Source organism: Oryctolagus cuniculus, chromosome 6, assembly GCF_964237555.1.
Source record: "Oryctolagus cuniculus chromosome 6, mOryCun1.1, whole genome shotgun sequence".
Lineage (NCBI taxonomy): Eukaryota > Metazoa > Chordata > Mammalia > Lagomorpha > Leporidae > Oryctolagus > Oryctolagus cuniculus.
In genome coordinates, this window is record NC_091437.1 from 53442521 (window position 1) to 53514609 (window position 72089).

Sequence of the window (72089 nt, forward strand, 5' to 3'; positions counted from 1 at the left end):
AGGTTAAGAATATAAAGAGAATGGTGGATGAACCCTTTAACCATAATAAACAGACATAGCAACAATGAAATTATTCATTTATCTACCTACTTATTTATTTGGCTAGCTATCCATGTCCAGTTTTCCCACTGCACTAGATTCCACCTTTATGGATAAGTTTCCAAATTTCTTAATTCCTCATCAGGTCTTATTTCCTATTTTGTAAATGAGAAACAGTAGGTATTTTAGATTTTTATGTAATTTGTTTATCCAGCAGGAATGACTTAGCACATACTATGTGTCTGGAATGGATTTTGCAACTCACGAAAATATTTATTAACAAGAAGACCTAAACTTTATTGTTTTCTTTTTTCTTTAAGCTCAGGAAATTCCTGCTGACTGGCTCTTAGGTACTTGTTAAGTGGGGATATGAAAGTGTGTAAGAACATCCTGATGACATGAGCCGCTAGTTTTCTAATTGAATTGGGTAAGAGAATACTGTATTAGGTTCAAGATGGAGAAGTTTGTGCCACAAGTGTAATTTGCTAAATGTGTTAGGCTTTGAGGGTGGTCAGCTTCATTCTCTTTCACCACGTGTATGCAGGGGTAGCCAAATTTTACTCTTTTTTACAAATGAAAAATGATGTTCACTCACCTTACTCTGGTTAATATATCCTCTAGAGAAGGTTTAAGCAAGGATATTTAAAATACTTGTCTTAGCCATCTGTAGATCCTTGATTGAAATCTTCAAAAGCTGGCCCCCATTGGACTATTAGTGTAGATCAAATGTAAAATAACTCATCCAAGAGAGTGAATTCATTGCCCAGGGCTTTATACCCTCTTGTATATAGTGAAGAACTTAAATTATAGGAACTATAGCATCTCACCTGTTCCTGTATACTTGTTGTGTTCCAGAATCAGCAATCTTGCTACAGGACTGCAGTGGCAGCAGAACTAAGCTAGTGACAAAGATCTTTGGAGAACATACCTCATACAGAAACCAGTTCTAGCATAGTCTTTCTTATGCCGGTCAAGTGAATTGTTCCACTAAATAAAATTTGTTATCTCTCTCTCCCCTTATTTTAGACTTCAACTTGTGGAAGCTAGAGCTGGAAGATAAAAGATTGAAAACAAAATAACCAATGACAAACACACCTTGCCTTCTTGGTCACCTTCCCCACCTTAGGAATCTGTTTGCAGTTTACTTAGTAAAACAATGTCTGTATTCAGTTAGATGATTCAGAAGAGCTGGCCTGAAATGTTTGTAACATTTTTATTTGTGCAGATGTTTTATTTTGTTAAAATATATGATACATGAAGTTTACCATTTTATTTTATTTTATTTTAGAATTAGAACATAAATTTATCTTGGTATAAAAACTTTTTTTAATTTTCTTTTTTTTTTTACAATTTTTTTAACTTTTATTTAATGAATATAAATTTCCAAAGTACAGCTTATGGATTACAATGGCTTCCCCCCGCCAATAACTTCCCTCCCACCCACAACCCTCCCCTTTCCCACTCCTCTCCCCTTCCATTCTCATCAAGATTCATTTTCAATTCTCTTTATATACAGAAGATCAGTTTAGCATATATTAAGTAAAGGTTTCAACAGTTTGCACCCACATAGAAACACAGAGTGAAAAATACTGTTTGAGTACTAGTTATAGCATTAAATCACAATGTACAGCACATTAAGGACAGAGATCCTACATGAGGAGTAAGTGCACAGTGACTCCTGTTGTTGACTTAACAAATTGACACTCTTGTTTATGGCATCAGTAATCACCCTAGGCTCTTGTCATGAGTTGCCAAGGCTGTGGAAGCCTTTTGAGTTCACTGACTCTGATCATATGTAGACAAGGTCGTAGTCAAAGTGGAAGTTCTTTTCTCCCTTCAGAGAAAGGTGCCTCCTTCTTTGGTGACCTGTTCTTTCCACTGGGATCTCACTTGTGGAGATCTTTCATTTAGGTCATTTTTTTTTTCCCCAGAGTGTCTTGGCTTTCCATGCCTGAAATACTCTCATGGGCTTTTCAGCTGGATCCGAATGCCTTAAGGGCTGATTCTGAGGCCAGAGTGTTGTTTAGGACATCCGCCATTCTATGAGTCTGCTGTGTATCTCGCTTCCCATGTTGGATCGTTCTCTCCCTTTTTTATTCTATCAGTTAGCATTTGCAGACACTAGTCTTGTTTATGTGATCCCTTTGACTCTTAGTCCTACCATTATGATCAATTGTGAACAGAAATTGATCACTTGGACTAGTGAGATGGCATTGGTACAAGCCACCTTGATGGGATTGAATTGGAATCCCCTGGTATGTTTCTAACTCTACCATTTGGGGCAAGTCAGCTTGAGCATGTCCCGAATTGCACATCTCCTCCCCCTCTTATTCCCACTCTTATATTTAACAGCGATCACCTTTCAGTTAAGTTTCAACACTTAAGAATAACTGTGTATTGATTACAGAATTCAACCAAAAGTATTAAGTAGAACAAACAAACAAACAAAATACTAAGAGGGATAACGTAGTAAGTTGTTCATCAACAATCAGGGCAAGGGCTGATCAAGTCACCATTTCTCAATGTGTTCATTTCACTTTAACAGGTTTCCTTTTTGGTGCTCAGTTAGTTGTCACCAATCAGGGAGAACATATGATGTTTGTCCCTTTGGGACTGGCTTATTACACTCAGCATAATGTTTTCCAGATTCTTCCATCTTGTTGCAAATGACCAGGTTTCTTTGTTTTTGACTGCTGTATAGTATTCTATAGAGTACATGTCCCATAATTTCTTTATCCAGTCTACTGTTGATGGGCATTTGGATAGGTTCCACGTCTTAGCTATTGTGAATTGAGCTGCAATAAACATTAATATGCAGACAGCTTTTTTGTTTGCCAATTTAATTTCCTTTGGGTAAATTCCAAGGAATGGTATGGCTGGGTTGAACGGTAGGGTTATATTCAGGTTTCTGAGGAATCTCCAGACTGACTTCCATAGTGGCTTGACCAGTTTGCATTCCCACCAACAGTGGGTTAGTGTCCCTTTTTCCCCACATCCTCACCAGCATCTATTGTTGCTAGATTTCTGAATGTGAGCCGCAGGCAGAGGATTAGCCTAGTGAGCTGTGGCGCCAGCCTCTGGGGCTATATTTCTATCTTTAGGCTGGCTTACACTATTGTTGTTGCTGCTGTTTTTGTTCAATATATGAACTGAACAGAACAGTTTTGGAATTTCCTCAGGATACCTGTTATCTAATGGTATAGTGGGAAGAAAACCTTAGGAAGTAATGTTAGAAGCATTGATATAAAGAAAAATAAGAGTTTTTTGTTTTTATTTTTGTTTTGTTTTTGTTTTGTTTTTGACAGGCAGAGTTAGACAGTGAAAGAGAGAGACGGAGAGAAAGGTCTTCCTTCCATTGGTTCACCCCTCAAATGGCTGCTACGGCCAGCGTGCTGCGCCGATCCGAAGCCAGGAGCCAAGTGCTTCTCCTGAGCTCCCATGCGGGTGCAGGGCCCAAGCACTTGGGCTATCCTCCACTGCCCTCCTGGGCCACAGCAGAGAGCTAGACAGGAAGAGGAGCAACCGGGACTAGAACCTGGTGCCCATATGGGATGCCAGCGCTGCAGGTGGAGGATTAACCAAGTGAGCCAAGGTGCCAGACCCGAGAGTTATTTTTAGAAGTAAAATTTCTAAGAGGTAGGTGTTGCAGCACAAAAGGTTAAGCCACCAGATACCTGCATCTCATTACTTACTTCTTGGGATTGAGTTCCAGCTCCTCTGCTTCCAATCTCATCTCCTACCAATGCACCTTGGAGGCAGCACATGATGGTCCAAGTCACCTGTGTAGGAGAGCCAGATGGAGTTCTTAGCTCCTGACTTTAGCTTGGCCCAGTTCCAGCTCTTGCAGGTATTTTAGTGAACCAGAAGATGGCAGATCCTTCTGTCTTTACCCACCCCTTGACCCAATCACTCTGCTTTTCAAATAAATACATTTAAAAAAATGTTAATAACTGAACAAGTTAGAACTGCTTCTACCTAAAACATCCACCTCAGTGGCATACAACCATGAACATTTATTTGACACAGAACTCTGGCAACTGACTTAGCATTGGCTATTCTACGCTGGGTCATTTGTGTTAGCTTTGATCTATGTCTCTCATTCTTCTCTTGAGATCCAGGGGCTAAGGACAATTTTCCTATGTGATAGCAGAAAGAGATAATAGGCCAAATAGAAGTAAAGGAACCTTTTTAAGGTCTCAGTTGGGATCATCATCCTGCCACTTGTGTCTCATTCTGTTCTTTTTTTAAAAAAAAAAATATTTATTTAGTTATTTGAAAGGTAGAGTTAAAGACAGAGAAAATGACACATACACACACACATACACACACACAGGGAGGGAGAGGGGGAGGGGGAAGGGGAGGGAAAGGGAGAGGGAGAGAGAGAGGGAGAAGGAGAGGGAGAGGGAGAAGGAGGATATCTTCCATTCTCTGGCTCACATACCAAATGGCTCCAATGACCTGAGCTGTGCCAGGCCAATGGCAGAAGCTAGAAACCTCCTCCAGGTCTCCTATGTGGGTGCAGGGCCCAGGGACCTGGGCCATCTTCTGCTGCTTTCCCAAGCACACTGGCAGGGAGCTGGATCAGAGTTGGTGCAGCTGCAACTCGAACCAGTGGCCATGTGAAATGCTGGTACTGCAGGCCACTGCTTAACCATCTGCAGTGCAGCACCAAGCCCTCATTCTATTCTTTTTTTTTTTTTTTTTTTTTTTTTTTTTTGACAGGCAGAGTGGACAGTGAGAGAGAGAGACAGAGAGAGAAAGGTCTTCCTTTGCCGCTGGTTCACCCTCCAATGGCCGCCGCTGCAGCCGGCGCACCGCGCTGATCTTGGCAGGAGCCAGGATCCAGGTGCTTTTCCTGGTCTCCCATGGGGTGCAGGGCCCAAGCACCTGGGCCATCCTCCACTGCACTCCCTGGCCATAGCAGAGAGCTGGCCTGGAAGAGGGGCAACCGGGACAGAATCCGGCGCCCCAACCGGGACTAGAACCCGGTGTGCCGGCGCCGCAAGGTGGAGGATTAGCCTATTGAGCCACGGCGCCGGCTCCTCATTCTATTCTTTAAAGCCAATCTCATGCTTGACCCATTGCTAGGAGCCTAACACACACACACACATACATTATCCCTTTAAATGGAAGACTAAAAAGTCACATGGCAAAGGAAATGCATGTAAGTCAACTACATCAACATCCTTAGTAGTTTTAAGGTCAAAAATTAACTTCTGTGGTTATTTTTTTATATTTCACATGTGACTTTTCTGTATAGGACAACAGAGACACAGAAACTAAAATCTAATTAACATGGAGAGAGGGAGAGAAATAATAGATTTTTAAAAATCTGTGTCTCTTTTCTTTGGTACATTTTGTATTCATTTTCATTTAATATATAAATGTGGCTCACAAGTCTAGTCTTCTTATAAATTGGAATTATGTGAGGCCAGATACCATGGCTTATCACAAAACATGCTAGTCATTCCAAACATGTTTATAAAGTACTTACAGTGTGCCACACCCTGGACTAAATGTGGTACAAATAAATTTTTTATCATCAACACAACAATCTGATGTAAATAATAGAATCTTCATTTCACAGATGAAAAATTCAGGCAAGAGAAATTGAATTCCTGGAGAAATTCATGCAGCTCTTTTACCTGGGATCCAATCCTAAATCATACACCAGTGGTAGGAGCAGGGAAAGGGATGCCATGACTCAGAGTCATGGAGCACTATGTCTGCCAACTGTCTTAAAGTAAATTCTCTAAAGGGGGAAAAATTACATGTGTCAGAAGTACTAAAGAGCAAAATGTCCATCAAAGCAATCATAAAGAAAGAGAAATAAACAGTTCCATTTTCTCTTCAACATTGTAAGACATTCATAAATTATCTGTTGTTCCAACTGTGAAATAAAGGCAGACTCTAGATGCTCCCTGGAAAGGAGACACACCACTAAAATGGATTGCACTAAAGTACCTGCCTCTTAGGTTTTTCCTTTAGTTATGGTTTGTTTTTGTTTTCATTGCTTTGACTAAGGTTTGCATTCTTAGTAAATTTTGATTGTTGAAATAGATGTGTTATATAAGTTAGATGATTAATATATGCTCTTATATAAAGGAATATAAAATCCCTCTTAGGAGCTAAAGTAGTCACATTTTCCATTCATTCACACAAAGTTGCAATAAAATCGAAGTTGCAAGAACTTCCCATTGAGTTATAATCAAATCTTTGGATCCAGATTTGATTATCCTGTTTTGTTTTGGTCCTTGATGTTATGCTTTAAAACTTCTTAAAAAATGTCTCTGTGACAATTTTTACACAGCCTACGAGTTATTTGGGTTTAGAATAAGATATAAGAACTTTAACATTTATTATGAAAATATTATGATTAAATTGCATAAGATGATCTGAATGATTAATTTCATATAGCCAAACACTGTGCAAATTTAAATGGTATTAATGCTTTCATTTTTTCATAGTCAATATTTGCACTTCTTAATAGTGAAAATCTGCTTAAAAAATCAAATGAATCATGATATTGAGGCCATGAGCAACTAAGGAGTATTTTAAGGGAGAATTTCAAGCTTAGCTACACATGCCTTGGCTGAGGTCAGAGTGTCCACATTGGGGTAGAGGGGTCTAATTCCACTGTCCATGGAACATGTTTGAATGTTAGCAATCAGTTAGCTGGGAGCCAATGAGCATCGAGAACTGTTCTTTATTTAGAATTGACCTTGGTCTGCAGAAGAGAAACAGGAGCCTCTGTTAAGCTTTGAACAGGGGTATTTTTATGATGTGAATTATGTACACAATGATTTATTTGGAATTGGTGTTCTTCCGCCTTCGCTAAAAAAAAGTCCCTTTTTTTAACAAAATCAATCAGATAGGAATAGAAACCTTTTCAAACATCATAAATTCCTGAACAAAAGCTTTTTATTAAGAATCACATACTATCATTTTCAGAGGTGGCCATAATTACCAAGTTTTTCATGATATTCTTCTGTTATGTTGTGGGGGAACAGAACATCACCAGAAAATCTGTACCCTGAACTAAGTACAAAGGAACTCCCTGATATTTTTTACATGTTGAAAATAAATCACTAAATGTATGCCAGCAGAGATAATGATTTTTTAAAGAACTTTTCTCTGCAGCGTAGTTAAATGTAATCTACCACCCCCTCATGCCCATCGGATTCCTTTTTAAGCACTGTATACATTTTAATATTATTTATTTGGAAATCAGAGTGTTGGAGACAGGGAGAGAAAGAGAAAACATCTTTCATCCATTGGTTTATTCCTCAATTGTCTTCAACAGGGAGGGTTGGGCCAGGCCTACAGCCATGAGCCCAGAACTTCACCCATGTCTCCCACTGGGTTACAGGGATCCTGTACTTGAGCCATCACCTGTTATATCTCAAGGTGCACATTAGCAGGGAACTGGACTGAATGTGAAGGCAGGATTTCAACCCTAACACTGTGATATGGGATGCTGGTGTCCCAACCGGATGCTTTAACTACTCTTCCACAGCACCTGCTCCCTCCTCCCCCACCTCTGGATTCTTTATTTTTTTCCTTGTAGGGTAAAGAACAATGCCTTTGAAAACTGCCTAACATTTTTTGAAGGCACAATGTGTTTCTAACCTTCCCTAGATTAGAAAAGCAAACAACACTTCTAGAATTATCTCTGCAACAAGGATAACTAGGTTCCAGCATGAACCTATGAAAAGGAATCCTGTAGGTGAATTTAGTAAACTGTGTGATACTTATTTTGACCTTGTATCTGTGCTTATCTTTATTTCTGCGCACTTTGTGTGTCATAGCTTGTGTGATGTAGGAGAGAATTGCTGTTTGAACAATGGTCCAATGCAGACACATTTTGAAGAAGTGTGCTTTATAGAGCTGACACTGAGGCTTGATTTAGGACTGTCCTTTTGAAAAAAATATATAAAGATCAGCTTAGACCCCTCCCATCTAACTATCATTGGTACATTCCATTTGGCTGCCTAAAGATTCTGCTTCAGTCCTACTGTAGACAGTAGCCAGAACCTCAGAACTTCTTTGCTTCTTCCTAGCTCTAACCTGACTTACACTGGACATAAATTCTCTGTGTTGGGAGTGCCAGTTTCACATAAGTGACTGTGTTGCATGGCTGTAATCTTGTCACATTCCTTTAAAAACCTCCAGTAATTTTCATTGTGTCAAAGCTGCATTCCTCAAGAAGACTTCTGAAAAGGGTCACACTTTCTTCCACGCTGGAAATAGTCTTCAGATCTACCCCACCCACAGATTCTACATAAAATGTCATCCTTTCTCAGAAGTCTTGCATAGCTTCTCTGCAGAGAGGTTCATGATTCTATTCTGTATCTTTTGGTCTGGTAATTTCCAGTAGTACATATTTGTCGAGGTACACTTACTTATTTACAAAGTTGATTTTTTTCCCCCTCTAGATATTGTGGTCCTTGAGAGTTCAGGCTATGTAATGTTCATGTTTCTCCTGTGCTTAGCTCTTAAAATAAAAATGACACTTGTGATAGTGGAAATAGTGCTTGATAAATTAAGTGATTGTAATTAGAATTTTCACTTTGTTCATTAGCTTTTTTATCTGTCTCAGACCCTTCACTTTCTTTTTGGTTTCCTTTTTTTGAAGGTTTAGTTTATTTATTTGAAAGGCAGAGATACAGAGAGGGAGGGAGAGAAGGAAGAGAGTGAGAGAGGGAGAGGGAGAGGGAGAGGGAGAGGGAGAGGGAGAGAGAGAGGGAGAGAGAGAGAGAGAATTCTTCCATCCATTGATTCACTCCCAAATGGCATGCAATGGCCGGGGCTGGGACAGACTGAAACCAGGAGCCAGGAGCTTCTGCCAGGTCTCTCATGTGGGTACAGGCATCCAAGAACTTAGGCCATCATCTGTTGTTTTCCCAGGTACGTTAGCAGGGAACTGAACTGAAAGTGGAGAAGCAGGGACTCAAAACAGGCACCCATATGGGTTACCAGCATTGCAAGCAGAAGCTTAACCCACTCTGCCACAGCACCGGCCCCACACTCTATGTTCTAAAGGGTGAGAATCTTTGAATGTATGATCCACCATCGTGCACCATGCCCAGGACACTGCTTTGTTTAGAGTTAATATGCAGGAAATGTTCACAAAATGAGCAGACTGATAACTGATGGTATCAGTTGCTGACGATTCTTAATGTTTAAAAGAGTTTCTGAACACAAAAATTTTAACTCAAAAGAATGAAATTCTGTTGATGAATATTTTGACACCATTGAAAAGATGGTTTTAAGATACAGCTGTGATTTTGAAAATGTAGGTTGTGACTTATATTTGACATGATCTCAATTTAGTTGACTCTCACTGGCACTGAGAAACGGGGACTGGTGGTGCGGCACAGTGGTGCTAAGCTGCCTCTTGAGGTGTTGGCTTCCCATATCAGAGTGCCAGTTTGAGTCCCAGCTACTCTGATTCCATCCAGCTCCCAGGTGGTCTTCCTGAGAAAGCAGCAAAGATGGTCTACATGCCTGGGTCCCTGTCATCTACATGAGAGACACACATGGAGTTCCAGGTTCCTGAATTCAGCCTAGCCCACCCATTGCCATTGTGGCCATTTGGGCAGTGAACCAGTAGATGGAAGATACCTCTCTCCGTCTTCTAAGTCTCTCTGTCTCTCTCTCTCCTTTTTTTTCTTTTTCTTTTTCTTTTTTTTTGTCACTCTGCTTTTCAAATAAATAGCAAATCATTTAAAAAATTGAAAAATGAATTTGGATTTTGTTAGCTTTCTACTTGAGTCAAAGAAGTCACCACAAATTTAACAGGTTAAAACAACTTTAATGTATTATCTGAGTTTCTCAAGTATTGGTACCAGGTTAGCTAGGTTCTCTGCTCAAGGTCACACTAGTATGCAAGAAAGGTGTTAGCTTGTGTGGGTTTTATCTTAGTCATGGTGACCTCTTCCAGGCACATGTGGTTGGTAGCAGAATTCTTTTCTTTGAAAAGTGATGGTTTTTCCTTCTTCAAGTCCAACAGGAGATACTCTGTTCCTGTTTTAAGTCCTTCACATCTGCTTCTTGTTTTACAGGCATTGCCTTCCTAGGTCTGGCCCGTGCAGGTTTAGCTCCCTTTTCAATTAGCTTACCTGCAACTCATTAAAAGCTAGACACTTTAATGGTATCTGAACTTTTTCTTCATTTTTCTTTGCATTGTAACTTAGAGTATAGCATCTCATCACATCCAGTCAAACCCAGATAAGAGTGCCCCCATTCAAGGAGCTGGGTTTGTACAAAGACGTGTCTTGGTGGAAGTTCTTTTAGAATTCTGCCTATGGCAAGTATCTAGTAAAAGTACATATTTCTTTTGTTATTTCTACTTCAATAAAATGTATGTGTATGTGTGTAGCCCTTGTAATTATTTTATATATATATATATATATATCTGTGTAAATAGTGGGTCACAATGCAAAATATATTTTACACAGTCATTATTCAAAAACCATTTGAAAATCACTAGGCTCGAGGATAAATTTATAATGAATCTCATGTTTCCAAATGTCAATTAATGCTTATTCTAACCATAGACAATGGTCAGAACCTTTAAAAATTCATTTCCTAATATTCATCATTGGCCATAGAAATTTTGAATTTTGTCATTCAATCAGTGATTAATTGAACTCATATTACACATAAGACGTTGTATTAAGCAATAAAGACATTTGACTCCTCCTTGTGGAAAACACTACATGTACTTAAGTAAATAACCAGTATAACACCAGCTAGAAAGTAAGAAAGAAGCAGTTTAGGAAATTTTGAAAAACATCCAGAACAATTCACATTTTGAAGAAGTTTTAATGTTATTATATCTGGTAAAAGACCACAATTCCTTTCCAGTTTTCTAAGAAGTAACCTTATAACAATAATAGGATAAATAAGATAAATCATTAAGAAGGAAGGAAAGGAAAAGATTAAAGCATTTATAGGGACCGATGTTGTGGCATGGTGGATTAAGCTCCCACCTTCAAATCCAGTACCCCATATGGGTACTGGTTCCTGTCTCAGCAGCTCTACTTCCAATTTAGTTCCCTGTTAATATTGCCTGGGAAAGCAGCAGAAGATGGCCGACATGCTTGGGTCCCTGCACCCATGTTGGAGATTTGGATAAAATTCTTAGCTCCTGGCTTCCACCTGGCCCAGCCTTGGCCATTCTCTCTGTAACTATGCCTTTCAAATAAATACATAAAAAGAAGAAGAACTTATGAAAGGATCCAGTGTCTGGAATATATATATATATATATATATATATATATATATATATATATAAATGTCTTTACTCAGTAATCAAAATTAAAAAGTTAAAGTGCATTTCTAATACGTCTCTTATTTTGGATATTACCCACTTGAAGTTGCTTAAATCCTCAGACATGGGGGCTGTTAGCCACTCAACTTGCTGTCAATAAGGCTGATGAGTCGTTCCATTTGCTGAACTGGCAACTGGTTTGGAACAAGCTGTGAAAATCCTCCAAGTCAAGCACAAATTATGCTCTCATTTTTCTCTGCCACCAAGTGGGAGCCAGTGGCAATGAGGAGATCATATACTTTATATTTTGTTATTTGGACATGCAGACTTCCCAAATTACTCCTAACGGAATGCCACTTTCTCCAAACCATAGCGTATTTTGATCAGCCAGTTTTGTTGTGATGCATAATCCATTTCTTCATGCACTGAAATACCATTGCACGCCAAAGTTTAGGTCAAAATTTTAATTTTTTTAATATTTTTTCTAGTTTTTTCTTTTTATGAATATAACAAAACAGATTTCATGTATCTCATAGGCACAGCTCTTCCCTTCCCCTATTCTTCATTCTCTCTCCTTCCTTCCTTCCTTTCCTTATTTTTTCCTTTAATTTTTGCAAAGACTTACTTTCAGTCCACTCTATAATCACAAGCTTAATTCACCACTAATTGTAATATCATCCATAGGAAAGGGCTGCTTTGTCCTTAACATGGAGGCACAGTGTGCAAATAAATGTTTTCCCTGAGTATCTTGAGACTTTCTGTTTCCAAATGAGCTCAGATTCAAGGTTAATGCACAACAATAATTTCCTGGGTAGTTAGATAAAGATATGTTCAGTTTAATTATTATGAACCAATGGTTAGAGGACTGGCTGGCTGCAGTTGTCATGCAATGCCCTTTATTTGCTTATTGCCTTACATTTCTATCAAGGTCATTGTCTTTCACGATCCATTGATACTTCCCCTACCATGTCCATAGTGTTTTTCTTTTAAAAATCTCAAAGAATTTAATGAATGTGTCTCTGTTTCTGTTTTATTAATGTTTTTGATTAGATATATGGATTTATATGTTCGTAATTTGGGCTCGTGAAAGATTTCTTCCCATTGAGACAGAAACCCAAGAGATTAATTAAAACCTCTATCAGGGCTCCTCTTTTACATTTCACCTCTGTTAGAAAACAAGCATGAATGCAAAAGAAGGTGTTATATTCGTTACTAACTGATTGATTTTCAACAATCATGTGTGATGTGTAATTATCTAAAATTGTGTTAAAATCCATTCTTTTATATAAATGAAAAGGGAAGAAGGTCCATCTGTAAGATAATCTAAATATTACAAACTCTATTATATCTAACAGAGTACGTAGGATGACAACCTTGAAATACTTGAGTTAAACCCTTCATCTCCTGTCCATGAGTTCTGTAAAGATAGCTAAAAATAAATTGTTTACTCATTTTCCTGTAATAGAGATTTCAGTTCTCTATTTGCACAGCTTTTCTTAGTGATGTTGCAGCTATTTCCACTTCTGTATGTATTAATGTGAAAAGAGTTCAAGGGTAGATGTCCTTCAGATAATTCAAAGTACATGTTATAGTTGCAAAAGTTCAGTTTCAAATGAATAAGCTGCACTTAGACCATGGTGACATTTAATTTAGATGCTCAGTAGTATAGATTATCGGTTCCGGGGGTTATACCTTGGCCAGTAATGAGTGTAAAAGTGACATATGACTGATGTTATTGTTTGCAAATTATTATACTGCCAGCGAAGGTAACTATTAAAGACAATCAAATATAGCCCAGTTGTATAGTGAAATCATTACTTTCTGCAAATATCTTGTGATTTATTCAAACGCTTTTGCTTTACGAGCACCAGAGAATTTGAGAGCATACCCACCATAATCCTAGGAGGTTCTGACCTCATAGATTAAATGCAATGATGAATTTCTGTTGTCACAATGACACAGCCTTGAAGAAACAGCCTTGAAAGTACAGAGTTTGCTTGATGGAATTCAAGCAGTGAGTGCATTTACATGTTATTTGAAATGTTGGTATATGATCTTCTTTGTCAGATAAAATATTGACTTATCAGAGATTGATTTGCTATTGAAAATACTTATTTCTAATGGAGGATAAAATTGAAAAAACATAATTTTTTTCTTTTTTTCTCTTTTGACAGGCAGAGTTAGACAGTGAGAGAGAGACAGAGAGAAAGGTCTTCCTTCTGTTGGTTCACTCCCCAGATGGTCACTACCACTGGCATGCTGCGCCATTCCAAAGCCAGGAGCCAGGTGCTTCTCCGGGTCTCCCATGCGGGTGCAGGGTCCAAGGACCTGGGCTACCCTCCACTGCCCTCCCGGGCCACCGCAGAGAGCTGGACAGGAAGAGGAGCAACCGGGACTAGAACCCGGTGCCCCGACCGGGACTAGAACCCAGGGTGCCGGCTCAGCAGGCGGAGGATTACCCTAGTGAGCCGTAGCACTGGCCAAAACATAATATTTTTAAGAGTTCTTATTCTCCAAATATTTTTTCAACAGAGGTTTCTGGTTGGCTGGGCCTTACTTCCATACTCTGGGCTCACTGTATTTTCTAATTATTTACTATTATGTAATTTCCCTGCCACTCCCTTTTTTCTTCCTGTTACACTGTATTCCAAAGAACTACTTATCTAAAGTGATGGCTGGCAACTTTTATAAAGATCTCAGTTTTTCTAATAACCTTTACTAATATAATTGAGCTCTTATCTGAGTTCATCAAGACTGAGTAGCTTGACTCACAAGAAAAATCAAATAAATAGATAAATGCTTTCAATTCTTCAGTCCACCTTTTCACTAGAAGAAGCGATGGCATATTTAAATTTTCAGTTTTCCAAAGATGCTCTTTCATTGTTCCCTACCCTACCACACTGCTGAGTTTGTATTTAAATGTTTCATTTCATGCATTTCAAACTGTCAGCCTGAAGAAATACCAATAAGTGTGTTAGGTTTAGATAATCGAAAATTCCCTTTACTCAGCTTCTTAGTCTATATTTATCTGTCTGGCTGTGAAATCTATTCCAAGAGTATTCATCTACCACCCAAATCTATTCACCAAGCATCAAGACTCATCAGTGAGATGGAATAATGCCATTTAATTAGTCTTTGATATACAGCTTAATTAGGTCTTAATAAGGGGTAGTGCATCCTAAAATCAATTATCTTGCTCTTTTTAATAAGAGCAACTAATTAGTAGGAAAATCACCACAGTTCTCTTTTTATCCTGAAGCTTGCCATGGTGCTAGGAAGAAGGTTATGGAGGAGAAAAAATAGCCTCCAAAATATTTGGAAGAAATGTCAAATTGAACCTAAAAGGATACAGTCAAAATGGTTGCAATAGGTTAGAAATATTTTACAGAAAATTTGGTGTAACCCATTCAGCATATTTCATAGCAATAAGGCGAGGTCAGGTGCTTCTTATCTGGGTGAAGCTCTTCCTTGTGTATTGTTAATAAATGTCCTATGTGGGCGGCCACCATGACTATGTCTGTATTGGTCATCGTCCTGCATTTTGAGGTCATCTTTGTTAACTGGTGCCTTCTTTGCTTTTGCCTAGAAAGTACTCCTATCACCTGCTGAAGATGAGCAAGTATGTGTTTTGGGTCTTAGGGTTTTTCTGTTTGTATTTGATTTGTTTTCCCAAACACTGTGCATTCTACTTAGCTGTACAGAAGAAGAACTTCTTTTCATATTTATAAATTCAGTCAACACATAGTTATTCAACTGTTACTAGAAAGTAAGTCCAGCTCAAATCATTGGGATTCATATGTGATTAAAACAGACAAGGTCCTTGCTCTCCTAGAGCTCAAATGTGAATGAAATGAGATGTAAAGGAAATGAACTCTGAAACAAATCTATAAGGGAACTTACCTAGTGCAGGTGCTGTAGGTGCCATCAGGTATGATACTGTGGTAGGTGATCCCTGAGGTCGGATGATGAGCTTCAGCTGGGAAAGTCTTGGAAAGGGTCTCTGAAAAGTTGCATTTAGCCTGATGGGAAGAATGAGAAAGAGATGGTCATGGGAACATATAGTAGGAGAGCAGTAATAAAGGCCTTGTATCTTGATAAAGCCTGATGCACTGGAAGACTATGAAGAAGGGCATTGTGCCTGGATGCCAGTAGACTAGCAGAAGAGTGGTAACAAATGAGGTTGTATGTCAGTGAGAAATCAGATCAGACTGATCCTGGGAGCCTTTGGCAAATAATTTGAATATTATTCAAAGTACAATGAAAAAATACTCACTGGGGGAATGGCACCATTCATCTAACTTACAGATTTTCAAAATCAAAATTAGTATTCCTTATACTCACAGAATTTACGGCAGTGGGTTTATAAGTTTCTACTGTATGATTCTTTCAGCTGGTCTTTGTGTCTTGAAAAGGTGCTTAGTAAAATGCTGGGGGAGAAAAGCAAAATGTCTGTCAAAATAGAAAACCTAGAAGCAGGGAGTGGTTCCAGCATTAGATGATTGTGGTATAAATTAGGTTTTCATGGAAGAAATGAAGGGAGACGTGCCTTTTAAAAAGCTCATGTTAAAAACTAATGTCAGGATTAAAGACCTAAATCTACGACCTGACACCATCAAGTTACTAGAGAACATTGGAGAAACCCTTCAAGATATTGGCACAGGCAAAGAATTTCTGGAAAAGACCCGGGAGGCACAGGCAGTCAAAGTCAAAATCAACTATTGGGATTGCATCAAATTGAGAAGTTTCTGTACTGCAAAAGAAACAGTCAGGAGAGTGAAGAGACAACCGACAGAATGGGAAAAAATATTTGCAAACTATGCAACAGATAAAGGGTTAATAACCAGAATCTACAAAGAGATCAAGAAACTCCACAAAAACAAAACCAACAACCCACTTAAGAGATGGGCCAAGGACCTCAATAGACATTTTTCAAAAGAGGAAATCCAAATGGCCAACAGGCACATGAAAAAATGTTCAAGGTCATTAGCAATCAGGGAAATGCAAATCAAAACCACAATGAGGTTTCACCTCACCCCGGTTAGAATGGCTCACATGCAGAAATCTACCAACAACAGATGCTGGCGAGGATGTGGGGAAAAAGGGACACTAACCCACTGTTGGTGGGAATGCAAACTGGTCAAGCCACTATGGAAGTCAGTCTGGAGATTCCTCAGAAACCTGAAGATAACCCTACCGTTCGACCCAGCCATCCCACTCCTTGGAATTTACCCAAAGGAATTTAAATTGGCAAACAAAAAAGAGGTCTGCACCCTAATGTTTATTGCAGCTCAATTCACAATAGCTAAGACCTGGAACCAACCTAAATGCCCATCAACGGTAGACTGGATAAAGAAATTATGGGATATGTACTCTTTAGAATACTATACCGCAGTAAGAAACAATGAAATCCAGTCATTTGCAACAAAATGGAGGAATCTGGAACACATCATGCTGAGTGAAATAAGCCAGTCCCAAAGGGACAAATACCATATGTTCTCCCTGATCGGTGACGACTGACTGAACACCAAGAGGGAAACCTGTTGGAGTGAGGTGGACACTATGGGAAATGGTGGCTTGATCAGCATAGCCCTGACTGTTAATGAACAACTTAATACATTATCCCTCTTAGTAGTTTTTTTATCTGTTCTATTTAATATGACTGGTTTAGATCTGTAATTGATGCACAGTTATTCTTAAGTGTTGAAAATTAACTGAAATGTGATCCCTGTTGAACATGGTGGTGGGAATGGGAGAGGGAAGAGATGTATAATTTGGAACATGCTCAGGCTGACTTGCCCCAAGTGGTGGAGTTGGACGCATACCAGGGGATTCCAATTCAATCCCATCGAGGTGGCATGTACCAATGCCATCTCACTGTTCCAGGTGATCAGTTTCAGTTCACAGTTGGTCATGGTGAAGGGACTGGGAGTCAAAGGGAGCACATAGACAAGTCTAGTACCTGCTAACGCTAACTGATGGAGTAAATAAAGGGGAGAGTGATCCAACATGGGAAGTGAGATACTCAGCAGACTCATAGAATGGCAGATGTCCTAAATAGCACTCTGGCCTCAGAATCAGCCCTAAAGGCATTCGGAGCTGGCTGAAAAGCTCATGAGAGTATTTCAGGCATGGAAAGCCAAGACACTCTGGCAAAAGATCTCTGCGAGTGAGATCCCAGTGGAAAGAACAGGTCATCAAAGAAGGAGGGTACCTTTCTCTGAAGGGAGGAGAGAACCTCCACTTTGACTATGACCTTGTCTAAACAAGATAAGAGTCGGAGAACTCAGAGGGCTTCCATAGCCTTGGAAACTCATGACTGGAGCATAGGGAGATTACTGATGCCATAGACAGGAGTGTCAATTGGTAAAGTCAACAACAGGAGTCACTGTGCACTTACTCCTCATGTAGGATCTCTATCCTTAATGTGCTGTACATTGAGATTTAATGCTATAATGAGTACTCAAACAATATATTTCACTTTGTGTTTCTATGGGGGTGCAAACTGTTGAAATCCTTACTTAATGCATACTAAACTGATCCTCTGTAAAAAAAAAAAAAAAAAAAAAAAAATTATCAATTCCCAACTTGACTCTCACTGGGATTAAACATGACAATAGGTCTGATCTGATTTCATCATCATTTAAAAAAATCATCTATTATTTTTCACTTTATGTTTCTGTGTGGGAGCAAACTGTTGAAATCCATACTTAATGTATACTAAGCTGATCTTCTGTATATTAAGATAATCGAAAATGAATCATGATGTGAATGGAAGGGGAGAGGGAGTGGGAAAGGGGAGGGTTGTGGGTGGGAGGGACGGTATGGGGGGGAAGCCATTGTAATCCATAAGTCATACTTTGGAAATTTATATGCATTAAATAAAAGTTAAAAAAAAAAAAAAAAAAAAAAAACTAATGTCAGGGGCCGGCGCCACGGCTCACTAGGCTAATCCTCCGAATTGCGGCGCCGGCACATCGGGTTCTAGTCCTGGTTGGGGCGCAGGTCCTGTCCCAATTGCTCCTCTTCCAGTCCAGCTCTCTGCTGTGGTCCGGGAAGGCAGTGGAGGATGGCCCAGGTCCTTGGGCCCTGCACCGGCATGGGAGACCAGGAGGAAGCACCTGGCTCCTGGCTTTGGATCAGCGCAGCATGCCGGCCGTAGCGGCCATTTGGGGGGTGAACCAACGGAAGGAAGACCTTTCTGTCTCTCTCTCTCTCTCACTGTCTAACTCTGCCTGTCAAAAAATAATAATAAAAAATTTTAAAAATTAAAAAAACTAATGTCAGATGAAGTTGCGTCTTTGAAAATTTCTGTATTTTATTGTGCTTAAGAGTAAAATCAAAAGTTCTTTCCCCTGGCTGGTCTCTTGCCACCCAGTGGAAGAACAGTCCATGAGCAGTCAGAAATGTCTGCCTTGTCTGGCTTGTCAAAATTTGGAAGAGTGCTTCATGGAGGTTAGACTAAGCCTTGGAGTGCACTCGATATTATGCTTTTACTTATCAAGTGAAGCAGGACTACATTATCTGTTCAGCTCTACATGATGCATTTTAATTCTGGCATACTTAAGGATGCAGTAAGGAACACAGAATCCAGGTTCAGGCTTAACTTAGTTCCCTTTGGGAAAGTCACTCACCTCAGCAGGTGGCCAGCTTCCAGGAAAATCCTTCAGAGAGTGGATTAATAACATCTGCTTGATGCTAACTACTTCTTGGGAGTACATACTTCATAGAAGGGACAACAAATGAGGGACCTTTTTGGAGAGCCTAGTAATCAAGCTCAAGAAGGTATAGGTCATGGACTTTTTGCTTGGCCCCAAACACTGTCATGTGTAATTGGTACTTAACAAAAACAACTCTATGATGATAAGGGCACCTATATCAGTGAGAGCAAACACATTAAAAAGTTTCTTTGATACTAAAAGCTCTCAGCATCCTCTCTCTCTCACTTGCCTTGGCAGCATGCAATCAAAAGGATGCCCTAATATACACACAACTTGGGCATATGTCAAAGAGCAGAAGTTCTTATTGGGCTTAATTCTTTAATAAATTTAACCTGTATTTTCACTTTGAACAATTTGAGAATGCGTCACGATTTCTTTTAGAGAATTCATTTGGTCTTACCTGGAAGATTTAAAGAAGCAGAAAGCTGAAAAGAAATAGGCCATTAAGGAAGTGCTGTAGTTTTAGTTTGCGGTTCAGAGAGAGTTCCGGAGCTACCTGATAACGGTGAGCAGGTGTATCCTTGCTTCAGTCTCTCTCACCCAATACTGTGTCTTTATGTCTTCTCTTCCTATAGTGCTCACTGATCACAGTTAACCCCTGCTATTTAAAAGTCTCACATGCTCTCTGCCTCCTTGTTTCTCTCCTTCCTTGTGTTTATCATGTTTCTTGGAGGGAAGAATTATTCTGAAACCCACTGCCCCTCACAAGGCTAGTAAATGTTGTCTTCCTTTGGATCACTAATCCTGATTCAAATGTTGATTCTGAGTTCCACTGTGGCACAACACCCTTGTGAGTTGTAGCTGCTGTATGAGGAGGTGTCATGGAATGGAAGAACAGATGTTCCAGCCTAATTTAATCCAAGTGCAATTAGATTTGGGGAGAGGAAGTAAGGAGGTAGAGTGGAAAGGAGAGGAGGATCTATTATTGAAAGAAATGGGTAAACAGCTCCACCTCTTCCTGAGGAAAAATCAGATCAGATTTGAACATGACTTTATGCCTCTTGAAGGAGCTCAATATCTAACCTAATGAAAAGGCCAAAAATTGGGGGAAAATTTTTAATGAAGTTTAAAAATTAAAAGATTATCAGCATGAGATAGCTAACAAACTTGGGTTTGTTAATACAATGTCAACCCATATGCAAACACATAAGCCACACTGAAGTTCAAGGCCCTGCTGCAAAGCTCAGCTCCATAAAGGATTGGTGGATTGATGGATAGATGGATGGATGCATGGGTGGATGGATGGATGGATAATTCTACAAATTAGGGAGGGTCCTTCTGGTAGAATGAAAAAATACAATCTGTGACCCTAAAATGCTCTCATTGGTATATTATACAGAGGAAAGTCAGAATTCCATTTCATATTGTAGTCATATGCAAGAAACAAAGATTTATGCCAAAAGTCTCCAACCTCATCTCTTCTCAGACAATTTGGTGAAATGTCACGTTTGCTTTGTCCGTATTAAGCCGAGGAACTGCTAATACTGGAAACGCTGCATAATCAACATGTATCAGTGGCTCAGAGGAACTTGGCTGCAATCACAAGGCCTTCAGTTGACGAAAGCCTTAAGCATTGGCTCTGGTTTACTGCTTCCTCTGTTTCTAATGTCTCAACACTCCCCCTCTGTTGAGGCCTCAATAATTGCCTGTTCCACACCAGTTATCACTTTATTATAAGCATTCGTACTCATTGTTTTTGTATCTGCGTGTCTTATCTTTGATAATAGAAGATTCAGTTAAACATAAAGAATTAGCTGCAATGTCTCACATGTGAGATCCTTCATTTTTCTTCCTTTGTGACTCTGTGTGAAGAAATTAACTTCTCTGAGCCTCAGTTGCTTCATGAATTATAATAAGAATTGAAAAGACGCGTACAGAACTCCTAGAATACATCAGCCTTCAGGTGGTTATTGCCATTATTTAAAGTTTTTACGGATTTTTCTCTTTTTGTGTTACAGTCTTCTCTAGCTGTTCATAATGCTAAGGATTTGGGTACTGTGACTTTTTTTATTTCTTGTAGAAAACAATTTTCCCTCTTCCTTTCATCTTCTTTATAAATTGAACCCTTTTGATTTTATTTTTTTCAGTGCCCACACATAAACCTTGAAAGTTAATACTTGGCAGTGTTTGCACTATAACCTTCTCTTCCCACCCCCACACTATGTTGTCCCAACTATAAGTGTTAGCATGTGTTTCCCTATAATTCCCTGAGTTTACACACCATGATAGCATTCAGGTCCAAGGAATTTTGGCATCATGATTGGTAATTAAATAGTTTCATGCATCTGTTTTGGCCTCTGTGATTCACAAGTAATACATTTGATGCCACATAAAATAGGTATTGATTACAAGGATGATAGAAAGTACAAGGGATTCATTGCTATCAATATATTTCCTTCAGCATGGAGATATATGGAGATCAGAAGCAAAGGGAACCTGTTTCTCTGTATGGCTTCCTTCTATGTAGTTCATGTAGCCATTTATGGCTTCTTTTGCTGTTCTCCTTAATTGATTCCTTATTCAGCAAATAGAACTAAGATACAATTAACCTTGTGAATAGTTCTTTAGGGGGGTACATATTCAGATTTGATTGGGTCTCAGTTGGGTCACTCTCATTGACCTGAAGGTCAAAAAAAGAACATGTTGGCTGCTTTTGGGTAAGTAATATTGAATTAAATCTCTTCAGAGACTAGTTTAAAGCCTGGAAAAGTCTTCAGGCTTAAACAGTGAGAGATAATTGGAGTGTCTTGTGGTATCAAGTGTTTGAGTACAAATTAATATTTTGGTGTGATTGCTTGCTGTATGCTTTTAAAGGATTCCCATTGAAAGTCAGTTTCGTTTACACACAACCCTCAGTTATCTGCTGCGAACAGTTGCAAGTAGCAGTTACAGCACTAATTACTGGACAGCCATATTCTCTGCCTATGAAAATGAAGTTATGTTCTTATGACACTTTAAGCAAGTATTATGAGAGTCTGGGCATTTCAGAAGTTAAATACCTCCCTCAGACATCTATTTAATTGAAATTCCACATAGCAGTATTTCCATTTTCCTCTTGTTTTGAGATAAAGAATTCCTCCTCTGGTACTGAAGATTAAGTCAGGAAATTTGGGACTTGGAGAGCAGATAAGTGAAGGGCAAGAGGGATCTTTGTGAAAACTAGACATCAATTTTTAGTGAAACTACCCCAAATCAGAGTGGCTTTCTTGGAATAATTTAACCCCTCGAAATCACCCACCTTTTATGTGCCCTATGACCCCCGATATGCTGAATAGTTGCAATTTATTAAGATACAGTTTCTCTGGTAATTTTCTTGACTCCTAACACATTTTAACTTTAAAATAATTTATTCTTCAAGGTTATATTCTTGGCACAAGACACTCAAGAAAGTCAATCTATAAGTTGATTTATTTTCTCACATCCTAGATTAAAACCAAGAGGCTTTGTTTCTACCTTGCTTGAGAGATTTAATATTTTGTCCTCAATTATGTTTTATCCACGGAATATTATCGGACGGATGCTTAGTGCTTATAACCTTATGAAAGGACTTAAAAATACTTCAAATTTGGCAAAATATTGTCTCAAAATATGAGGAAGAAAACCAAAATTTGAATTTGATTTGTATTTCATGTTGATATCATAGCCTATTAACCCATTAATTATTTCAGTATCATGAAAATTTCATATTAGTTAAGATAATTTTCAGGTTAGACAACCTCCTCCTATAGGAATTTCAGAGAATGTACAGTGACTATTGCAGAATCTCTACCAATAAGAAACTGAGTTAGTGACACATAACCAAATAGGTGCAAAAGCAAAATTATGAACAATAATTTCTTGGCAATTAAAAACCATTTTGATGTCAAACATGATTGCATGGTAATATGTGCAGCATAGTATCAGGTACTGCCCCTAAAAATAAAAGCCAAAAATTTAACAACAATGTGGTAGCATGCAAGATATTCTTAGAAACTCAAAAAAAATAAATGTCCCTTTAAATCCTGGACAAACATACTTGTTCCTGCTTATCACTTAGCAGAAAATGTTTCTGTTAAGAATTGATAGCAGGTTCTTGAAGACTTACTTGGACATCCATATTCATAGCAGCATTACCCACAATAGGCAGAAAGTGGAAAAAATCACATTGTCAACCAGCAGATTGGTGAATATACAAGATGTGGGAATAAACTATATTGTGGAATATTATTCAGACTTAAACAGAAGGAAATTTGTCACGTGATACAAAATGTATGAATCTTGAGGACAAAGTTGAAATAAAGCAATCCCAAAAAGGCAACAAAGTAGAATGGTAGTTCTGTTGTTGAATGGTGATAGAGTAGAGTGTCAACTTTTCTAGACAAAAATGTTGTGGAGATCTGTTTGACAACAATAAGAATATACTTCACAGTACTGTGTATATCAAAAATGATTAAGATAGTAGTTATATGTTAGCTGGCCTTACCACATTTGAATGAAAATAATGTTTGAATTATGAATTATTGAGTCCTCTATCCCTAGAATTTTGCTATACATGATAATCCTTTGATGAAAACAATAGGTTCTTCTCTTATTCATATCACTTTTCCTAACATAAGAGGAAACAAAAGCATAAGAAAACAAACTGCTCTATTATTTCTCACATGTAATTTAAGACCTGTTTGAAATTATAAAACAATTAAGAGATATTCAGTCTTTTCAGATTTTTAATTTTTTAATATTTTTAAGAAAGCCTTTGTTTAATGAATACAAATTTTATAGGTATAGCTTTAGGAATATAGCAGTTCTCTCCCCCATAACCCCCCCCCCCACTCCTGTCCCACCTCCTGGTAACTACCTTTCCCGTCCCATTCTTCATTAAGATACTATACTAAGTAAAGATTTCTGCAATTTGTAGTCACACAGACACACAAAGTAGAAAGTACTGTTTGAAAATAAGTTTTACAGTTAATTCTCATAGTGCAACTCATCAGGGGCAGAGGTCTTACATGTGCAGCAAGTGCACAGTGACTCCTGTTGTTGATTTAACAATTGACACTCTTATTTATGATGTCAGTGATCACCCGAGGCTCTTGACATGAGCTGCCAAGGCTGTGGAATCCTTCTGAGTCCACAAACTCTGTCAGTAGTTAGGGCCATAAGCAAAGTGAAAGTTCTCTCCGCCCATCAGAGAAAAGTACATCCTTCTTTGATGGCCCTTTCTTTCCACTGGCGTCTCACTCACAGAGATTATAATTCACTTTGTTCTAGGATTGCTGAAATATTTATATATGAAAATATAAAAATAATTTAACTTTTGGATGATGCAAACAAAAATTAAAGATTATATTCTCTTACTATTTTTATTTTCTTGTATTGTGTGCAAACTTCTTTATATGACGTGGTAGATACGTTTGTTGGACATGGACTGAGAGCAATGTACCATGTATCTATTAAGATGGTTCTGTGTTCTTTTCTCATTAACCTACTACAATAAAAAAATGACATCTACAGGATGATTAAAAATGTAACTCTCAACTAATATTTGAACAGTTCTATAGTATTCAATTACAAATGCTTAACCAGCTGATTTAGTATATGCTTCTATTCCTTGCTTTAGATTATTACTGAAGAAAAAGCAAATTTAAAACATTGTTGAACAAATTCTGTAATACTCTCTGAGAAAACACTTAGGAACCCCAACTTATAATACAGTGTGAGAAGATGAATTACATATATGAGAGAGAAAGAGGGGAGAGAGACAGATTGGAATATAGAATATTCTAGTATAAGATGTATTCCAAAGTGACATTGGTATATAAGAAAATCAGCTATGCTCCTGGGGATCAAGGAAGACTTCAGAGAGCTAGCTTGAATTAGCATTGAAATTGAGCTTTGTTAGATAAGCATGAAATGCCAATGGACTAAATGTACATGGCCTGAACAGGAAATCCCCACTAGAAGGAGAAAGTGGAGTGAAGGCCAAGGCATGAGAAAGAGTGGGGCACATTTGAGGGAACAACATAGAATATGGGTGTTCGGGAGAGTTGCTAGAGAGGAACTAGAAGGGTACAGGGAAGCCAATTTATAAAGGATCTTAATGCCCTGCTTAAGACTTTTGTAGTTGATTTAATAGCCATCAACAGGCACCATCCAAGATTTTTCAATTGTAGAGAAAAGGTCAATCATATTTGTGTTTTTGAGGTACACTGAAAATGTTCCTCAGGGCAGGTTTTGTAGCAAAGAAAACAACTGTCATTAGGAATTACAAATAAGCCTAAAAGGTTTGTCAAGGCTAAAGATAAATTAATTTAAAGGCAATTACTTTGTGTGGGGAGCAACTCGGACTAGACTGTTACTGGAATTAAGACTTATTCTATGCATCTGCTTTCCCACAATATGGCGCTGAGAAGGGAGTAACAACTTCTACACAGCTGCCTTTCACCAACTTGACAAGCTGCAGGAGCTGCTCCTGATTGGAGGAGAGCAGCGTACTCGGCATGTGGGTAGCAGAGTTGGGATTGGTGGAAGAGGACTATAAAGGAGGAGAGAGACAGCATGCACCAGGAACATCTAAGGGGAACATCTGAGCAGCCCCCGAGAGAGCCGGCCGGCGGTGTGCCGCTCCCCCGTGGAAGTGGGAAAAGTGGCAGGGGGAACCGCCCTTCCACGGAGGTGGAAGGGACGGTAGCCAACCCAGGAAGAACCAGCAGCAAACCCGGGGAGGGCCGAGCAGACAAAAGAACAGCGCAGGGTCCTGTGTCGCTCCTCCATGAAGAGGGGGAGCGACACTTTGTTTAATGTTGGGGAAATGAGGAAAATATTGCTCATTTGAAGGGAAGGGACTAAAATTTTTAAAGAAATATGTGGGTTGCCATTATGTGGTTTATGAAATATAGCAACTACCCTCCAAAAGCTCTTTTAATAAGCTGGAATTTTGAATGAAAAGGAATGAGAGGAAGAGTCTCCTTCTATTTGTAAACACATTTCAGCAAAGTGCAGGTCGCTGGAGTACACACCTGGGAGAGACAAGGAGCCCAACACTGTGAGACTCACAATGCTGCCTTTTGTTCCGCTGAGTATGATGCATGTTTCTTTCAAGAACGGAAGTAAGAAGATTTATCTTTTTGTGATAAGCTAAGTTGAGAAAAGTGCAGGCATGGGAACTTAGGTGGGGGTCATAACAGATTGATTTTGGTTACAACTTGAATTGGAAAGAGAACAGATGAAAGAAAGATTCTCACTCATTTTTCAGTGTGATAAGTCATCGCTTAGAAAGAAGCAAAAGCACTTATTAAAAACATGTTGGTAGCCTAACCACCTGGGTACTCACACACGGTTTCACTTCACTGTTTTAAAGATTGAGTTTATGGACTCCATCCCCCCAAACACTGTTCCTCTTTTTATGTTTTCTGAGTTAAAGAAATGCCTCTTTCCTATAGATATTCACTCCTGGTTACTGAAACTATAGCCCTGAGAGTCATCCTAGAATCTTCCCTCCCCCAAGTTTTCTGCCAACTTTTTCTTTTTTACTATTATTATTTATAAAATTTGTCCCTTCTGCTCTATGTTCACTACAAAGAACAACATGAATTGTATTTCTTCTGACCTCTGACATTTTATTTCTTATTTCTTGTCTTCTTCCCAATTCATCCTTCACTAATCAATTCACATCCTATTTTTTACCTGAAATGTGGTCATTCCTTTATCGTATATTAAACAATGTGTTTTAAGTCTCCCACAGACATATATTGGTCTCAGTGTCAAGCACAGTACTTACTTACTGAAGGCCATGAGACAATATTGTTCAGCCTCTGCATCTCAGTTTCCTTCATGATAGCCTTGTGAGGGTTAACTAACGTAACAATGCAACATGCCTAGTAGCTGATCACCATTGTTATTATCTACAGTGCCTTCCTAACAGCTCCCCATCTCCATCTGAAGGAACTCTAACACCGAAGTGAAGGTCTTTGAAATATGCCATCTACTAGGCTGGTGCCGCAGCTCACTAAGCTAATCCTCCACCTGTGGCGCCAGCACCCTGGGTTCTAGCCCCAATTGGGGCGCCGGATTCTGTCTCGGTTGTTCCTCTTCCAGTCCAGCTCTCTGCTGTGGCCCGGGAGGGCAGTGGAGGATGGCCCAGGTCCTTGGGCCCTGCACCCGCATGGGAGACCAGGAGGAAGCATCTGACTCCTGGCTTTGGATCAGCACAGCGTGTTGCGCTGGCTGTAGCGGCCATTTAGGGGGTGAACCAACGAAAGGAAGACCTTTTTGTCTCTCTCTCTCTCTCACTGTCTAACTCTGTCAAAAGAAAAGAAAAGAAAGCATTTAGGGGGCTGGTGCCGTTGGCTCACTTGGCTAATCCTCCGCCTGTGGTGCCGGCATCCCATATGGGCACCTGGTTCTAGTCCCGGTTGCTCCTCTTCCAGTCCAGCTCTCTGCTGTGGCCTGAGTGCTTGGGCCCTGCACCCGTGTGGGAGCCCAGGAAGAACCACCTGGCTCCTGGCTTCAGATCGGCGTAGCTCCGGCCGTTGCAGCCATCTGGAGAGTGAACCAACGGAAGGAAGATCTTTGTCTCTCCCTCTCACTGTAACTCTACCTCTCAAATAAATAAATAAAAAAATCTTAAAAAAAAAAAAAGAAATATGCTGTCTACTTACCCCTCAGCTCTCACCTTTCTCCTGTGATGTTCAGGACCATGGGCTCAGATTTGTAGAGGAATTTCTCTTTTCCTAAGTGAACCACACTTACTCATCCCGCCAGGTCTTTCTATATGTCAAAGTATCAAGTGCTTTTTTCTTATGTCAGAGTAATTTAATTTCTACTTTTGGCCTTTCCTCATATCCATATTCATGGATAGCAGCTCCTAATAGTAGTCCTAATGTGTATTTCTGTATTGCCCTACATACCCTTCTATAATGGTAGTTATACTGTTTGAATTCTAATTTGTCTCATCTTTCAGGCAAAATCCCTTATGGCCAACATTCTAGCTGTTACTCTCATCTAAAATCTTAGGATGTAATTCAAATATACTTGAATATGAGTGACATAGGAGTACATTAATAACATTCCAAAATTTTTGGAGTTCTTCAGAAGTGACTCTGTGGACAATATTTCCAATTCAGTGATACACTGCTATTTATTTGTTCAAATCAAAATTGAAAAAGTCATAAACATGGATGACATTTAAAATTGATCCTTTTTTATTGTTTTTGCCTATTTTTCCACTTCAGACACTACATTATTCACTGTATATGGATGGTGGTGGGACTAGTTAAAAACATTTACAGAACAACAGCTTTTAAGTGAGATAAGAGGAACATAAGTTTCAAAAGGCCATCAAATATTTGAACACAAAAGAAATTAAGATCAGAGATCTCTTGGAAGAGCTAAAGAAATAAAATGCTCAGGTAATTGGAATGATTGAGATTAGATAAAGTAATTCCATTGTTCTCCTTTCTTGCAATGGTCTGTCATTGCTTTGGTTCAGTTTACAAAATTTTTTTTCAGTTTCAGAAAAAGCACTGTATTTATATTGGCAGGTAAAACAGTTGGGAACCATAATTAGATTGTGGAAAAGAAATTATTATAATGATGTATCTCCTCTTATCCAGTGTATTAGATTTCTATTTTTCTGTTTTTTCTTTTATTCTTCTTGGTTTGTCATGTTTTTTTAAAGATTTACTTATTTATTTATTTATTTGTTTGAAAGGCAGAGGGGATGGGAGGGGAGAGAGATAGAGACAGACAGAAACAGAGAGACAGAGGTCTTCCATCCACTGGTTCACTCCCCAATGGTTGCCATAGCCTGAACTACACCATTCTGAAGCCAGGAGCCTGGAGCTTCTTCCAGGTATCCCATGCACGTGCAGGTGCCCAAGCACCTGGGTCATCTTCCACTACTTTTCCAGGCCATAGCACAGTGCTGGAACCAAAGTGGAGCAGCCGGGCCTTGCAGCCGCTTTACCTGCTACCCCATAGCGCTGGCCTATCAGTAGTTTTTTGGTTGTTTGTTTGTTTGTTTGTTTGTTTTTGACAGAGTTAGACAGTGAGAGAGAATCAGAGAGAGAGGTCTTCCTTCCGTTGGTTCACCCCCACAAATGGCTGCTAGGAAGTCAGGAGCCAGGCGCCCCCTCCTGGTCTCCCATGCGGGTGCAGGGCCCAAGCACTTGGGCCATCCTCCACTGCCCTCCCTGGCCACAGCAGAGAGCTGGACAGGAAGAGGGGCGACCAGGACAGAATCCGGCGCCCATATGGGATGCCGACTACGCAAGAAGAGGATTAACCAAGTGAGCCACAGCGCTGGCCCCGAGAGGTTTTTTTTTTTTTCTTTTTTTTTTCTTTTTTTTTTTTCCCCACCTAGTTCTCCTTTCCTTTTTTAAAATATAGGGTTCAGTGAAATCCCCAAAATAGTCTATACCCAGAGGAACTCATTTTCTTTTCAAAGAAAAGGTCCTGAATGAAAATTGGGGCACTAGCAGTGCTCCAGAGTTCTGACCTCAGTCCCAAAGTCAGGTGACAATCATTGATCCCCTCCTAAGGAGGATGCTGTATGAAAGGTGCACCTGTTTTCTTCTTTGGGGGAAAATTATCATAGAACACTACATTTAGTTTCCTTGGGATTAGCCATCTCTTTCTCTTTGTCATTCTTTTTATCATTCTCTTTCTCTAAACACATACATCTGTCTTTTCCCAGATCAACACGTATTCATTCCTCTTGTAACTGCTGTACTGTTTCTCCCTGGGGGACCGTTCTCTCTATAGTGTCCCTTTATTGAATATAAATCCATCTCTCACTGCAGGGTTATATAGCAGACTGAAACCTGTCATGTAGAGTCAACCAGCTTTTTTTACAACATCGTTTTTAGACCACTCAGTGGGAGAATATGAGCAGGCTGGAGGAACTGCCTCCAACTTAGAATAAGGAAAGAGCCCCAGTGCAAAGAAAATCTATTTACTCTAAGCAGGCACAGGGAGAGAGAGACCAAGATCTGTTTCAGTCCCTCCATCCCCTTATGCTGCAGCTGCAAGAACAGCTACTTAATATTTCCATTTTATGAGCTAGTACTGCTGAATTTTCTGTCGCTTGTGATAAAAGGTAACCACAGTAACATCCGAGTAGAGCCAGTAGCTTTTGAATGTTCTGTTGCTGTGATAAAAGATAGCCACAGTAACATATGAGTATTGGTTAGTTGCTTAATGGGTTCTAAAGTCTTCAAAAGAGGTAAGAGGTATTATAGAGACTGTTTAAAACAGAGACTGTCGTTTGTCAACCATGAAGACTTTAATTCAGTTGAGAGGTGAGAAAAGCAACAAGTACTGGGTTCTCTATGTTTAAGAAGTATGCTTTTTATTTTTTATTTTTTTGACAGGCAGAGTTAGACAGTGAGAGAGAGAGAGAGAGAGAGAGAGAGAGAGAAAGGTTTTCCTTCCATTGGTTCACCCCCCAAATGGCCGCTACGGCCGGCATGCTGCGCCGATCCAAAGCCAGGAGCCAGGTGCTTCCTCCTGGTCTCCCATGGGGTGCAGGGCCCAAGCACTTGGGCCATCCTCCACTCCCTTCCCGGGGCAATGGCAGAGAGCTGGACTGGAAGAGGAGCAACAGAGACAGAATCCGGCGCTCCAACTGGGACTAGAACCTGGGGTTCTAGCCAAGTGAGCAGTGGCACCGGCCAGAAGTATGCTTGTTATTCTACTGGTGTTAATCTACGTGTTACATACTATGAAAAACTAAGGTAGTGTTGACCTGTTTCCTTTTCCAGGATTAATCAGACACTGCTAAAAGAATATTTTAGATGACTATTAAAACTAAACAAAAAACAACTTGAATTTATGTCCTTTAAATATTTACTTTTTTGAGTGTTTTTTTTTTTCCTTCAAAATAACATCATCCTGCTTCCAAGTATGGCTTAAGAAAAAAAATTTTAAATGCTTTTAATGATAGCATAAATTATAAAAATTACCTGCACTCACAGTTTGCCCAAGATTTAAACACGGTGTTTTGAGCAGTTTTGAAGAATGGCTTATCGATTTGCCATGAGTGTTGAAACTTCTATTGAACCACATTTTGCAGATAGCTGATTAGCATATTTCTTGTTCATCTAGCAGTCAAAGAAAAATTTATTGTCTCATGTTCTTTATACTGTCCTCAAATTAAAGAGTTTTTTAGTCTTCTGTTTTCTTTATAGAAATACAAAGCAAGAAAAAAAATAAACAGAAAGGGAAGGAATTCAGGAAGGAAAAAATGAATTGAGGAAGAATGAAAGAGTATTGAGCATTTAGTATACTAATTATTGAATCTAGAGAAAGGTGGAAAACTCTTTTTGGCAGTATCATTCCACTAAATTAATTTAATTAATTCAATGACTTGGTTAATGAATATTTATGGAATGCTAACTGTACTCCAGGAGTTGAACTAGAAATATAAAGATGAATACACAAAGTACTACCCTGAAATAGTTAGTAGTCTGTTAGAGAAACCCAACTGTATATGACTTGTATATGATGCATTTTTAAACATATAATGTATATTGTGAAAAAGCTATCCATAGATTTCAAATTGTTTTTTATATCCAATTAAACTTATCTTTTAATTCCATTTTCCATGAGCTTTTTAAATACCCTCTGTGGATTCAACAATAAAGTGCATGTATCAATGTAAAGATACTTAAAAGTATATTAAAGTAATGATTCAAATAGTTTTTAATCAAGAAAGCATCAAAGTACCAAGGAAAAAGGTAAAGAATGCATAGCCATGTCAGTTCTGAATTATTTCACACACTGGAACTGGTCCCCGGAAATGATCATTTCAAGAGATAATAGAAGAGCAGACAATATCTTTGCAATGGTTTCTTAAACGATATCAATTTGAAGCAGATTTAACATAATTCATTGACCCACCACTATGTCTTGGGCAAACTCTGCAATTCTCATAGCAACTCTACTGTTGACTAGTAGTATGACACCAGACAAGATGCTGAACCTCTCTAAATCTCCGTTTCTTCATTTATAAAGGAATGATTTTATTGCATAATATATTTCCGGTGCGGTTCACACTGCTCTGCAGTTTCATGTTTCCTTTTAATGTCATTTTCCTTTCTTCTAAAGACTAACTTTAGTGTTTCTTAAAATGTGAGTTCCCTGGTGATAAATCATTTCAGCAGTAGTATGCTTGTAAGTCTTCATAAAATGTATATTTTCTGAATGCAACATTCTCAGTTAATTTATTTTTTTTTTCAGTAAAGATATTGCTCCACTGTCTTCTTGTTTGCATTGTTTCAGATAAGAAATCTGCTGTTATGCTTATCTTTTTTTTTTCCTTTTCTAGGTAGTGTGTCTTTTTCCTTTAATAGTTTTAAGAATTTCTTTTTATCACTGTATGTAATAAATGTTCCATTTGTTATGTACCATGGCATAATTGTCTTTCTGTTTTTTGGAGTTAGTGGAACCTCTTAGATATGTTTTCATAACATTTGGATGTTTTTGATAATTATTTCTTCAAATGTATTGTTTTTTCCTTATCTGGGACTCATTCTACTTTATTTGTCCACTTAAAGTTGCTTCACAGGGACCATTATTGCAGTATAGGGACATTTATCTAGAGATAATTGTTCTATACTGTAGAAGCAAACTCAACTAGTTCCATGTGAATTCTGAGATCATTTTCAGACAACTGGGAAGAGGTACATTTCCTTCCCTCTGTAAACACTAAATACTGTCTCTAGGTGTCTTTTGGGGAAGTTTTTTTTTCCTTGCTGCAGCTAGTTTTCGTAAATGCCCGGTTGATTTGTCTTTTGCCAAACTTGTGATCCTACTGACTATTCAAGGCCTTTCCTTGCTATGCTGCTCTCTCCTCTCCAGTACTGTAACTGCCTTCTTTTTCTCTTTGTGTTCTCAGAACTATCTCCATATCACAGGAATTCCACTGGGCGTGGCCTGGTTCCCTTTGTTCTAGTCTGGAAACTGTCTCAGAGAGGTCAGTTGGGGCACTTGTCAGGCTCTTCTTGATTTTAGAAAGCACTTCCTTTCATTATTTGATATCCCATGCCTCAAAAACTATGGTATGATAATTTTTTGCAATATTTCCAGAAAGAAGATTAATCTGTGTCTGTTATGCTACGTTAGCTCAAAGTAGAATTTCTCTGCAGGTCATTTGATAAACACCAAAACATGTTTATTCTCAGGGCATAATAGGTTGCAGTTTCATATACTTCATGTTCCTAGGAGTACAAGGGTTATTCCTCCATCCATGGAATCAGGCAACATGCCTTTATAAAGGGAGATCTCATTATCTATTTGGACTGTGGACTCTGGAGAAAATAGCAGTAGTGAAATATTTGGTGACTTGTGTGACTTTGTTTTTTCCAAGAATACTATGCATTTTGGGAATCCTAGATAAAAGCTTTGGTGTTGTTTCATAGGATGCCTTGCTGACTGCTGGAGTTGTGTTCTAATCTCCCAAGTGATTTGTTCATGACATATGTAAGGGTTGTTTGGTTTATTGTAACATTACATTGTAAGGGCTAGCAGAGTACAAGAAGAAGGAAAACATTTTCTCTTGATTCCAGGAGGTGAGAAACTATATTTCAAAATAAAACAGTTATGTTAAAATAAGCAAGAAACTTTTAAATTTTTAATGAAAAAAATGTTTAAAGTTGTATTTATTTATTTGAAAGTCAGCATTACACACACAGAGAGAAGGAGAGGCAGAGATATAGAGAGGTCTTCCATCTGCTGGTTCTCTCCCCAGTAGGCCACAACGGCTGGCATTGAGCCAATCCAAAGCCAGGAGCCTGGAGCTTCTTCTGGGTCTCCCATGTGGGTGCAATGGCCCAAGGCCATGGACCATCCTCTACCACTTTCCCAGGCCACAGCAGAGAGCCGGAATGGAAGTGGAACAGCCAGACTCTAACTGGCACCTATATGGGATGCCGGCACCACAGACAGCAGCTTCAACCACTACGCCATAGTGCTGGCCCCAGAAAATGTTTTATTTTATTAACATATTTGAATTTATTAACTCCAACTGATAGGGCTGGGGGTTAAATTGATCTTAGTCTTATGTTATATACTTAAATCTTATTTCATATATATTAGAGCTTGTTATTGTTAAGAAATCAACAGTGTGCCTAAATTTGAAAGGGAAAGTACCTTCATGTCTTTACTCTCATATTTCAAATAACATTGTATATTCTACCTGGTACTTTTAGTCAGGGTTTCACTACTCTGAAATATCTAAGAGAGACCATTAAAGAAAGTTTATTTCAGCTTAGAGTTCAGGGGTCAAAAGTCAAAGGTCAGGACCAGGCAGCCCCATTGGTCTGGCATCTGAAGGAAAAATCACATGAAACCCAGGAAAGGCAGATGTTGTGGCTTAGCAGGTAAAGGATGCTGGCATCCCATATGGCTGCTGGTTCATGTCCTAGCTGCTCCACTTCTGATCCAGCTCCCTGCTAATGGTCTGGGAAAAGCAGCAGAGGATGATCCAAGTGCTTGTGCCCCTGCCATCCACATGGAAGACCTAGGGGAAATCCCTGGTTCCTGGCTTCAGCCTGGCCCAACCGGAGCCCTTGCAACCATCTGGGAAGTGAACCAGTGGATGGAAGATCTCTCTCTCTCTCTCTCTCTCTCTTCCTCTCTCTGTAACTCTGCCTTTCAAATAAATATGTAAAACTTAAAAGAAAAAAAAAAAAACAGGAAGACATGGGAGCATGTTCTTCATCTACTGTCTATGTGGTCCCACCTTATTGTGTAGTCTCTTCTCACATTTCTAATCATTATTAGCTCATGGGCTCCACCCTAGCAACCTAATCCAACACATTTTCCCAAAAATTCCAGCTTCAAAAACTGTAACTGGATCAGTCCAACAACTTAATTCATCAACTATTAATCCATTAACCACTGACAAAAACTTTGGTGTTGAAAATGTGCATTAGTTTTAGTAACCAAATCTTACTCATACCATACTAATGGTTCAATTTCTGTCACAATACCCTGCCTGTTGACATTCACATGTGTTGTGTTTTTCTCTTTTACAACTGTTGCTTTTATACATACCCTTGCTTTTCTATATCTTTGCAAAATTATGTAAATATTTCTTTACATATATAGGCTTTTAAAGGTTATAGAAAGTAGAAAATTTTACTCTTGACTGTAACTGCCCAATTGTTCTCCCCAAATAATTGTCCCTTGAATTGTAATTTATATCACAATTGGTGTAAACTGATTATAAAAATAATAATGGCTACTGCTTTGATCTATCAGAACTGATATGAAATGTTTACTTGAGATGTAATCAAAATGTATGGCATAAACCACTGTGAATTTTAGTTTTTATTAGTAATAATAAGTATATAAGTAAAAGGTGTCAATTACTAATTTACAGCTACTTAACTAAATTGACAGTCTAAATAATAACTATCTGTTATGAATCCATAATTATGTATAATTAGCTTATTAAAAAATAAATGTATGAATCTCCCATGCCGATGTCTAAGGAAACCAAATGAGAGTATTTACTTTCATAAATAAATTTGGGAGCCAATGATGTTGAGTGAATACTACATTACTTACAGTTTTTTTGTTGTTAAGAGCTCATATCATAAACACTTTTCTCTGCTTTGAGAAATCAGTTCTCCAAGTGGGTAGATTTCTGCAGATAGCCCCTTCTGTATTTGTGTTGGCAAATAGTGACAATTAGATAAAATTACATTGTGAACTCTCAAGGAAGGAAACTGTAGGAACAGAATGAGCAGTGGTAATGTAATAAAAGTAAAGTTTCCTGAGTAACCTTTTTGGATGTGTGAGAAGAATCCAGAGCATGTTTCTTTTCAGGTTAAGAATAGGGAACCAGCCACTGCTGACCATATTGAAGATAAAAAAAATGCCAAGAAGAATTCAAAATACTGCTACAGCTCCTTCTGGAATCGTTACTCAACAAGCCTTTTTATTGCTATTACTAAGTTATCTTAACTGTTTTGTGGACAACAGCCTCAGGGACCTGTCTTTATTTGCATCTGTTACTCTGATTACTGATCATGAAAATAGTAAAGTGGGGGGAGAGGGAGAGAGAATGGACCCATTTGCTCTTCCTTTTAGGGTATAACCCACAATAATACAGAAAACAATAATCTGAGGAAGATAGGGTTGTTGTAATTTATTGGACATGTTGCAGTAATGCTTCCTGTGGGCACAAAATGAAATAAACCAACAGCCTGCATTTTAAACATGGAGTTTTGCTGGTAATGGCAGATGTGGGTGAATAGATCATATCTTCTTAATGAGAACATATTAAAATTTAGCTCTTCCTCTTGATCTGCAACATTGTGAGCCCACTTTTTTTTTTTTTTAGCATTTCCAAGTGCTGTTTATGAAAAACTTGCTGTGAAGTCATCACCATCAACTTTTGTTTGGAAATTGATAATGAGATTTGTAAACTTTTGGGCTGCACAATTAGAGTAGAAATTTCTGGTTTTTATTTGTTGAACTTTTTATTTAGTGGAGGATTAAGCCTGTGATTATAAAGCAAATTAAAAATATGTTAGCTCAACAATTAAAAGAATAAAAGAAAGAAGGGAAACGGAGAGAGGTATGTAGGTAGGGAGGGAAGTATCATTATATTCTAACAATTGTATCTATAAAACTTGAAATCTGTTCCATTTATATTAATAAAAAAGAAAATGTAGGAAAGCTGTACTGTATATGTTCAAACCTATCTTCTCTTGAAGAATTTGTTACACTGGGACTGTGTTAATAGAGGGTTGTCAAAATTTTTCAATTTACTCTTTTTGTTCACTGAATGGATGAATTTCTTGCTAGTATTCCATCCATTCAAATTTCAGTACATAAAAATTTCCCTGAGGCTAAATTCCCCCTTAGGAAATAATATGGAACTTTGATTTTAGAACATAATCAAAGTAGTTGTCAGTTTTACTTTATTTTTTGAGCTTTAAATTATAAGAAACATCTTTATTAAACTGAAAGCAAAATAAAAGGCATCATCAGTATCCTTTCTTGAAACAAGGTTATTATCAGTATGACTCAAAAGAAAAATAGATGTGCAATTTGTTAATACAAGAAATTTTCTAAAATCCAGTTTCCTGTACATATTCTAAGTATCAAAGTGAATTTGTTATGACAAAAGACTCTGGAAACAGAAATCAATTGCCTTCATTCACCTGCCATTGTGCTATCTATGTTGCTACTTATTCAGGTGCTAGAGAGCAGACTTCCCACTTCTAATTTAGGAAAAATAATAGTCAATCTAGAAAATATCAAGCATGTTCATACTTCCTATACCAGTTAGTGTTACAAATGTCTCATCTCTGTCCTTTTTTTTAATTTTTATTTAAAAAAAAAAAAGCTTTATTTATCTGTTTGAAAGGCAGTTACAGGCCTGCGCCGCGGCTCACTAGGCTAATCCTCCACCTTGCAGCGCCAGCACACCGGGTTCTAGTCCTGGTCGGGGCGCCGGATTCTGTCCCGGTTGCCCCTCTTCCAGGCCAGCTCTCTGCTGTGACCAGGGAGTGCAGTGGAGGATGGCCCAGGTGCTTGGGTCCTGTACCCCATGGGAGACCAGGATAAGTACCTGGCTCCTGCCATCGGATCGGCGCAGCACGGCGGCCATTGGAGGGTGAACCAACGGCAAAGGAAGACCTTTCTCTCTGTCAACTCTGCCTGTCAAAAAAAAAAAAAAAAAAAAAAAAAAAAAAAAAAAAAAGCAGTTACAGAGAGAGAGGAAAAGACAGACAAAGAGAGAGGGAGAGAGGAGAACAAGTGAATCTTCTACCTGCTGGTTCACTCCCCAAATGGCCACAACAGCCAGAGCCAATAGCCAGGAGCTTCTTCCGGGTCTCCCACATAGGGCAGGGTCCCAACTACTCCGACTATATTCCAATGCTTTCCCAGCCACGTTAGCATGAAGTTAAATTGGAAGTTGAGCAGCCAGAACTCAAAGGGATACCCATAAGAGATACTGGTGACATATGCTGCAGCTTTACCTGCTATGCCACAATGCTGTCAATTTTGCATACTTTCCACAAATTGAAGTAAAGATATCATCTTGGAATGCCAGGAAATTTATCAACACCAGAGTATTTAATTAAAAGGAATATTTTAAAAAAAATTTGAAAGGCAGTTACAGAGAGAGAGAGAGAGAGAGAGAGAGACAGAGAGAGAGAGAGCTTCCATCCACTGGTTAGTTCACTCCCCAAATGGCCACATTACTGCCAGACCTGGATCAGACTGAAGTCAGGAACCAGGAGCTTCTTCTGGGCCTCCCACAGACCCAAGCACTTGGGCTATCTCCTGCTGCTTTCCCAGATGCATTAGCAGAGAGCTGGATTGGAAGTGGAGCAGCTGGGACTTGAACCCATTACACCACATTGCCAGCCCCAAAGAGGAATGTTTTAGTCCTAACTGAGCTGATTCCACTATGCAATATGATACCAATCATTTATATTCAGTAATAATTAAGGAATCTTGCATTTGATCTTTTTTCCACGGCCCTGTTTTGATTTTGGCATCTTTAATATTTGAATACTCTAGCATATTCGTGAGTTCAAACAGCAATGTCTTTAGGTCAGCAGAAATTCAAGGGAGAAATTTGGTTTCACTGTGCAACTATGAGAGCTTTTGTGACATGCATTTCTCTGCAAACTATTGAAAATCCCACGCAGTTTTTCACCAATTTTCACTGATTCTAGAATAGATTGCATGGGCCCAACTGTGAGGGTCTATGTGTCTCTCTAAGTGAGAATTAATGGGGTAAAAGACGCTTGAAAAAAGAAAGGCAGATTTTAAAAACTTTGTTGTTGCTGCTCTAAGTTACTCATCCATTTTCATCTTCAGATGTCCTGTGTGAATACCTTCTAGGGGATGGATCCTCCTGCTGCTTTTGAGAATGGACAATGAATACTTTATAGAAACATGAACTTCAAACATTCAGAGTTCAGTCTTCATTGCTGGAGTGCCATTTTGCTTTTCTATTCACACAGGGCTTTTGTTTTCCCTAATTCTCATTTGTGATGGTAAGTAGATATCCAGAATTATTTTGACCTACCAAGATGTGTCTTTGCAATATGCTGATGTTTCCATGAATATGAAAAGACATTCTCCTGCAGGCGGTTGTATTGGCTTTGGAGTGCTAGAACTATCCATTTTGAATGTAATTATGCAAAATAAATGAAAGAAATCTACCCTGCTGATATTTATGTAACAACTCTAGAATAAATCTTCTCATTTACAGATATACTGGGACCATTAGCTAGAAGCCACACCACTTCATTATTTCACAGAACTTTAGGCAATTGTGATGACTTTTTTCAAATCAGCATTATTCTGCAAAGTAAAATAAAACAGAGAAATGCAATTGACTATTTCCCCAGCATTTCTGAAGAAGAAATAAACCTGCTTAAAAATCAATGAAGGTTACAATTTCAGAAATATTTTTAGATGTGTTTTTTTGAAACTGTATTTCTTTTTGCACAATTCATCTTCATTTTTTGGAGCTACTTAATATCCTTGAACTGCATTTAACTTCCCTGGGAAACTATAAAGAGTGGGTTGAAATCTGTAATTGTATTAAAGCTGTGGTCCCACTAACAATAGCTGTTCCACAAATGCTGGCAAATGCCTTGTCATAAGAATATAAAAGCAAAGACAACGTGAGTCTTTTTTGTTTTCCTCTGCTCACTTTTTAGTAGTACTGAAACTGAAGCAGAAGCTCAAGGATTTGGGGGGGAAAGATAGCCCAGAGAATTGTCAGTAGGCAAGATCACGAGCAGCCACAATCAGCCCCTTGTGTGCATGTTTCAGTATCCTATCTCAGCGTCCTAGAGGAACCATCAGGATGCCCAGCCTACTGCAGGCATGCCTGATATCTTGCCTATCCACACATTAAGATTTCTCCCTTATATCTCACAGTGAAAAATTTTAATTCTATACTAGATGATCAGTATTTTATTTGATCAAATACACCCTTATCACTGTTCTGTTTTCTAATTAGTGAATGACATATTAGTAATGTTATAGGAACTTTATGGAAGCAACATTTTAATTCCAAGGAGGGTCTCCAGGGCTTCAAATCTCAAAAGGAGCTCTGTGCATAAGCATTTCTGTTCAGATAGGATGTTCAGTAATACTTAAGTCTCCCAGATAATGGCATTTTTTGGTCACGTGCAGATGGCCCCTCGAGATGACTGAAAGGTCGTATGAAGTAACAGTATAATTTTCAAATAAAGACTGGACCTGTGCAGTTGTTGTCTTTCAGTTTTCAGGATATACATGTACATATTTTCAAAAGTCTATTCAAAAATTTTAATATCCATTCCTGAAATGCATGTATATGTGTGTGGATGTACATATTTATATACATAATTATATTCCTAAGTTATGAATAAAATATTTATGTTAATATCTCCAGTTCAAGATCAGATATAAAAACAACTGAAAAAAATCAAATATATCTGAAAACCAAATTTGGGGCAGGTGTTCATCCTAACAGTTAAGACTCCATGTTTTAACACCTGATCCCATTGAGTGTCTGGGTTTGAGACAAGGCTTTGCTTCTCTGATTCTAGCTTCCTGCTAATGGTGACCTGTTGCCATTGATTTCTCAACAATGTTGCAATGGATTAGTTTCTGAGAGGAGCAGGGTGGTAGGGGCAAGAGGCGCGGAGTCACCACACAGACCCCGGGAGTCGGGTGAAAGCAGACCTGAGGCAAGCAGCCCACAGACTCGTTTATTTCAGTTGGTACCATATCTTATATAGCCAAAACCAGCCAATCTGGTCAAGGGGCGGTCTATGCCCCAACCAATCCCAGCCTGTTGCCAGGCAGTTTCCAAAGCCATCCAATCTCAGCCTGTTGCCAGGCAGGCTCCGTTGCCAGGTGGGTTTCAAAGCCATTCCTGAGTAACTGAGGCTCGCTTGCCAGTGGCCACGTTGGTATGGCCTTCTCATTGCACCACAGTGACCCTTTAAGGCAGCAGTGACGGCTCAGGTGCATCTTGGAGACCTGCACTGAATTCCTAACTCCTGGCTTCTGCCAACATGGCAGAGCCATGGCAGGCATTTCAGGAATGAACGAATAGATAAAAATTCTTGCTCTCTCTGTCTCTGTGTGTGTGTATGTGTGTGCCTCCCAATTAACAAAGAAAATAAGGAAATTTGTTGTGGGTCTAAGATCTTCTTAGTAATAGTAAGATCAATGTCGAAATAACAATAGGTATCTATCCAAGTAATTGAGTTCTGGAGAAGGGGAAAGAACAGGTATTGTGGAACTTGGGGACTTCCTTCATTGAGTAGTTACCTAGCTGAAATATGTATTTATTCTGTTATGCCTTTTGTTTTGAGTACTTCATATGTCTTCTATTTAATTCTTTTATTTTCAATTTCAATTGACTTTATACACATATGATTGACTCTACGTTAAGCAAAGAGTTCAACAAATAGTATGAAGAAGAAAAAAACCTGTTTCTGTACAGTTGAGATAAGGGCTGTTTAAGTCATTGTTTCTCAAAGTGTCAATTTCACTTCTACAGATTTTCTTTTAGGTGCTCTATTAGTTATCACAGATCAGGAAGAACATATGATATCTGTCCCTTTGGGACTGGCTTATTCCACTAAGTATGATGTTTTCCAGATTCATCCATTTTGTTGCAAATAACTGGATTTCATTTTTTTTTTTACCACTGTATAGTAATCCATAGTGTATATATCCTGTAGTTTCTTTATACAGTTTTTGGTTGATGGACATTTAGGTTGATTCCATGTCTTAGCTATTGTGAATTGAGCTGAAATTAACATGGGGGTGCAGATAACTCTTTTATTTGCTGATTTCATTTCCCTTGGGTAAATACCCAGAAATGGGATGGCTGTGTCAAATGGTAGGTCTGAAATAAATATATTCAGATTTCTGAGGTATCTCCATATAGTCTTTCATAGTGGTTTTGCCAGTTTACATTGCCATTAATAGTGGATTAGGTTACCTTCTTTCTTACACCCTCGTTTGTTGTTTGTTGATTTCTGTATGAAAGCCATTATAAAGGGGGGTAAGATGAAACCTCATTGTGGTTTTGATTTGCATTTATCTGATGGCTAGTGATCCTGAACATTTTTTCATGTGCTTGTTGGCCATTTGGATTTCCTCTTTTGAAGAATCTCTGTTTAAGAACTTTGCCCATTTCTTAACTGGGTTGTTTTGTTGTTGTAGAGTTTCTTGCTCTCTTTCTACATTCTGGTTATTAATCCTTTATCAGTTAAATAGTTTGCAAATAATTTCTCCCATTCTGTTAGCTGCCTTTTTCAGTACAGGAGCTTCTCAATTTGATGTAACCCCATTTGTTAATTTTGGATTTTTGCATCTATGTTCATCAGAGAAATTGATCTGTAGTTCTATTTCTCTGTTGTTATCTTCTTCAGGTTTAGGAATTAAGGTTATGCTGCCTTCATAGAAAGAATTCTTTCAATTGTTTTGAAAAGCTTGAAAATAATTAGAATTAGTTCTTCTTTAATGTCTGGTAGAATTCAGCAGTGAAGTCATGCAGTCCTGGACTTTTCTTTCTTGGGAGGGTCTTTATTACTGATTCAATTTCCATCTTGGTTATGGGTCTGTTTAGGTTTTTCATGTCTTCATGTCTCAATTTAGGTAGGCTGTATGTGTCCAGGAATCTCTCCATTTCTGGTAGATTTCCCTGTTTGCTGGCATACAACTTTTTGTAGTAATTTCTGATGACTTTATTTCTGTGGTGTCTGTTGCTACATTCCCTTTTTCATCTCTGATTTTATTGATTTGGGTCTTTTCTTCTTTTAGTTAGTTGGGCCAATGGTGTGTCAATTTTGTTTATTTTTTCAAAAAACCAGTTTCAATTTTATTATTTCTTCTCTAATTTTAAATATTAAAAAAATTAAATATTTCCTTTTTCTTACTAGTTTTGGATTTGGTTTGCTGTTATTTTTCTAGGTCCTTGAGATGCATCGATAGTTCATTTATTTGGTGCCTTTCCAATTTCTTGATGTAGGCACCAATTGCTATAAACTTTCCTCTTAACAGTGCTTTTGCTGTATCCCATATCTTTTAATATGTTGTATTGTCATCTTCATTTGCTTCCAGAATTTTTTTTTTTGTTTCCCTTTTGATTTCTTCTATGACCCACTGTTCATTCAGGAGCATGTTGTTCAGTCTCCATGTGTTTGCATATGTTCTAAAAATTCCTGAGTTGCCGATTTCCAGCTTCATTGCATTGTGGTCCTAGAAGATGCATGGTATGACTTAAATTTTTTTGGATTTTCTGAGACTTGTTTTATGGCCTAGCATATGGTCAATCCTAGAGGATGTTCCATGCACTGGTGAAAAGAATATGTATTCTGCAACTGTAGCATATAAAGTTCTGTAGATATCTCTTCACTCAATTTGATCTATACTGTGGATTAATTCTGCTGTTTCCTTGCTGATTTTCAGTCTGGTTGATCTGTCCATTGCTGAAAGTGGGGTACTGAAATCCCTCATTACTGCTGTATTTGAGTCTATCTCTCCCTTTGGATTCCTTACCGTTTCTTCTACATAGCCAGGTGTCCTGTAATTAGGTGCATATACGTTTATAATAGTTAACATCTTCCTGTTGAATTCATCCCTTAATCATTACATACTTCCCTTCTTTGTCTCTTTTAACAGTTTTTGTGTTAAAGTCTATTTTGTGTGATAGTAAGATGGTTACACCAGCTCTTTTTGATTTCAATTGACATGGAATATCATTTTAAATCCTTTCACTTTCAGTCTGCATGCATCTTTGTTAGTGAAATATGTTTCTTGTAGGCAGCAAATAGATGGGTTTTGTTTTTGAATCCATTCAGCCAGCCTGTGTCTTTTAATAGAAGATTTGAGGCCATTTACATTCAAGGTGAATATTGATAAATAACGACTTTGTGATGCCATTGTTCCATAAGTATTCTTAGTTTTTACTTTGAATTTCTTTTGTACTTTTACTGGGAGATTTCCTTTGCTTACCTTCTTTTGTAGTGATGACCGTATTTCTGCGTTTCTGTGTACAGCCCATCCTGTAGCATCTTCTGCAGGTCTGGATGGGCGATGACAAAGTCTTTCAATTTCTGTTAGTCATGGAAGGTCTTTATTTCACCTTCATTCATAAATGAGAGCTTTGAAGGGTGTAGTATTCTGGGTTGACAGTTCTTTTCTCTTAAGACTCAGAATATATCTCACCATTCTCTGCTAGCCTATGGGGTTTCCGATTAGAAGTTCACTGTGAGTCTAATTGGAGATCCTCTAAAATTAATTTGACAGTTTTCTCATGCATATTTTAGAATCTTTTCTTTATGTTTTATGGTAGAGAGTTTGATTACAATGTGTCATAGTGAAGATCTTTTCTGGTCGTGTCTATTAGGAGTTCTATGTGCTTCCTGTACTTGGATGTCTCTTTCTTTCTCTGAATTGGGGGAAATTTTCTGTTATTATTTCACTTAAAAGGCCGTACAAACATTTCTCTCTTTCCTTGCCTTCAGGAACTCCTAGAACTTGTGTGTTGGGTCATTTAATAATATCCTGAAGATTACCAAGATTGTGTTTTAGCTTTCTAATTTATTTTTCTTGTGTTTGGTCTGACTGTATAATTTCCTGTGCTTTGTCTTCTAAGTAGGATATTCTTTCTTCTGGTTCACTGATTCTGTTATTAAGGCTTTCCACTGCATTTTTTATTCATTCTATTGAATTCCTCATTTCCAAGATTTCATTTTGATTTCTCTTTAAGATCTCAATTTCGTGGGAGAAATTTTATTTTATGTCATGTTCAGATTTCATTAGTTCGTACTTTTGCTTCTGATTACTTCTGAGTAAGCCTATGATCAGTTTTTTGAATTCCATTTCCAGTATTTCTTCAATCTCATCATCTTCACAATCTAATATTGAAGTGTTGTGTTCTTTTGGGGACATCATGTTGTCTTCCATATTCTTGTTTCTCGAGTTGGTACATTTGTTATTTGGCATTTGCAGAGATACTCATTGGTTTCTTCTTTTTTTTCCACTGTGGCAGCTTTTATCTTTGTACTATGCCTCTGCAGGTTAGTGAAGTGTATGCTTTCATTGAATGCTTAGAGGTGTATGGTGAGTGTGGCCAGGGACCTCTGTTCGTTGACCCAAGGTGAAGGATATTTCTGAGCGACACACCCAGTTTTGGCATGGTAAATCTCTCTCTCTCTCTTTTTAATCAGAGGGAAGGTTTGTTCTTGTCTGCTGCGGTAGACTCAGCTGAGCTCTTCTCTTCTAAAGGAGACCAGTGCCTGGGCACTAGCCCCATCGGGTATTTTATTCTTCCACTCTGCCACAAGGACCACACAAAGGATCTGTGCAGTCTTCAGTGTAAGTTCAGATTCCCCAGCAGTGTCCCTTGCCAGTTAACCAGGGAGCCCTGAGCGCTTGGAGCCTCCCACAGTGACTGCCCAAAGTCCCAGCCACACCCTGAGTCCTCCTATGCACCTCAGTGTTTTCACAGTGCTGGCACCCAGCCCCCTGTCAGTGCTCCCCACCACATTCAGGAGTCTCTGCTTGACTGGTTGCTGGGCGCAGACACAGGCTGGAGCAGCTGTCACGTATGTCCAAAATGGCACCTGCTCTGTAGCAGCTTGTAATAAGATGCCATTGCAGAGTAATCAGGGGGAGAGAAATATGTCCCCCCTTTTTTTCTCCTCTAGTTTGGCAAGTACATTGTCCCCCATGGATTCTCTCCAGGCTCTTCCTGCGGCTTTTTCGCCAGGGGCTTGGGCTGCTGCAGTCTGGTCTCCCCTCACTCTCCAAAACTGGGGCAGAGTCTCTCAGCTGCTGGAGTCCTGAGTTATGTGCATCCATGCCCTCCACATAGGTACACTGTGTCCCTCTAATTTGCGTAGAGTTTCCTTTGCTTTTTTTTTTCTCCCTAACTCTTCCCCTCATTTAATTCTTAAAATAAATTCATAAACCAAGGCAAAGAGAGATTAAGTAACTTGGCCAAAGTCACACAATTGGTAAGAAGTGAACTTCAGATTGAATATAGGCATTATAGCTTCAGAAGTCTTGTTTTGTTTTTTTTTTTTTTTTTTTTTTTTTTTTTTGACGGGCAGAGTTAGACAGTGAAAGAGAGACAGAGAGAAAGGTCTTCCTTCCGTTGGTTCACTCCCCAAATGGCTGCTATGGCCAGAGCTGCACCGACCCGAAGCCAGGAGCCAGGTGCTTCCTCCTGGTCTCCCATGTGGGTGCAGGGACCCAAGCACTTGGGCCATCCTCCACTGCCCTCTCGGGCCACAGCAGAGAGCTGGACTGGAAGAGGAGCAGCCGAGACAGAATCCAGTGCCCCAGCCGGGACTAGAACCTGGAGTGCCGGCGCAGCAGGTGGAGGATTAGCCTAGTGAGCCACGGCGCCGACCCCAGAAGACTTGCTCTTATTCACCATATTGTGCCTTCTAAGACATACTTCAATGTGTTTAAGAATGGCCCAGGGAACTTATTAAGCATGAGTTTCCCCAGAGATATTCATTCTCTCTCTCTCTCTCTTTCTCTCTCTCTCTCTCTCTCTTTAATATTTATTTGAAAGGCAGAGTTACAGAAAGAGAAAGATCATTCATCCAGTGGTTCGCTCCAAAATGGCTTCAGCAGCATGTGCTGGGCCAGGCTGCAGCCTGGAGTCTGGAACTCCAATAGGGTCTACTACATGAGTGTCAGGTACCCAAGCACTTGGTCCATCCTCTGCTGCTCTCCTAGATGCTATAGCAGGGATCTGGATAGGAGCATGTGGGACCCGAGCTAGTACTCACATAGGATGCCAGCATCACAGGCAGCAGCTTAACCAGCTGTGCCACAGCAATGACCATCCACCAAGATTCTAATCCAGTGGGTTTGGCTAAACCTGAGGCTTTACAGATGATGCAGTCCATCTGCGGACCATGTTCAAAGTAGTACTGTGGTAATAAACAATGCTAATAAGCCAAATAGAGTAGCTTTGCCAGTAGACTACAAGAATCCTGGTTCAGATTCTTCATGAGGTCTTTCTGGGGCTTTGGAAAATAAAACCTGTATTTCTTTTTTGATCTCAAGAGATTGTGGCAAGAGCCTCTGTTAAGTCTAATTCCTAGCAATGACCCTTCATATACCCTGTATCTTAGCTAAAGCTAAGGTTTACTGGGGTAACTGTGCAAATTGAAGTGCACAGGAAAAGGTCCTTTGTGAAGTTTCTCTTGGCTTTGCATCTCCCTGGTGGGCACTGGTCCTGTTGCTCAGGGCCATTCTTCCCCAGACTTTGCTAGCCTCCTCAAGGAGCCCTCCTGGTCAACCTGCCCGGCTTTAGGCAGCACCCACTGCTTCTTGCCCTCCCTCTTGGCTCAGAGTAAGTGTTCAGCCCTTTCAGCCCTTTTATGTCCTGCCCAGTGAGCTCCCAGTATCCTTGCTGGCCTGCATGCACATGACCTGCTGCAGTTTCCAGCAATCGCAGGGAGGGCTCCAGGTGACTTCTCTGCTTTTCTCCTGTAACCTGAAGTACTTGGTCATGTCCCTGATAACCTGTTCGTAAAATAAACAGTGTCCCAAAATACAAGTCAGGATTCAGATTTCTCTACTTGCCACATCTGTCAGAATTCTCTAGGGATTTGTTGAGTTTTGTTTTTGTTTATTTTTTTTTTTAATTTTTGCCTGTAAAATTTATCAATCAGTTTGGAATATGCGAGTGGGAGTTTTTTTTTTTTTAGTCGTAAAATTATTTCCCTGAAATGAAGCAACTTCTTGTGTGCAAAGAGGAAGAATTAAAAAAGAAAAAAAAACTAATTAGTTTATATCACTTAAAATTTTTGAAAGAAAACCATCCAGACACCAGTATTTAAAATTACATGGTAAAAATCTTTGAAGTCACTGGCTTATAGATCAGATTAATTTGTTGTGTGGATTTTATTACTAATATACAGTTGTAATAAGAAGCCATGCATTCTATTAGATTACTCAAATGGTGCAGTGTCTTAGTATTCATTTCTGAATCATTAGATGGATCCATGTTGTTATCTATTCTACTCACTTACTGATGAATTCTGTAAAGATGTGAGTTGTTCTTCTAAATATCTTTTTAAAGTTAATTTATGTACTTGAAAGACAGAGTGACGGAGAGTTGGGAAGAGATAGAGAGGGCTAGATCTTCCATCCACTAGATCATTTCCCAAATAGCCACCACAGCCAAGGTTGGGCCAAGTCAAGTCCAAGAGCACAGAATTCCACCCTGGTCTCCCATGTGGATACTTGGGCCATCATCTTGCTCTCCTCCCAGGCATATTAGCAGGAAGCAAGATCATAAGCAGTGCCTTCAGGACTCCAACTGTCACTCCAGGTTGGATGCTGGCATTGCAAATAGTGCCAAACCCTTGAGTTATTTTCAAAGCCTGGCCCTCAAATTTCTTATTCTGGGTTGTTTGTTTGTTTTTATCTTGTTTGTTTGCATTTATAAACTCAATCTTATTTAAGGAAGTTACTCTGAAATTTTCAAAAAAAGAAGAGGAAGAAAATTAAGCCCCCTACTAATTCAAAGAAATTATGTTCTTGGAAGATGCTTACCTCTCACATTAACACAAATATGAGGAAACTTCAGAAATTTCATAGAAAAGTTGAATTAAAAACTGTGGCGCAGTGGGTTAACACTTTGGCCTGAAGCGCTGGCATCCCATATGGGTGCTGGCTCTAGTGCCAGCTGCTCCTCTTCCAATCCAGCTCTCTGCTATGGCCTGGGAAAGCAGTAGAAGATGGCCCAAGTCCTTGGGCCCCTGCACCCACGTGGGAGACCCGGAAGAAGCTCCTGGCTCCTGATTTTAGATCGGCACAGCTCTAGCCGTTGTGGCCATCTGGGGAGTGAACCAGCAGATGGAAGTCCTCTCTCTCTGTCTCTACCTTTCTCTGTAACTCTGCCTTTCAAATAAATAAAATAAATCTTTAAAAAAAATAAAAAATAAAATAAAATAAACTACAAGAGTTTTCTTGGTGCAAACTTTTTTCTTCATATACATGGAAAATGTGTATTATGGAAAAAACTGTGCATAAGTTTGAAAAAAATTTACCAAAAGAAACTCATACTTTAATTTCATTAGTTTTAAATATTTATTTATTTGAGAGGTAGAGTTATAGACGTAGAAAGAGAAAGACAGATAGTCCTTCCATTTGCTGGTTCACTCCCCAAATGATTGCAACAGCTGGAGCTGAGCGGATCCAAAGCCAAGAGCTGGGAGCTTATTCTGGGTCTCCCATCGCAGAGGCCCAAGCACTTGGGCCAGCTTCCACTGCTTTCCCCACTCATAAGCAGAGAACTTGATTGGAAAAGGAATGCCAGGACATGAACTGGCACCTACCTGGGATGCCAGCACTGCAGCCAGAGGCTTAGCCTACTATGCCACAGCACTGGCGCCTAAGTTCATTTTTTTAAAAATTTATTTGACAGGTAGAGTTACAGACAGTGAGAGAGAGAGACAGAGAGAAAGGTCTGCCTTCCATTGGTTCACTCCCCAAGTGGCTGCCACAGCCGGTGCTGTGCTGATCCGAAGCCAGGAGCCAGGTGCCTGTTCCTGGTCTCCCATGCGGATGCAGGGCCCTAGCACTTGGGCCATCCTCCACTGCCCTCCCGGGCCACAGCAGAGAGCTGGACTGGAAGAGGAGCAACTGAGACAGAATCTGGCGCCCATGTGGGATGCTGGCACCGCTGGCCGGTGCTGGACCCCCCTAATTTCATTTTTTGAAGTACTTTATTATTGTCCCTGAACTCTTTTCTGCATTTTTAATATGATTTCATCTCTCTGCCACCTTTTCAGGATGGGGACTGAAGATTACTATAAGACTGGAGGTGGGCCATGCCTAAAATTTGCCCAGGATTATAGCAAGACAGAAAAACAAAAACATCTAATTTTTTCCTTTATTTTTTTTTATTTTTTGAAAGGCAGAGAGACAGAAGGCAAGGTGGGGGGGGAGTGAGAGAGACTGATTTTCTATCTCATGTTTCACTCCCCAGATGCTCCCCACAGCTAGAGTTGGGCCTAGGCTGAAACAGGAGTCAGCAACTCCATCCGGGTCTCCCACAGAGATGAAAGGGATCCAAGTCCAAGGCCCATCACCTGCTGACTCCCAGCCTGCTGAGGGTGTCCTCATTCCCAGGCACTCTGATGTGAATCCCATGTGGCATCTTAATGTCCTCTCCTAAACTCATTCATTTCTTCAAGCCCCCATTAATTCATGATTTTGAATGTCTCGACTTGTCCACCTATTCGTCTGTCCACTCATATTACAATCATTGCGTGTTTGCTGAGTCCTTTCAAAAATCCAAAGGAAATCCAGGAATCCCATGTCAGATTTGCCCTACATTCTGGTTGCAAATGCCATTCTCAGTCCCTTGAAACAACACCTTCCTGACTCAGTGCCAACCCTTCTGTATCTTAACCTTTTAATTAGTGACACCAGGCTTCTGCTGGTATACACATGTTCCTGACTTAGAACTGTCCTTGCTTGTTCCCAAATACAGCCCAGCATATGGAGATAAAGCCCGTGTTCAAATAAAGAAGAAATAGTAAGATGTGATTCTTATCCACAAGAAGTCTCAAGCAAAACCTCTCCATTCGTTGAGCTCACTAGAAATCTTCCAAGTGTCCCAAGAGGTACTTTGGGAAACTTCCCAGACCTTTTCTATGAGATTTTTACAAAACCACTAATGTGGAGCAAAGCTTTTCTTCTTGCACTGAAAGTCACATTCAGTACCAACTTATTAAATTAGTTTTTCTTTTTCTTTTCCTTTGCATGTATTTTGTACCAATGGCCATAGGGGAGGGGAAAAAACCCACTTCATATAAAACAAACTCAATATACAAGTACTAATGGACTCAGTAACATTTAGTATTGGCAAATTGCTGAAAATTTGTCAGGTAATGTGATTTTGTTTTCAATTTATGCCGCTGAAAAGTAATGTAATGTCTAATGCCAAGGAAAAAAAAACCCACTTCATAAAACTGTATTACTGTATATGGGTTTGGCATTTGAGAAGCAAATGAGAGCAAGTTGCCCTTTTCTCTATTTCTTAAACAGTGTGTAAAGTTGTTAGATTATACTGTAACATTTTAAGAAATCCTTTGTGCTATAAGAAAATTGCCTTAGAGAGCATGGTGATGTATACCAAATGGAAAGCTTGTGAGTGAGAACTCAAATGGCAGTGTGGGGAGATAAGACCTGCAGCTGAGTTCAGAGACTAGGAGCTCCGACATTCAGTAATTATTCCATTCTGCGATTTTAGCTTCTTGACCAACATAAAGAAAAATAGTAGAATTTCAGACACATAAGTGAAATTCTTAGTTACATAGATTTAAATTAAGAGAACTTGAGGCAGTTCTCTTTTAAAATACTGCAAATATAGTTTCTTCCAATTGAATTGTTAAGTGTTTTCTTTATTGGTCTAACATGCTGCTTTCAGAGGTAGAGATGGTAGTTACTAGGAGTGTGCATTGTTTGGAGACATTTTATATGGAAGATCTAGAAAAAAATAAGGTTTTAATCTTTAATGTCACACATGTTATTAATTTAGTTGCTTTTACCTTCCTGAAACGATTACCTTTTTAGAAATATGATGATAATGACTCTGAGGATCAAATTAAATATATGTGAGAATGCCTTAAAAATAAGTTGTTAGAGTTATGCATCTTAGAATTCTTTTAATTATTCTGGAGTTAAGGCTTAAGGGAAGGTCTTTACCCTTGTTGCCTGGTGAGATATGTGTTAAAGCAGAACAAATCATAGAACAAAAGCCAAGTCCCTGAACTTCTAGTGCTGGCATTGTGCTCCATTCATTGTGCTCCAATGGGCTGGCAGAAAGTGAAAACAACTCTGATTGAATGATACGAAAATGAAGTTTGACCTAACTCTTCAGGCAGCTTTGAAAGCGACACTTGTGTTCACTCAGTAAAGCATTGTTCAAGACTTATGAAATTCGATGTTCAGCAGTTGCTACCAAGTGCATGCTACCAGTGATCTTCCCATCCTATTGACCAACTCTGGACAGCCCCTCAGCTCCTGGAAGATGCTTCATTGTGGTCCTTATCTGTTTGGAGACAGAGTCCCGCCTGGTCTCAAGCATGCTTTCAAACCATTGCTTTTCCATTATCAGTCTTTCTTATCCTCAAACTAATGGACTAGGGTCTTTAAATGGTGCTGCAAAAAATGCAGTTGGAAGATAGGCTGATTTGGGGGCCAACGTGTTTGAGATCCAAACATAGTGTTTTTGTAATACATATTTCCGTGAACTTTTGGTGTGGGGAGCAATCCGGACTAGACTAAGTTGCTCGAATTAGGACTTATTCTATGCATCTGCTCTCCCACAATATGGCGCTGGGAGAGAAGTAAACAGCTTCCGCACAGCTGCCTCCAGTTCAACCAATTAACTGTAGGACTTGCTCCTGATTGGAGAGCAGCGTACTCAGCCGAGTTGGGATTGGCGGAGGAGGACTATAAAGGAGGAGAGAGACGGCATGCACCGGGAACATCTATGGGGAACATCTAAGGGAACCCGTGCAGCCCCCGAGAGAGCCGGCCGGCGGTGTGCCGCTCCCCTGCGGAAGTGGGGAATGCGGCCAGGGGGAACCGCCCTTCCACGGAGGTGGAAGGGACAGTAGCCAACCCGGGAAGAACCAGCAGCAAACCCGGGGAGGGCCGAGCAGACGAAAGAACAGCGCAGGGTCCTGTGTCGTTCCTCCACGAAGAGGGGGAGCGACATAATGGTGCCGTGACTCGGATAGGAAACCTAGTTCGGATAGGAAACTTAGGAGGGAAGAAACGGGAAGAACTGGGAAATTACCGGAGAGAGAGACTAGCAAACAGCCTAGGGAAAAGCCGGACGAAAAAGGAGCCGGAAGAAGCTATTGAAAGCCTAGGCATAGACTCGGATTCGGACTACGGGGGGAAGCTGGGAGAAATCTCTAAGGTCGAAAGCGAAAGTGAAAGCTAGAACAAACAGACTCGGATGCAGACTGTGGGGAGAGGCCAGGAGAAATGAGGGAGGAGTATTGTTGGAAGAAAGCTTGGGGAAACATACCGGGTAGAGAAAAATGTTAGGGAAATTGAAGCCGCGGGGGGCAGGCCGAGGCGGAAACGAAAGCCACTTTGGGGTTCTCAAGTTAGCCCGGGAATAGGGGGCGAAAAGTTGAAACCAGAAGCTGAGACGTAAGCCAGATTGGGATCCGTCTGATTAGCCCGGGGAGCAAAGGACGGGAAGCCAAATCGTGGGGCGGAGACGTACGCTGGGTTGAATTCGCCAGGCTAGCCCGGGGAACTTAGATTGAATCCTAGTGGCGGAGACGCAAGCTACGCTGTGTTACTCGCGGAAGCCGCCGCGTGCAGAGAGAGCACGGGGCGTGAATAGATAGGGAACGCTGGCGTAGGCCGTGGTTCAGACGCGAAAGGGTTAAGCGTGGAGACCGCGGAGCGCGCAAAGCCGAGCCGCGCAAAGCCGGGAAGCTGCGCAGATGAGAGAGGCGCGCGGGCTGAAGCGGCGCAGAGCCGGGAACCCGCCGGTGGGGCGAGGTGCCGGAAAGCTGCGGGGATAAGAGAAACAGAAGTTTAGAAGTAAAAGAGAAATAGGAATGTTGGCAGACAGAAGTAAAATGGGAGAAATAGAAATGCCCGGAGATAGAGAAATAGAGAAAAATGAGGCCTCCCCTCAACATGCCAATTAGAAGGCTTGGATTCGGTCTGCCCGATTAGTGAGGCGATGAGTACCTGGGTGGCTAGCCGCAGGTCACCGAAGACAGGCACGAATTAACATCAGTAAAGCTTCCCCACAATGCAACAATATTAAGCTTGGATTCGGTCTGCCTGAATTAAGGCGGTAAGCGCCAGCAAAGCTCGACCAGAGTATGAGCTGCAGGTCACCGAAGATAGGCACGAACCAACACTAATAAGTCTCCCCCACAATACGGCAATGAGAAGGCTTGGATTCGGTTTGCCTGATAGGTTTTGTAAACACCTGCAGGCAGTTCTAGCAGAGCAGAGCATGCGCTGCAGGGCACCGAACACAGGCACGCATCAGCGCCTAAAAACCTCCTCACAATGGCGAAGAGAGGACCCGGATTCGGTTTTCCTGATTGATAGGACTTGTAAGAGCCTGTGGCAACTCTAGCAAGTACAGCAGAGTGTGTGCTGCGGGACACCGAAGACAGGCGCGTATCAACGCCAAAAAATAAAAAGAAAGGGGGATCTGTGGGGAGCAATCCGGACTAGACTAAGTTGCTCGAATTAGGACTTATTCTATGCATCTGCTCTCCCACAATATGGCGCTGGGAGAGAAGTAAACAGCTTCCGCACAGCTGCCTCCAGTTCAACCAATTAACTGTAGGACTTGCTCCTGATTGGAGAGCAGCGTACTCAGCCGAGTTGGGATTGGCGGAGGAGGACTATAAAGGAGGAGAGAGACGGCATGCACCGGGAACATCTATGGGGAACATCTAAGGGAACCCGTGCAGCCCCCGAGAGAGCCGGCCGGCGGTGTGCCGCTCCCCTGCGGAAGTGGGGAATGCGGCCAGGGGGAACCGCCCTTCCACGGAGGTGGAAGGGACAGTAGCCAACCCGGGAAGAACCAGCAGCAAACCCGGGGAGGGCCGAGCAGACGAAAGAACAGCGCAGGGTCCTGTGTCGTTCCTCCACGAAGAGGGGGAGCGACATTTGGAAGCTTGATGGTGTTTCTTACAGTCTTCTGCATTTCTTTTCCTTCTGACTGTGTGAACTTACCTTAAGTAGGTTTTTGTTTTTGTTTTGTTTTTGCCAGGCAGAGTTAGACAGTGAGAGAGAGAGAGGCAGAGAGAGTTATAGACAGTGAAAGAGAGAGAGAGAAACAGAGAGAAAGGTCTTCCTTCTGTTGGTTCACTCTCCTAATGGCTGATCCGAACCCAGAAGCTGGTTGCTTCCTCCTGGTCTCCCATGCGAGTGCAGGGGCCCAAGGACCTGGGCCACAGCAGAGAGATGGACTGGAAGAGGAGCAACCAGGACTAGAACCCAGGGTGCCAGTGCCGCAGGTGGAGGATTAGCCAAGTGAGCCACAGCGCCAGCCACCTTAGGTAGTTTCTAATGATTGTTTTCCAGGACTTTAAAATGTTAACTTTCAAACTCATTTCGGTAAGTTCTAAATTATGGCTAAAAGGATCCTGCCTTGAATTGTGAAAATTTAGATGTTGGAAGTTACGGTTAGCCGTTCCCCTCTACTCCTGTATTTCCCACAGTGGTTGTGACTCGGGAAGGATCCTGCTCCTTTTTATTTACTAATATTTTTGGATAGTTCATCAAATAAACTATCCCTTTGATATATTTATTTTTGGGGATTACCAATTTGTGTTTATAGTATTCATTTTCATTTATATCATTTTCCTTCATTTTTCTTTTTCTCTATCAGCTTGCACTGAGAGTCTAACAGGACAGGAATTTGAAGCCAGGCATGTATTCAAGGGTGGGGTAGGGCATGTGAAGCAGATGGCAGTGCTCCTTGCCAAGGAATTCGAACAATTCTTTTTATTTTAATTTTTGATATACATTGTGTGCTAGAAGCGGCCGTTCCGCCAGTCACTTGTTGGTTTTACTTTTCTCTGATTGTGATATTTAACAACAATCCAGCAATCCCTAAATGTAAAATTTTAGAACACTCATACCTAAATATAGAATGTAGGTGTCTAAATTACACAGATATGTAGACTCAGAACATCAAGTTCTCTGCATTTGTTTATTTCTCATATTTTAAAAAAATCCTTAAGCATTTAAATCATGTTTTATGCTGTTTCCAATTTAGTTGGATTCTTTGAGCCAGCATGTTGTAACAACTTATTTCAGAAAGGGGATAAATAATTGAGAAAGGTGCCCTCAGCAATTCCTTCCCTCAGCTTTTTCCCCCTCGTTCTTTTCAGTGTTCTGGTGGGCTTTTATCTCTTCAAAAGCATTTCTGCAATTTCTCCATTGCTCTTTGCCCTGCCATTAAAGCAAGCATTTGTTTCCATTTGTTTCTTTTTTGGTATTTGAGTGAGATGTTTATCTCACCTTATTCAGCTTTAAAAAAATAATCTTCCTGAAGCTTTTCATTATTCATTTCTTTGTGGCGTTCAATCATTTGTTCTCATTTGTGTTTCAGGTGATAAGGATGCATTGTTAATTCTTGAGAACCACCTGAAATCTTTTCATCTTTGCCTTGTTTTTTTTAACCATTTTGAGGGGGGTTTACACTTTTGTCATTTGCCTTTTCAGAATTTCATATTATCCCTTTGCCATGTTTCAATTTCATGCTACACTGAAGTTGTGCCTCTCCTCAAGTCCCTTTTCTTTTCATCATTATTTACTTTCCCTTTATCTATTCCTGTTCTATTTTCAGCTTTTCATCGTATACCATGCCAAAATTGCATGGACGTTTTTACATTGTACAAGTTATTCTTACCTTTTTTCCCTTCTTCCTTGTTCTTGATGTGAGTTGAATTGCCACTTTACTTACTGCAATTATAAGTGAGAATTTTTTATAGAATTACACTTAATACTTACTTGTTAGAACTTCACTTACTTGCACTTTAATTTCCCACTTATATCTTAAAATCAAATTTTATCTCTCTATTTGATTTCTATTCTAAATTACCATTTCATATTCTTTTTATATTTTTTATGACTATTTTTAACTAATTTTACTGTCCTGAAAATTTCCATTTCATTATTTCTTCTTCTTCTGTAGCATTTAGCCCTGATCTTAATCTTGCTCCAAATCTTTCTACTTTGTTTCCATCTATTACTGTCTTTCAAATCACATGCAATATTAAGAATAAATATATCTTAGGTTTAAATCTGTCTATAACTTTTATAACTGCAGTATAGAATAATAAAGACAAAAGAACCATTTTCACTGCCAGTGTCACTAAAAATGTTCCCACAAAATATTCTCTAGCATTGCATGTACCATTTTGTATTTTATGTGCAAATCTTTCACATCCTTTACCTATACCAACAATAAGAATTCTACTAACTGCTTTATATTCCATAACACACTAATAAAGCCAAGGTATAGAGAAAGAACTGGGATTTTGTAATATCAGTAGATAATTCCTTCCTTTTTTTTTCTTTAATTATGTACACCCTAATGTTTCAGTTGGGAGTATCTTCTTTTCTGAAAATGTTAATAGAACAAGGTTGCTTTTCAAAGCCACTTTACTGAGTGTATATTTCATGGCCCAGCAGTAATTTCATTTATGAAAAAGTAATCAAAATTTCCAAGAAATCTGGTTAGTTCTACATTTGTATCTCAAGTCTGAATTGTGTGGATGTTTCCCACTTAGATCCCAACCCTTGCCTAAGATTTCATGTTTCTCCTTGCATTTTCATCATGATTCTTTGCTCTTATTCATAATGATACTGGCTCGCTAGCTATAAATAGTAAATTGTGTGGTTTTGTCTGCTTTTGAGTTTTATAAATAATACATACAATTTCATATATTCTTTTATATCTCACTGCTTTTTTCAGAGCATTGTGTGCGAGCTGATCCATGTTCATGCAAGTAGCAATAATTGATTATTCAGTGTTACATAGTATTTCATTGGATGAAAATACATATGCTTTGAGACACTGTTTTGATTTTTTTCTTTAGGACATTCATAAAAGTGAGATTATTTGGTCAGAGCTGGCTTATTTTTAAGGATCCTGTTACCTATTGAATATTTGTCTTCCAAAAATTGTACCCCTGTTGAAGTTATTTTCATCTTCTTCTTTTTTTTTATTTTTTTATTTTTGACAGGCAGAGTAGACAGTGAGAGAGAGACAGAGAGAAAGGTCTTCCTTTTGCTGTTGGTTCACCCTCCAATGGCCGCCGCGGCCGGCGCGCCGCGCTGATCCGATGGCAGGAGCCAGGAGGCAGGTACTTTTCCTGGTCTCCCATGGGGTGCAGGGCCCAAGCACTTGGGCCATCCTCCACTGCACTCCCTGGCCACAGCAGAGGGCTGGCCTGGAAGAGGGGCAACCGGGACAGAATCCGGCGCCCCGACCGGGACTAGAACCCGGTGTGCTGGCGCCGCTAGGCGGAGGATTAGCCTAGTGAGCCGCGGCGCCGGCCGTTCATCTTCTTTTGCAGTCACCCATTTCTCTCCACTACTCACCACACTGTGATTTTTACATTCTTTATAATTCTTTCATGTTAAATTTGAAAACTATTCCCCTGAGAATTTGTTCATTATGATGTGGATGAAATTTCCCAGAAGAAATTCTGCACTTAGGCATGAAGATGTGATGTTCAGGTTGTTCGATAATTTTGGCATCTGGGGAATACAGCTTAGATGTGACCAATGAATCTATAACATCCTGCACACTGGCATCAAAAGGAGAACACCAGACCTTAGACTTTTACTGGAAGGAAGTTGTTTCCACAGATCTGGTTTTGAGAGACACCAATTTGGTTCAATTTTGAATCTGTGCATATGAAATTCAATTGCAGTATGTGACTGGCATCTATTTTCTGGCTAGATCTGCCTTCTGCTTTCCCCAATGGCACTTTGACCCTTGTTAAGTAAGTGGCATCTTTCCAGAGGAAATGATTAAATCAAAAGGCTGATTTGCAATCAGAATCATTCAAAATAAAAGCTCACCATTGCTGATACAAGCTGGAAGAGAAAGAAAAAAAGAAACAAAAATCCTGTTGATGATAAACTAACATTTTTGAGGCATAAGGAGAGTTTTTCTTTCTATGAAGCATTATTTTAAAATATACCTCCCTGGCGTTGGCTTTGTGGCATAGCAGGTAAAGCCACTGCCTTGAGTGCTGGCATCCCATGAAGGCACCGATTCAAGGCCCGGCTGCCCCACTTACGATCCAGCTCTCTGCTGTGGCCTGGGAGAGCAGTAGACGATGGCCCAAGGCCTTGGGACCCTGTACCGCTGTGGGAGATCCAGAAGAAGCTCCTGGATCCTGGCTTTGGATTGACAAAGCTCCAGCCATTCTGGCCATTTGGGGAGTGAACCAGTGGATGGACGAGCTCGCTCACTCTCTCTCTCTCTCTCTCTCTCTGCCTCTGCCTCTCTGTAACTCTGCCTTTCACATAAATAAGTCTTTAAAAAATATACTTCCCAAACTCATAGGTAAAACCTTTATTATGTTTTCTCTTCAATTCTCCTTTCGTGTAATGTTTAATTGTATTCTCAATTTTTATTTATTAATATTTTCCTTATAATTATGAGTTTGATTTTCAAAAGAGCATCCAGTTAATACTTTCTCTGAGGGAAGAGCATTTGAGAAGGTAAGAAGACATTGATCATGTTTGGTTTTGTTAATTGCCCTTAAAAAAAATAAACAAAGTGAGTCAGAGAGCAGCAGTCAGCTTAGACCTTGACCCAGGTCAGGTCCACAATGGAGTGATAGACCTTGTTCTTCTGCTTCAACCGTTTGTGAATTTCCCACAATCTATGACGTGATTTCAAAACCCTTCCATGGATAACTATAATTTTAAAGTTTGCATTTAAGACAAATAATATGAGGTTTCAAAAATCTAAGATCCACACTTGCATTTAAATAGACTCTATTATTATTTTAGCTTCTGGTGTACTGCTTTTCATGAGTATAGAAATCTCCAAAACTCTCAGTTGATCTCAGTATTTTTTTTTTGATAGAGTATCCAAGCATCTAGAACACCACATGGCATGGAAAAGAAAGGCAATGAACAAAATTGGGTTAATGAATGAAAGACAAGTAGTTTAAGCTGTACATTTCCTTTAGGGCAGTTAGCAAAGTTGTTTCAGTGAATTTCTTCTCTTAAACCATCAGTGCTTTCAGCCAGACTTAAACTCTAGAGGACTATGTCATGCTAAGTATTTATGTGCACTGACCTTCGGATTAAGTGGACCATTCGTTCATTGGGATTTGGGGTGGGGATGAGGGGGCAGGAGATGTGTATGCCTGCTGAGTGAATATCTTATTCTACCACAAACCTTGACCTTAATTTTGATTCTGGTCCGTCGATTTGCAAACTCTGAGAACTGGTATATATATGAGTTAAATAACTTTTGACTGCAACTAAAAGAATGTTTAAGTTGACTGCGAAGTAAAGAAAGGGATTAATGAAGTACACTGCAGGTAAAGGTTGATCCAGTGATCCAATAAGATCATTAAAAAAAAAAAAACTTACATTTCTCTTTAGCTCTCTTCTCTGCCTTTTATGGTTTGGCCTCCCTAAGTAGCCTCCCTTCTCTGTCATTGAAGGGCTGGTGAGTGGAGCAAGGTTACATGCTCTCTCCTTTTAGCCATTCAGAATTGAAAGTGGCTCTTTTAACTGAACAATTGAACAAAGTTGGGCTCTTCACTCTGATTCAGCCAGCTTTTATCACATACTCATCCCTGAAACAATTCTTATTGACTGAGACCTGCCTCATACCCCCATTTGTAAACCACAGCTATGTTAAGGATGGTAAAGTTGCATGACAGTCTAAGGCCAAGAGAAGACTTGGAAGTTCATGTAAACTGCCCAGTGTCTAGGCTGCTCTACACATGGGCAGGTCAACCAACATGTGGATAAAGCAAGCATCACCCTATTCTACACAATTTAAGCAGTAAGAGCCATGTTACGTAGTTCAGAATTTATTCCATATGTGAGGAGACCGTGGTTTCAAGTGAACATTTTACTGTCTTTGGCCTGTTTTTGCTGGTAGAAGAAGGCGTAAGCCCCCACAGTCCTTGCATTCCAAGGAACTATGTTCTCTTGTTACTCACATAACCCAAACTGTATATTGTTTTCTTAAAGATTTTTTTATTTACTTATTCATTTGAAAGGCAGAGTGAATGGGGTGGGGGGGAGAGAATGAATCAATTTTCACTCTACCGGATCACTCCCCAAATGGCCACAATAGCCAAGGCTCAGCCAAACTTATGGTAGGAATTCTATCCCAGTCTACCACAGAGGTAGCAGGGACTCAGATGTTTGGGTTGTCCTTTGCTTCTTTCCCTTTTGCATCGGCAGGAAGCTAGAACAGAAGCAGCATACAGGCTCTTAGATATGGGATACAGGCATCAAAGGGGACACTTTAACCTGCTGTGCGCAATGCCTTCCCCCTCAAATGTGTTTTTTGGGGTGATATTAAATCAAGACAGCATTAACAAAGTTTTTTCCTGACATTTTTGGAAATGATAAGAATGAGATGCTAAGTGCTGTACACACATCATGTCATTTACTGTCTTAACCTTCTCAGGTTGATATTTTCCCCCATCTGGTAAAAAGGGAAGCTGAGGCTTAAGGAAGTTAAATTATTTACCCAAACAAATGCAGATCCAGTGTGGGGAGCAACTCGGACTAGACTAAGTTACTCGAATTAAGACTTATTCTATGCATCTGCTCTCCCACAATATGGCGCTGGGAGAGGAGTAAACAGCTTCTACGCAGCTGCCTCCAGTTTGACCAATGACCTGCAGGAGCTGATCCTGCTCCTGATTGGAGGAAAGCAGCATACTCGGCTTGTGGGTAGCAGAGTTGGGATTGGTGGAAGAGGACTATAAAGGAGGAGAGAGACAACATGCACCAGGAACAATCTATCTGAAGGAACACCTGAGCAGCCCCCGAGAGAGCCGGCCGGCGGTGTGCCGCTCCCCCGCGGAAGTGGGGAAAGTGGCAGGGGGGCCCGCCCCTCCACGGAGGTGGGGGGGTCGGCAGCCAACCTGGGAAGAACCAGCAGCAAACCCGGGGAGGGCCGAGCAGACAAAAGAACAGTGCAGGGTCCTGTGTCGTTCCTCTGCGAAGAGGGGGAGCGACAATCCAGGATTCAGAAATCAGTTTTCTAATGATCTAAAATCTGTTTCCTTGATCTCCAAATATGATCTAATGAGCTTCTAATGCTATTTGATGAAAAATAATCCATATTAGACATTTCATATGATCATCAGCTCCACTTTTGGGGAAACAAAGGTAATCTGAACTCCAAAGCTGGTTTGGTAGGCTTTTGAAGGCAAATGCAGAAAGCTAAACTGAAATGTAATTTACATGAAATTTTCAAAAGAGTAAGTAAATGGTGTTTGGTTAGCTTAGATTTCAGCATGAAGGAATTTGTGATATTCTCTCTAAAGACATAAGTGTAGGAGTGCCTGGATTTTAGTCCTGCCTCTACCTCTGATTCCACCTTCCTGCTAATCTATACCCTGAGAGGCAGGAGGACATGGTTCAAGAACTTGAGTGTCTGCCACCCATGTGGGAGACTCACACTGAATTCTGGATTTCTGGTTTTGGCCTGACACGGTGCTGGCTATTTAATGGCATTTGAGGAATAAGACAGCAGGTGGAAGATGTGTGTGTGTCTATGTCTGCCTTTCAAATAACTAAAAAATTGAAAATAAAATTATTTGAGTTGAATAAACTCTGGACAAGTGAGGGAAAAAGGAACAGTGGGATACATTGAAGAGACAGAAATAAATTTTCTCTTCATTAGTCATTGCTTTCATGCAAGAGGCCCAGGAGAGCTAGCAAGCAATGTTGGCACATTCCCCTAAATTATTTTGGTTGATAGAAACTTTGGAATTTTGAAAAACCTCCAAGTGGATGTAAGCAATTTAGGGAATTGGATAATACATGAAATATAACCTAGAATAATGTGAAAAATAATGATTATTGGCAAAAATAGTCTTGTAACCCTTCTATACCCTGATGGGGACTGATTTTGAAAGCTCTTTTGAGGAAAAATGTTTTGGAGTCATCCTGTCTGTTATAGACACTTAAGACTTTATGCCCAGGACATGTCAGCATTTAAAGCCAGGAATAAGATGCCAGGTACATCAAGAAAGGGATAAAAAAATACCTAAACTATTATAAATTAATGACATGATCAAACCATGCCAAACTATATTATCTGGACTATTGTATCCTAGTCCAGTTGCTTCAGCTTATAGTTGTGTAAGATATAGACTTAGTTTTCATAAGCAAGCACGTAATCTTGTGAACAAAAGAAAACTTTAGAATTCTTCTCTGGTATTTAAACTTGGTAAGGTATAATATACTGGTCACTTTCTCTCAGCTTTTAAAAAGAGAGTGCCATTTCAAACAAAAGATTTATATGCTTACACTAAAAAAAAGATATACATTTTCTGAAGCTTTTATTTCTTTGGTCAGAAGTTTCAAGTTTATGTGTAAAAGGGGCCATTAATGTTCAACTGTGCTTCATTTTTCAGGCCAGAAATACTGTTAGAGTGATTACCATTATTTTATAAAACGTGTTTCTTAATGGAACTTTTTTTTAATTCTTATGTATTGGTTTTCTTTTCTTTCTTTTTTTTTTTGAAAATATGTTGGACACCACTGTTTGAGTGACTTCAATTCCTCATATTCTTTGAATTTAAATGTGTCTTATAAACATAGCTGCTAATAAAATTGGCCTTGGTTCAAATTGGAATTCAGTTGAGCAGTAATTCAAAACTTGCTTAAAAGTTTAGTGTTTGGATTTCATTTTGGACGATTCTTAGTTACAAATAGACACTTAAAAGTTAAGCTGAATACCTGAAGCTTTTGTTGCCATATTTGTATCAGTGAATGAAGTTCTTGACTTTACCTGCAGATTTGGCATTGAGAACCTCCAGTTTCTCTATTATGTAAAGAAAGTGACTCATCATTACCAAGTGTCAATCTGGAACCTTTCCATGAGTAATAAATTGTGTATGCTTAGAGGTCGATATGATAAATCATGTTGCTTTCTTTTAATGAGGTTATAACTTTACCACCAGTAAGAAGACCGTTAGTCATACAAGTTGATATAATGCTAAGCGTGACCAAATCTTATACTTATGGTAGATCATAGCACCTATGTCTTAGTGTATATCCTTCCTGCTATCTGTAGGTACTATGGAAAAAGAAGCTAAAAATACCCACACTGTCTAAAGGACCTGTATTGTAGAGATGGATTTTTTTTTTCCAGTTGGGTTTTTCAAATACACCCATGAATCCTGTCCTGGACTAAAAATACGGGTGTCTATTCATAGTAACCACAAATGTACCTTTAAGACAGAAAATATAGTTTGGTAACTCAAAAGGCCATTGACTTAAGCATTGTCCTTCTTGGCCATTTACTCAGTTCTTGGTTTCTACACCATGACATTAGTCACAAATGATACACAATCTGTTTTGCTAGGCACAAATTAAAGTCTCAGTTACACTTATATTGATCTTTGGTATACATTTACTCTCTCTCTCTGAATTGAGATCATGCCCTAATGTTAATAATAATAATAACAGTAATAATAATAATAACAAAAAGTCAAAGATGTATTACTTGTTAAGTATCTCTTTTTGCAACTTGCTTTCTGTGTGAAAAATGAAAACTGCGTAGCCTAGTGGTTGAGAGTACTGGCTAGTTTTATCATCTTTAGGTCATCACTGAGCCTCTTGGTGTGTCAATTTTCTCATCTATGAAATGAAGACAGTGGTAATACATAATAAGTTGGAAATTTTGGATAATAAATTATAATTCATAAAATTTCTGTCATATACTCTGTGCTTGATAAATATTAGTATGTTGTATTATTATTTTAGATTCTCCTAGAAACATTGAAGGTAAATGATGTTAGGAAGGGGGATTGGGAGGCTTTATGAGACCCAGCACATGGCTACAACTCACATGTCAACCAGCTGATGCATGAATAAACCTTTTGCCCTACATTACATGCAACCGCTATTCCATAAAAGAGCATTTAGGTGCTTAGTGGAGAAAATAATTGGTTACCAAATTAAGTTTGCCCTGTTTTATTTTCCATGAACAAATACTATATAACTATCTCTTAGAGGAAAACTTTTATGTTATTCAATAAGTGGTTCATATTTCTTCAAAAAGCTTGATATAAAGTAAATAATTGAATCTTCACTCTTCATACTGGCGAAATAACTTGCCCAAACCAAGCAGAAAGAAAGGGCCAGAGCTTGCATTCTTCACCACTACCCATTAAATAAATGAAGAGGCATTAGTGTATTGATATGAGGACTCAACATAAATTGGAATCCATAAGTTCAATGCAGTCTCAATCAATATCACAGTTTCACTTCAGTGGAACTTGACAAGATAACTTAAAAATTTATTTAAAGACCGGGTTCTAGTCCCGGTCGGGGCGCCGGATTCTGTCCCAGTTGCCCCTCTTCCAGGCCAGCTCTCTGCTGTGGCCAGGGAGTGCAGTGGAGGATGGCCCAGGTCCTTGGGCCCTGCACCCCATGGGAGACCAGGAGAAGCACCTGGCTCCTGGCTTCGGATCAGTGTGTTGCGCCGGCCACAGCGCGCTGGCCACGGTGGCCATTGGAGAGTGAACCAACGGCAAAAGGAAGACCTTTCTCTCTGTCTCTCTTTCTCACTGTCCACTCTGCCTGTCAAAAATAAAAAAATAAAAAAAAATTATTTAAAGAGAAATATTAGAGAATAGAAACATTCAAGAACGAACCATGTCCTTAACGAACATGCTGAAACTTGTAATGAAAAATAGAAAAACATACTCAAAGAGCTGTAATAATTAAGACATTGCAGGCCTGACATGAGAACAGATAAACAGATAGCAATTTAAGGACAGAGAATTCAGAAATAAACCTACATAGTATTGGAAATATAGTATATGGATAATCTTGCATTTTAAACAATTTCTATTGCAGGAAGAAGGAATGGTAACCTCTTTAATAAACAGCTCTGTTTTAATACTGTAATATTGGGGAAAATGTTTTTTTAAAGATTTATTTTATGTATTTGAAAGACAGAGTTACAGAGAGAGGTAGAGACAGAATAAGAGGTCTTCCATCCGCTGGTTCACTCCCCACTTGGCCACAACAGCCAGAGCTGCACCTATCCGAAGCCAGGGGCCAAGAGCTTTTTCCGGGTCTCCCACATGGGTGCAGGGGCCTAAGGACTTGGGCCATCTTATACTGCTTTCCCAAGCCACAGTAGAGAGCTGGATTAGAAGAGGAGCAGCTGGGACATGAACCGGCGCCCATATGGGATTCTGGCGCCGCAGGCCAGGGCTTTAAACTGCTGCACCACAGTGCCGGCCCCGTGGGGGAAATGTTTACTCAATAACCTAACGCAAAGAAAAATGTCTTGTGGATTAAGTAAACTAAACATACAAAACCATTAACATATTAAAAGAAAATTTAGTGAATAGTATTATACTTTTCAAATAAGAAAGGCTATCTTATCCAGGTAATTAATAAAAAACCTATAAACTTGGCCATAAATATTTTGTGTATTTTTTTTAATTTTTAAGGAAGTGTACATTTGCAGCGCTTAGATTGGATTCAGTTAACTGAATTTTTCAGCCACTGCCCTATGGAGACTGTTCTTATGCTTATTCTCTTCTTTCAAATGAAATCATACCCATAGTAATAATATATATTAGTATATATAGAATATATTGGGTATGAAACTTATAAGTTCCCACTGTTCATAGTCAATTAGAATAAATAGCAAAATGAGCTTGAAGGACTTAAACTTGGAGAGAGAAACATTTAGAATTGTCATGTGTAAGATCCTTTCGTGATCAGCTCATCCAGTTACAGTGCCACAAAACTTAACTTTTAGGTAATTATCCTTACCAGAGCTTTTTATTCCTTCATATGGTTTTGAATGGCATTTTAATGTCCTTTATTTTTAGCCTGAAGGGTCCCCTTTAGCATTTCATCTAGAGTAGCTATCCTAGTAATGCTTGATACTGCCTCAGCTTCTGCTCCTCAGCTAGAAACATCTTTAGCTTACTCTCGTTTTGTTAAGGATGATATTGCTGCGTATGATATGCTCAGAAGACGGGTCTCTTTCTTTTGTATCACTTTGCAGCGTCATCTCATTCTCTTCTGACCTCAGTTGTTACTGATGAGATATCCACTGCTAATCTTAGGGAGCACACCTTGTACCCGTACCTGATGAACCTCTTCTCCCTCACTGCTTTCAAGATTCTTCCTTTGCCGTGGCATTTGCAATTTCTATTGCATTTTGGTATTTGATGATTTGTGGTCTATTTTGATGTAAATTGCTTTGCATTTATCCTTGTTACAGTTCACTGAGGTTCTTATATGTGTAGATAGATATCTTTTTATCAAATTTGATAACTTTTGGGCCATAATTTCTTTATAGATTTTTTTCATATCTTCCTCTTCTTCTATAATTCACATTTTACAAATAACACATTTAACAATATCACATGTGTGTCTTGGACTCTGTTCACTTTTGTTTATTTGCTTTTCTTTCTGCTTCTTAGAATTTGTAATTTATGTTTGCCTACCTTCGAGTTCATGTGTCTTTTCATCTCCCTACTCATGCTTACTCTTTAAGCACTCTTGTCAATTTTTTATGTTGGTTACTGTGCTGTAAAGCTCCAGAATTTCTCTTTAGTTCTGTTTTATAATTTTTATTTTCTTATAGCATTCTGTGTTTGTTTATGCATCATTATCATAATGTTTTTTTTTTGTTGAACTCTTTGTCCATAGTGTTCCCTATTTCATTGAATGTATTTATGAAAGTGAATTTAAAATCTTTGTTTACTGAGTCCAATATCTGTGCTTCCTTAGAAACAGTTCTTGTTCATTTCTTCTGTAAACTAAGTCATAGTTTCTTAAAAAACTGGACATTTTGAAAATTAAAGTGTTTTAATCAAATTTTTCCCTCCTCAGGCTTTATTTCCAACATGAATGTTAGAACTGTTTGTGTGTCTACTGACTTTAAAAACATATTTTATAAAGTCTGTATTCTTTGTATGAAATCTGTGTTTATTTATCTTGTCATTTGCCTCTCGCTCAAAGGAGTAAAACTGCAATTGAAAGGAAATTTGAAATTCTTTTTATAAAAAGCACATATTAATATACTACTTGTGATCTAGATACAGTCTACAAACTTTACTGAAACATATTAAGAGTAAAGAAAGTATTCATTATACTAGTACTCAATTGTCCATATCATAAATATTTCCATGTTATTTATTATTCATAACTAGTTTTAAAAATTTTTATTGATTTTATTTTTATTCATTTGAAAGGCAAAAAGACAAAAACCTAGAGAGATTTTTTAAAGATTTATTTTATTTATTTGAAAGACAGAGTTACAGAGAGCACAGGAGAGAGAGAGAGACAGAGAGAGAGATCTTTCATCTACCAGTTCACTCCCCAAATGGCTACAACAGCTGGAGCTAGGTCAGACCACAGCCAGCTTCTAGGAGCTTTATCCCAATCTCCCACATGGGTGCAGGAGTCCCAGCACTTGAGCCATCTTGATTGCTGTACCAAGCATATTAGCAGGGACCTGTATCAGAAGTGATGCAGCTGGGACTCAGATGGGCACATTATACCACAATGCAGATCCCACAGAGAAATCTTGTGTTCACTGATTCACTTTCCAAATGCCTGCAGTAGTCAGGGCTGTACCAGACTGAATCTAGGAATCCAGAATTTCTTTCATGTCTCCAATATGGGTGGCAGGGACTCAAGTACTTGAGCAAACACCATTGCCTTCTATGGTTCACAACAGCAGCAAGCTGGAATTAGAAGTGGAGTTGGATTCAACCCCAGGCACTCTGATCACATCGGGTGTGGGTATCCTAGGTGGCATTTCAACTGCTATGCTAAGCTCCATAAACTCTAGTTTTTATAGTTTTAAATAACTTGGCAACGTGACTAATATTAAATAAAACCAAAAATTACACCTGATAGTTTTCTAATGAGTGAAAGTGGATCATTTCTTTAAACCATGAGTAAATACTCATGGATATTTGGGCCCAGTCTTTCATTTTTATGTGATAGAATTGGAACCGGCGTTGTGGCATAGTAGGCTAAGCCTCTGCCTGCAATGCCAGCATCCCATCTAGGTGCTGGTTCTTGTCCTGGCTGCTCCACATCAAATCCAGCTCTCTGCTATGGCCTGGGAAAGCAGTAGAAGATGACCCAAGTACTTGGGCCCCTGTACCCACTTGGGAAACCCAGAAGAAACTTATGGCTGCTGGCTTGGGATTGCCCCAGCTCCAGCCACTGCAGTCATTTGGAGAGTGAATTAGTGGATGGAAGACCTTTCTCTCTGTCTCTCCCTCTCACTGTCTGTAACTCTTCCTCTGAAATAAATAAATCTTTTTTTCTTAAAAAAAAAAAGATTTGGAACCAGTGATATTTCTTGTCTAACTACTGTGTGAATTATCTAGGACCAGGGTTCAGATCTATTGATGTTCTGTTGTGTGATACTCTGTCATTAGTTCAGATTTTAAGAGAACAGAGATTATAGAGAAAGGAATGACATGTAAAGAGCAGATGAGTTGAAAAATTGAATATGGCTTCCATAGATAAAAAAGATGTTTGTTTATCACAAAGCTTATGGTCTAAAATTCTAGGAAGTTGTTTTGAGCACTTGGAGAAAGGAATGATAATAATTTAAACTCAGCATTGGTTTACCAAGAGCTTATAATGTCAGTCTAGGACCAATTTATTTTTTTATCATAACTATAATGATGATAGAGTCAATTCCCTTTGGGATTCTTGAAGATAAGATAAAGGATGAAGAGACAGTGCAAGAAGGACTATAATATAACCTTATAAAAAGGAGCATTGATACAATAAATCTATATAGTGAGTCATTCAGAAAAACCTGTAGGGAGGAGAAGAGAAAAGCATATGTGTCGGCCGGCACACAGGCTCACTTGGCTAATCCTCCACCTGCGGTGCCGGCACCCCGGGGTTCTAGTCCTGGTCGGGGTGCCGGATTCTGTCCCGGTTGCTCCTCTTCCAGTCCAGCTCTCTGCTGTGGCCCAGGAAGGCAAGTGCTTGGGCCCTGCACCCGCATGGGAGACCAGGAGGAAGCACCTGGCTTCTGGCTTTGGATTGGCGCAGCGTGCGCTGGCTGTAGCGGCCATTTGGGGGGTGAACCAACGGGAGGAAGACCTTTCTCTCTGTCTCTCTCTGTCTAACTCCCTGCCTGTCAAAAAAAAAATTAAAATTAAAAAAAAAATAAAAGCATATGTGTCTGTTAAGCATTTATCTGTTTGGAACATATTCCCAGGAAAACTGTTGGGAAGTTGAAAAAGGGGGCCCCAAAAGCAAGAAAGTCAAGCACACGGAAGACATAAAAAGAGCACACCTCGGAGTACTTTGGTTGACTCCCAAAGCGATGGCTGCCTACAGTGTAGGTCACGCTTCGAGATACTCAGCAATGTAGGCAACAAACATAAAGCAAGTCTGCAAAACCATCTTGGTGAAGCTTCTGTTCTGCCATGCCAAGCTTATCTGAGCCATAGGAAAGAGTTGGCCTGTATTAAATGCTCACTACTTTAAGTGTTTGTTGAACTGAACTAGAACATTATGTATCTTCAGGATATAATTAAATTATTAAATAAGATAACTAGTATCTTATTACTAGTATATTACTAGTATTACTATATATATTACTATATATAGTATATACATATACTATATATATTACTAATATACTATATATATTACTAGTATATATAACTAGTATAAATAAGGTAAGTAAGTATTATCTCCTCTACTTGGATTCTGCTTGAACCCAGCTGCCCAGGTCTGGAACTTATTAACTATAATATAAATGTGTCAATAGTTTCTTTTGCCTGTTGGGAGAAAAAGTCTATGAGACACACTGATTTATCCCCATGGGTTATGCATCTGCCTTCACGCTACTTGTCAGATAAAACTGGTGTGTCTTATTCTAGTTCTGAATTTGATAATCGTAAAGGGATATAGATCAACTAAAATGGACTCTATGAACTGTGTTTGCATTGGTCTGCTGGACTCTACAGTAGATATTTAACTGGTAGTTATGAATATCAGTGATGGTCAGTTATTCAGAAAGTCTTTCAAAGGTGTTAAGAATCTTGTGTGTGTTGGCCGGCGCCGCGGCTCAATAGGCTAATCCTCCGCCTTGCGGCGCCAGCACACCGAGTTCTAGTCCCGGTTGGGGCGCCGGATTCTGTCCTGGTTGCCCCTCTTCCAGGCCAGCTCTCTGCTGTGGCCTGGGAGTGCAGTGGAGGATGGCCCAAGTGCTTGGGCCCTGCACCCCATGGGAGACCAGGAGAAGCACCTGGCTCCTGCACCTGGCTTTGCCTCCGCCTTGCCTGCTGTGTTCCAGCCACATAGCACTGCCTGCTGGAAATGCCTGGGACGTGCTGAGTGTTTTCCAGCTTCAGGGCTCTGTCTTCCTCCTTCTACTTGAGACGTCACTGCCATAGGTATCTAGACTTCTCTGACCTTCCAGATAACCACATATAACACCCACACTATACCAACTTGTGCATCCTCTCAATAGTAACTGCTTAGTTCTAGTTTCTGCTCAGGGAGTATACTTATAAACACACACACATATAGTTATATGCTACATTATACATATAGATTTATATACTGCACTTTCAGATATATATATATACATATATATACACACACACACACACACACACACTGCCTCTTAGTAGGTTGTAAACCTCTTGAGGACATAGCTTTTGTCTCCTTTGTTAACTGCTGCATCACTAGCACTTGCCAATAGTCACTGCTATGCAGTAGAAAAAGTACTTTAAAAAGTATTTCTGAGTAGATGCATGACTGAACAAATTTGCATAAGGCTTGTACTCTCTAGAAACATCAGATTGATAAGGATGCCTGCATGAACAAACACAATACTCCATGAAACACAGTAACAACTTTGAGGGTTATACGGGAACTATGATATAAGAGAAAGAAGTAGGGAAGGGTTTACCTAGAAAGTGAATCTTAAAGAGGCAATGTGCCTTCTCTTTTGGATTGTGTAAGTTTTGGGGTTGGGAAGACAAGATGACAAAAAAAAAAAAAGCCATTTAAAACATAGAGAAGAGCAGGCCTTAGGATGTGAAATAGCTAGGAGGTAATTAAGTATGAATAGGGTTAGTTACAGAAATGATCTATGAGATTGGAAAAAATCACTGACTAGATTCTGAATCTGTTGCTTGTCAGGCTTAGAAGGTCAGGTTCATTCTGTCCTAAAGGCAGTGGAGAGTGCCAGAGAAACCTTAAGCAAGGGAGTGATGTGTTCAGAATTCTGTGTCTAATTTGTTGGCTTTGTTATTTGGAAAACTTAGCTGTTGACAACA